Genomic DNA, 72089 nt, shown 5'->3' on the forward strand with positions numbered 1-72089 from the left:
TATGCATCAGCTGCTTCTCTGTCAGCTTCTCTCAGACACGGCCTCCGTGTGTTTGCTAACTATGTTGGTCAATATAACCAGAGTCAATGCCTGCATATCAGAGAGGGCTGCAGCTCCAATGTAGAACCACTTAGGTCACATAGGGAGTCAAAATAAAGCTTTATTTATAGCACTTTTCATACACAGGGTGCTTCAACGTGCTTTAACATATATTTTAATATATGTAATGTATATAACGAATACAAGGAGGTGAAATAGGCTGTTCAAATTGAATACACAATTTCACAACAGATAAGCCACAAAGTTAGACAAAAAGATTAAAAACAATAAAATATGAAAACGATCATACACATAAAACAATGTAAGAAAAATGGGGGAAATAATAATAATAACCAATTATGACTTTTACAGATATATTGTTTAATTTAGCATGCTTAAGTTTGCAAAAATGTTTATAGTTCAATGAATAAATGAATATGTGATTTCAAAGAAGCTTTTCACGTAAAACCTAATATTCATAATGAATAAGTATGATCTCCGTATTTCTGAAATCAAAGATAACACCCCACTGTCAGTGTCTCTCCACAATTAGTATTCATCATTAGCACTAGTTAGGAAAGACTGTAATGTAAAAGGGTTCGCTCAAGTTGATGAACCAATTAAAAAGGACACCCAATTCTTATTTCCTTTCCAAAGGCTCAGATGAACCGAATACCTGTCCAGCTGCACGCCGCAGAGAGACATAGTTCCATGCTAGATGGTGGAGCATTAGCTAACTGAAGAAACAGGTGGAGACCAACATATAGTTAAATGTGGCAACAAAAAACATACATTAAAAAGCTTAAACATATAAAGGCAATGCAGCTTGTGTTGAAGTTATTGGACCTTATTGTCGTTTGATGACAATGGGAGGCGTGTGGCGCAGTGGGTTATGCGTTAGTGTTGGGGTCAGGGGAGCACAGGTTCAAACCCCACTGCAGTCAGCATGTCGTTGTGTCCCTGAGACACTTCACCCCAAAGTGCTCCTGTGGGGATTGTCCACAGTACTGAGTATGTTAGTCGCTTTGTAGAAAAGCGTCTAACACGTAACATGTCATGTAATGTCTGACTCATTCTTATACCTTGTCAATGTACTATTGATTGGGACAGGTTACTGTGCTTTATTAAAGTGCGGATGTGTCTCCTTCTTCCCTTGTCTGTCCTCTCCAGACCACACTGCCAGTATAATCTCTCAGCGGCGGGAGGGCTTCAGTCAGGACCGGGACCAGGAGGTCTTCAGCCTGGTGCTGGTGGTGGCTGATGGGGGGGAGCCCCCTCTCAGCAGCACTGCTACGCTCTCCCTGAGGGTGTGTGTGTGTCAGAGGAACACCAGGGGGCGCCACAACAGCGTCTGTCAGGCCGAGGCCTTCCTGTCCCCAGCTGGTCTCAGCATCGGGGCTTGTGTGGCTATTATGCTTTGTATCGTCATATTAATAAGTATGTATGTGGGGGGAAATGTGGTCTATCCTTGTCTTGTACATCTCACATGCTTGGAAGTGGAAGTTTTGCTGATTTTATGTGTAGAATTTTGTATAATATATATTTTGTAAATTATTCCTATTGCACAGAAAAAATACATTGGGAAAAATGGTTGCTGTTGTGTGGATTTTAAACCATTCATTGGCATATACACAACTTCATGATTCTTACCAGAAGGGTTTCGTACCAGTAGATTGCGAGTGACAGAATACTAGACTAGTGCCTTCTTTGATTGTCCGGCAATCAGATCACGGATTAATTGGATTTTTCCAAACTGTGTTAATAACAAGTGTTACTAGTACAATAAGAAGTACAAAGTCGACGGCAGGTACCAGTCTGGTTACGTTGGTGTTCTCACCCTATCAACTGGTTCCAAACGATAACAGGACAGTTCCTAAAGATAAACAACTTAAAGAGCCGAGATGTTGTTGATACCTTGGTTATAATCCCAGTTCACCGAAGTTGGATATGTCTTGTCCCGTTCTGTTGGATGTCTCCTTGATTCAATCACAGTCGGTGCATGATGCATTTATACGCCAGAAACTGTTTTCCTGAGGATTTTCTCAATCAGTCTTTGTCAATAAATATAACATGAAGTTTTAGTAACTAAGGATAAAAGCTGATATATATTTGGTGTAATGGTACGTAACTAAAAACCACTTGGTTTGGTATTTCTTAGACATAAATCCTCTTGATGCAATCAGTCAGTCAATGTTTATTATCCAATCATTCTGTTCACGTTATGGTAAAAAGGATTTTGTTGATTTGTATTTACGTCTCTTTCCCCTTTCTTCTGTTCCCTCCAGCCATAGTGATGCTGTTCACGCAGCTCCGAAATAAGAAAGCGAGTAAAGAGCCCTTAATTATTTCCGAAGAGGACATCAGAGAAAACGTGGTGACCTATGACGACGAGGGGGGCGGAGAGGAAGACACGGAGGCCTTTGACATTGCCGCACTTCGAAATCCCCAAAACTCAGAGACCCGGAGGAAGTTCCACAGTTACCATGGCTACAGACCAAGCCCGTACGAAGAGGACGAGCCGGAGGAGGACAAGATGGAGGAGATGGAGGAGGACGGGGTCCTGGTGCTGAGGAGGGGGACGGCTCAGGAGGTGGATTATGGGAACTACGAAGCAGGGCCAGAAACGTCCTGGTTTGTCCTTGACTGCGTTCCTCAAGAGAACAGCCAATCGGCACCCTCCCTTCTGCTGCAGGGTCAGGACATCATTCAGCAGATCCTGGAGCAGAAGGTTGTCCAGGCAGACTCAGACACACGCGGTCCACCTTATGACTCGCTACAGACGTACGCCTATGAGGGCCGGGGGTCCTTGACAGGGTCCGTCAGCTCTCTGGGCCTGACCGGTGCAATGCCCGAACTAAACTATGCCTTCCTGGAAGAATGGGAGTCAGATAGGCAAAGACTGGAACACATGGTCGGAGAGCAGCTGGGTACAGATCAAGCTAACACTGACTAAGACGTTTTGTCTTTTTCTTTTGTTGTTACTGTTAGCAAGACTTTCTGAACCAGGTGCTTTCTACTTGTGGTATTCAACCTGAGAGCCAAGAAGCAAAAGACTGCTGCAAAAAACTGGCAATTAGGAATTGAGATGTCATCTGAAACCTGAGAATAAGAACAGGCATTTTCTATGTGTGACAGGTTCAAAGAACAAAGGCTTCTGGTCTTCATCTTCACTGTTACCAAAGCGTTTAAAACCCTTGCACAGCGACCCTGGAGATACATACTGTGTACGCTAGGAGCCCAGTGATCCGATTGGCAGACACGTTTCATTGGCTTGAAATATGGAAACAGGAAGTTTCACTAATTTCACATTCATTAAAGGTTACCTAGTGTGCACGATCGACTTCTTCATGTCCTTCTACATCAACATGTGTCCCCTCTTCTTCATGTCTTTCTGCATCAACATGTGTCCCCTCTTCTTCATGTCTCTTCTACATCAACATGTGTCCCCTCTTCTTCATGTCTCTTCTACATCAACATGTGTCCCCTCTTCTTCATGTCTCTTCTACATCAACATGTGTCCCCTCTTCTTCATGTCTTTCTGCATCAACATGTGTCCCCTCTTCTTCATGTCTTTCTGCATCAACATGTGTCCCCTCTTCTTCATGTCTCTTCTACATCAACATGTGTCCCCTCTTCTTCATGTCTCTTCTACATCAACATGTGTCCCCTCTTCTTCATGTCTCTTCTACATCAACATGTGTCCCCTCTTCTTCATGTTTCTTCTACATCAACATGTGTCCCCTCTTCTTCATGTCTCTTCTACATCAACATGTGTCCCCTCTTCTTCATGTCTCTCTACATCAACATATGTCCCCTCTTCTTCATGTCTCTTCTACATCTTCATGTGTCCCCTCTTCTTCATGTCTCTTCTACATCAACATGTGTCCCCTCTTCTTCATGTCTCTTCTACATCAACATATGTCCCCTCTTCTTCATCTCTCTCTACATCAACATGTGTCCCCTCTTCTTCATGTCTCTTCTACATTAACATGTGTCCCCTCTTCTTCATGTCTCTTCTACATCAACATGTGTCCCCTCTTCTTCATGTCTCTTCTACATCAACATGTGTCCCCTCTTCTCCATGTCTCTTCTACATCAACATGTGTCCCCTCTTCATCATGTCTCTTCTACATCAACATGTGTCTCCTCTTCTTCATGTGTCTTCTACATCAACATGTGTCCCCTCTTCTTCATGTCTCTTCTTCATCAACATGTGTCCCCTCTTCTTCATGTCTCTTCTACATCAACATGTGTCCCCTCTTCTTCATGTCTTTCTACATCAACATGTGTCCCCTCTTCTTCATGTCTCTACATCAACATGTGTCCCCTCTTCTTCATGTCTCTTCTACATCAACATGTGTCCCCTCTTCTTCATGTCTCTTCTACATCAACATGTGTCCCCTCTTCTTCATGTCTCCTCTACATCAACATGTGTCCCCTCTTCTTCATGTCTCTTCATCAACATGTGTCCCTTCTTCTTCATGTCTCTACATCAACATATGTCCCCTCTTCTTCATGTCTCTACATCAACATGTGTCCCTTCTTCTTCATGTCTCTACATCAACATGTGTCCCCTCTTCTTCATGTCTCTTCTACATCTTCATGTCTCGTCTACATCAACATGTGTCCCCTCTTCTTCATGTCTCCTCTACATCAACATGTGTCCCCTCTTCTTCATGTCTCTACATCAACATGTGTCCCTTCTTCTTCATGTCTCTACATCAACATGTGTCCCCTCTTCTTCATGTCTCTACTACATCAACATGTGTCCCTTCTTCTTCATGTCTCTACATCAACATGTGTCCCTTCTTCTTCATGTCTCTACATCAACATGTGTCCCCTCTTCTTCATGTCTCCTCTACATCAACATGTGTCCCTTCTTCTTCATGTCTCTACATCAACATGTGTCCCTTCTTCTTCATGTCTCTACATCAACATGTGTCCCCTCTGTGGAAAGAGACTCTGAAAGTTTCCGGAACAAAGATTCTCTCTCTTTTTGATCCATTTCTATAAAAACCTGTCCGAAAATGAGCTGATCAGATTTTGGCCACTTTATGATGTCATAACGATTTGGGTTGTGTAACCATTAGCCAATCAGCAACCAAGGTATCAGAGGGGCGTGAGGCTCCTTATTTTCATCTAAAGTAACAGACAGAGAATCAGCACTTTGGAAACAGGGCTGAAACAGAGGGGATTATGGGTAATGCTGCATTGATCTGTTGGTGTTTGGAGCCAAACACTTCAAACACATGTTGTGTATCTGAGACCTGTGATATATTGATGAGAAACAGTATAAAGGGGGCTCTTTAAGAGAATGAGAATGATACATTTGGCATAAATATAGAAAGAAGAAAGGAAGGTCCTCCTGACGTTCTAATGTCCAAAATGAGTTATGGCGTATTAGCTTCTATTATTCACTTCTTTGATACGGTTGTAAAACCTTAGATATGTGTTTATTCCCATAGCATCAAGACCTTGAAGCATTATCTTCCCAAATGTGGATCAGTGTGGATTAGCTCTGGAACAACAATGAAAGGTGATCTCTAACCATTTCTTAGACTGCAGGTATGGAGACAGATTTGGGTCAATATTCTAGCGCACAAAACAAGCTACTCACGAGTAGCTACACACGCGCATGAAACCCCCGCGAGCGGCTATGCGCTCGCTCGCGAGAGAGACAGCCCTCTTGCTCAATAGAGTCTGTCTACGCGCGCGTGAAAAGTTTCTGATACTTTGGGGCGGTGCCACTGGACTTTGATTGACAGCTGCAAGGAAGCCCGGAGTTGCCAGTTTTGATAAATGCCTGAACTACCAAGAGCCGAGGAGTGACAGCTGCAAGATCAGTTGGACGAGACTGAATGGTAAAGTTGTCGATAAAAAACTATTATATTCGTAAAGTGTACAGCTAATATATATATATATATATATATGTAATTTTTTTTATATCAAATTAATTTATATATATATATATATATATAAATTAATTTGATATAAAAAAAATTACACATTAATTCTAGGACTGCAATACTTTTACAAACACTATAGTAATAATATGCATTCATTATGACAACATCATACTATTTCTATAGGAGTGTTCTTGTGTTCAAAAAACAACTACAGAAACACTATATATTATACTATAGTTATACTATTTAAAATAATATAGGAATACTACAAAGATCTAGATGCATAAATATTATAGGGCTATAGCTAATAAAATGGCACTACAGAAAAAACTATAGTAATACAATAGCTGGTGAAAAATAAAAACTTACTAAAGGACACTATACAACTCTTATAGTAATACTATAATTCATTTATAGTTCATTTCGTAAGGGAGGTGCATAAAGCAGACAGCAGTTTTCGACAGATACAGCCCACTCAAAAATATATTGTTTTATATAAAATTCATTAAGATATATATATATTAATGCTGTCAAAATTATCGCGTTAACGGCGGTAATTAATTTTTTTAATTAATTGCGTTAAAATATTTAACGCATTTAACGCATGCGCAGAATGGCCCGCCCCATACATCCCACCAGTGGCAGTGCCAGGGTATGGCTGGGGTAGGCTACACCCATACCAAGAAATGGCTTAGCCCCACCATGAACAATGATGTTAAAGTAAGCAAAATAAAGTCCGCCAACTCGTGGAGTAAATTGCACAGACAGCAGTTAGTAAGATTGATTTCAGCAGCCACTTGTCTGGAAATACCGAAGACCAGAAACGGTTCTGAAAACTTTTGTCACGTAGTGATCGTCTTCTCAATAGAACATCTTTGATAATGTCTTCTGGCCAATCAGAATCATGATAACGGCGTGGTGTCTCTCTCGCGAGCGGGCGTCATTTCATGCGCGTGTAAAAGCACATTTTCCACTCGTGAGTAGCTTGTTTTGCGCGCTAGAATATTGACCCAAATCTGACTCCAAAGCAGGAACCTAACAACCCACAACCTTAGCTATGATCAAAAGAAACTAATATCCATGTTATTACAATTCAAGCAAAGCTTTTCACAGCATACAACAGAATTCTGTCCCTATTTCCTGAAAACTGTGGTCTTTCTGCAGCTTCGCTTGCTTTATCAACAACACGACAAATGTCATTAGCTCAGAGATCAAGCCTTTGTGGGGCAGTACTGAGTAGTGGTCTTGGTCCACCCTTCTTCTCTCTACTGTGAATTATGACAGCTAATAACAGTCTATTGTACATTTATTCATAATGAATAATTATGATCTCAGCATTTCTAAAATCAAAGATAAGACCCTACTGACGTGATTACAACCCGCAAATCCACTATTGATAAGATGAAAAGAAAAGCTAAAGATAATATTACAATTCTATGACTTGGCCTTAAGACCAAGTTTGACTATCTATAAACTGTGATCAAATCTAAACACAGGAATTAAGGGGGCTTTTTTGGACATATCTGAACCACGTTATCATTTCAATCAGATCTGACTATTCCACTGCTATTCCCAAAGCTTCCAAAACACTGTTTACTGGCTCCAGCTCATTCAAAGACTGTCACAAGATGACAAGGTTTATTATTGACACACAAGCAGCGTGATTGGCTAGAGCTTGTACTGGCATATGATTCGATTGGCGTCAAAAGTTGAACATTGCTCAACTTTTGCAGCGAGCCACGCCAGCTACGCTCCGCGTCGCTTCCCACGATGCATTTCGGCTAAAAGTGACGTCACCCCATTCAAAGTGAATGGTGAAGCGTCAACGCACGCCGCTGTGTGGACGGGCCGTTAGGCTCTGATACTGACTTATTTCTTGACTGTAGGAGATTTGACAATGTTATTTTACTTTTTTGTTAACATGAGATACAATTAAACCTGCTGACCCTGCTGGTCCTGAACACAACAGGTAATTCTGCCATAATGATCCAGTTTGTTCTATTAAGCACATTGTGCATGTTTTATCTTCATGTTGACAGATTCTGGTTCCCCTACTTCCATGTCCCTTTCATTTCCTCTTACCAAACACTATTGGCTTTTATTCTTACTTTATTTTAAGGAGTAAGATGTGTTTTCCCTGGACGATCTGGATGCAGTAATAAAACTATAAAACGAATGGTTACAGTTTTTTGGTTAGTTGTACTCGCACAATGTCAGACATTTGCCTCGAAGGGCTTGTAGCAACCAGTCATTGATTTTCAAAACTGATGATGTTATGATTTAAAGTATGATGTGTTTCTCAAGTGAGCTCCGTACACTCCTAAAATAAGCACAAACTGTTGGCAATGTATGCACAACATCTTTTATTAGTTCCTACGGTGGAAAAGTCTGTTGGGAACAAGGACAATTCACAAGGTCATTGTTTCTGCCAAGACCAGAGTCCTTGAGGAATAATGGGAAGATGGACCAACTGAGCCCATTCTCCCTTGTGTATATTTGTATCGGTAAATAAAGCAAAAGTGATTTGATGCATTTCTATCCATATGTCAAATCCTTGAAATATGCAAATGTTTCACTAAATGACTATTCTTAGGTGATATGCAGCAGATGGCTTAGTTCGGATACTCATTATATGTAGTGATAAATATGTATTTTCTCTCATCCTCCGCTTTCTGTCAAAAAAAGAAGACATTTATTTTCCATTGTTCTATAAACTATGATCACTTGATTTGCATTTATCAGCTCATCATGGGTGTTCTCTTTTAACCAATTACATTTCAGCTCAATCTCCAGCAGCCAATCATCGTGCTGCAGTCAAACTTTAAAATGGTTCTCCTCTCTCCTGAAGTCAGCTGTGATGTCAGGTGTTCATGCTGCGGCCCGCCTCCCCCTCATCCAGCCCTGTCATCATGTCCAGTGCCAGGAGAGCTAATCCAAAGACCTCATCACTCCTCCTCTTCATCCCACCTCCTCATCAATCCAGATCTTCATCCCACCTCCTCATCAATCCAGATCTTCAGCATCACCACCAGTGTCTACATCCCCTGGGGTTTTCCTATTATACTCACGGCTGCATTTGACATGACATGGCCATTTCTACTGATCATAGTTCCATTGTTGAGGTCTACTAGAATAGATTTATATTGTTCAATGTTCCAAACTCACATTGGTTTCTCACAGCATCTCTGTATAGTCTGTGTATTCACTCTCTGTCCTACACGGCTTGTTGGAGCTCCTCCCCCCCTCCCCCTCCCTGTGAGCCCACTGTGCTCTGATTGGTCAGCTCGCCCACTCTGTTCTAATGAGTCCACCACCGTTACAGCTGAACATCAGTCATTATGTGTTATAATGGCGTTAGCAACAGCAGTAGCACTGCTGGTGTCATTTCCTGGTTGCTGCGTGGGATCTGCGTGGACGTGGGAAGGGGGGGTGCTGAGGGGGCTGCACCCCCCATCTGCGAGGCTCCACTAGCACCTGCACCCCCCCCCCCCCGCACCTCCAGCGAGGCGTTCTGGGGCAGCATAGACAGGCCTTCTCTGTGTTAGAGCTTTACTCCCTACAGGGTGTACTTTGTGGGTTTGTGACTCTGCAGACCGTTTACATGCATACAAAGCTTCATAACACACAAGGGGACGGGTAATAGCCCAATAGACCTTTAAGATATACGATATCAGGATCGGGGTTTAATCGCCAAAGATTATCAACATTTACATCATGTGGAATAAGTGTCAATAAATGTTCTTTAAGCAGAAACTGAAGTCTCTCCTGATTGAAATGGTGTGTATTGCTCTGAGCTGTGCCACATTGATAAACCATTTTTATCAATACAGTAATTTCCCAGGTTATTAATACGCATCTGAAGACATAGGTTTAATATAGTCCTTGACTACAGTTCAAATCTTGGGGCCCCCTGTATGTGTAATTACTTTGAAACATGTATGTTAGAGCTTTAACTTATCATCACGTCATTGACAAGGCTGCTAAAAGCAAATGTCTAGTGCTAGTGGTGCAATGATACCACGTCTGAGAATGGGTCAGACCATTCTACGTTCAATTACTAACTAACTAACAACTCTCTAGCCAGTAAATCACTTGTTCCTCATTTCCAACAGATATTCAAACCAAACCGCTCGACTGTCTTTTGAAAAGCTGCAGGAGTCGTTGCATTTCCCCCTGAGACCACCATGGGTCTGTGAATGCAGCACAGTGTCTACTGCAGTTCCATGGTGTCATGGTGAGCACTCCAGACTCTGAGCAGCTAAGACGGTTATCAAATGTCTTAGTTCACACATGCGTTCTTCCCATCTAGCCCCATGAACGTCGTACAGAGGAAAAGCTATTATAGTTTACATTTGAAATGTATACCACCTTGGGATTTAGTTGCGGGCAAATGGTCGGTGGAACACTTGAGGACATAGTGTTTAATATATTAGAGATTATGAAACAAAATAACCACAACTGAATACTGTATGTTGATGTTGGATTTATTACCTCCATAATCATTTGGAGAAGGGCTTATTAAATATATTGTTTTAAATAAATCATAACATAGAAATTATGAATTGGAAGCTTTAGGTAATCAGGTCATGTTTTGGAAAATCAATAAGTTTGAATTGTTATACGATGTATAGTGGCATGAACAAAAGGAGCTTTTGCTTTTATAATGGATGTCATAATGTTGTGTACATGTGAATTATTATTATATCTTTTCATTTGAATATTAAGAATAGCTGATTCACAAAAGGTATACAGGCAACAAAGTGTTCTTCGGGAACACCTGAAAACAAAAGAAGAACATGTTTATAAAATGTCTTATCCTTTTAGCATACCACAACGTAACACTTAATGGTTTTAACTTATTAAATATATTGGTGAATGGGTAACAAATGTGAAAGATATATATCATCATGAAACTTCCCCAGTGGAGTACTTTCGTTAAGACTATTATTTCTTGTCTTACAAGTTTTCAGATGTTCAGTCCATTCCTCTTAGTCCCCTACTAACTTGTTTGCACAAATGAAAAGCATGTGTTGTAGGTTCATCTGGAATAATAGGGCTAGGCCTGCCATATTTGGGTTGTGCCTCCCCTATGAGAGAGGTCTGGCACGACCAAATCTTCAATGGTATTACTGGGAAGCCAACTCTCTGTGGCCTCCTGCTGGTTCTCACTGCAAACACCAGTATCCTGGTAAGCATTGGACAATATAACAGATCTCCTCTGCCACTGAACTTATATTTGTACTCAGGTAAACTCAAAGAACTTAACAAATGTAAGTGTGCAGAATCCCTTTGTCAAAAATATGATACAGGTATGAGGTTCATAAATACAGAGATAAACACTATACAATGTCCCCCTACCTGGGGAAACAGTAACTTTACAAGTTTTCGGAAAATACATGTGTAAATATGCAAATGAGGCATTATCTAATGCTAACATTTTGTCTAAACCAAGTTAGACAAAATAAACACATAAATATGTATTTTTGATGTGTACTTTTCTACTTCTGAAAGAAGACATGAAATAGCCCCAAATCTCTAGATAGAAAAGATCTGGTGCCCGTGGTGTCTTGTAAAAAGACCTCAGAATTCTACAACAGTATAGTTTACTTAAACAATATAGCAACTTTGAAATACAAAAAGTATAACAAACTAAATACAAGAGTGTGCATGTTTCCTTCCCCTGTACAGAACAAGAAAGCAGTCATAGTATAAAACATTTAAATAATAAACAAACTAAGAGTTGAAATATCTCATACAAATAATAATAATAAAAACAGTAACAAAAAAGACAAATAGATCAAAATAATAATAATAATAATAATAATAATAATAATAATAATGAAAATAGAGTAAATATAAATAAATAATAACAGTGCTGATATTATCATTATTAACAAACTCTAAACAGTATAAGATAGTTTAAACTTCCATCAGTCAATTGTAAACGTAATGCACAGGTTACAGTTGACTTAAGCACACTGTACTCTAATTCAGTTAGAAAAGAAAAGGAGTGGGTGAGGAAGAGTACACACTCCCAACCTTTTCATGTATGTTAAAAAGGTTACCATGTACCGGTGGAGCCAAAGTACACTTTATTTTGTCCATGTGTAGAACCTGGTAGAACCCTCCCGAGTTCTAATGTGCAGCCTTTTGTCCGTGAGTGCTGCCTGCCTGCAGCCACCAGGGGGCAGCAGGACATCCCATAACATCCAGCACGGCTCCATTTCACTTCTGAGTCATCCTGCATGAATTGCCTTTCTTCATACCATTAACTCAAGAGTGTAAACGATTAAGCAATTCGCTTTTTTGAAAGTATCACGGTTCCCACCTGTCTAATTCTAAGGATGTTTATGAGTTGAATAATCCTATTTTAAATATTATATTATATACATATTCGTGCTCATATGACCCATTGACCTACAGCTCTGGACATATGAATAACCGTGTAATTTTAACTTCTCTAAAGTTATCAAATGTAAACAAAGATTGCTATAACTTTAGTAAGAATTAATGATAATATATGGTATCAAGTGCTTTTACAAAGATTACAATTAACCACAGCTATAACTAGCTGATACTTCATTACTTTCGCATGTCTATTTTATAATGCAATTTATCTTTTCAACTTGGATGTGTACTTAATTGATTTGTTTAACGTGTGCTTCTTTGTTAATTCATATACCATTTATTCTGTGGGACGATAGGACTTATGATTTCTGGAACCCCCACAGATATAATTGGTTTAGTGGGAAAGGTGGTAGCCAGGAATGATACTGCCCTAGTTTTAAATAGTCCCAAGCAGAGTATGTCCGGTGAGTCACAGTAGTTTGGTCGTGGTTCGCTCCAAGGTCCTGTCTTTCTCGCGCCAGTCCTTTGGATCTCGCGCGCAGTTTCAGTGGGTTTTCGCACCCTCTACAGAGGACCAATCAGAGAGCAGAATTCCTCAGGAGCGTCCCGTTGCCATGCAGTGGTCCCGAAACCTGTCTTGTCCTGTCCTGCAGCGAGGGTGAGTTCTTATTCATTCAGTTAAAGTAGATATGTATTCACTTTGGGGTATACAATGTGGAGTCCTGTTTATGTTCAGGTTGTTCTTAGATTGGAAGAAATATGTTTGTAGTCAAGATACTTGTGTGTTTTTGTGCAAAGTTTTGGGGAAGTTAGGAGTTCACTAGGGAAATCAACAGCTGTGAATGGCTCCACGAGTAGATGAGTTTTGCAGCCCGGCTACTGAAAAGTGTATTTTAATGTTAGTCCAAAAATGTGAGAGGCCAGCAGTCAGCAGACAGCTGCAGTTACGGTGGTTACCCGGTTGGAGACACACGCGCCTGTTGCTGTGTGACCAACCAATCACACTCGAGGGCACGCCCAATGATTAGCATACGACCAATCATCGCAGTTTTGCAAATGTTCTCTCCTGACTTGCATTGTCCCGGACAGTTTTAATGTGGAGTTGCCAGTTTTATCCCTCAGTTGCAGCATAGTGAACTACAGATAAAGTGTGTGTTTAGTCGAGAAGATACCAGGATAACTCGCCAGTACTAGAGACTACACTCTCTCTGCTCTTGCGTGGATTTGGATTATATGTACAACATGACATTTGAGGAACTAAGTGGGGATTACTCTCAAGAAAGGTAAATGATATGTCATTTATTCTTTAAAACATCGGTGCATGCTTACTGCTACCGACCTGCTACGCTGATTTTGCCATCATATTGGTTGTCTGCAGCAGCATTACATGCATTTAATATATTAATGCACGATAAAAGTGACTTCAAAGATATTTATTTGTTAACAACTACTTGACATTGTCGTTGTGGCAGATAGGTTAGCTAACTGGTCTTCTGATGAGAACATGTCGCGAGACACTTTGCACTCACTCACTAGCTAACACAATGCTGTTAAAAATAATATAAGTATCAGAAAAGTTGACATGACACGACATTGAATATGCCGGTTTAGTTTCCCACACCTGTCAAAACTATATTAACTGTTAAAGTGACAACAATTCACTTTTTACGTGGCGAAACCAACCCGTGCACATCTGTCAGTTTGAGACGACGCCGGGTGGTTAGCTAGCAGTGAAGCTAACTGAACGTTAGCTAGGGCATAATGACGTAGGAAAGTGTTAGTGGTATGGTTTAACGATGTCCTACAGTGGTGTTATTTGTATATTGTGTATAAAGTAATTCAAATAAATCCCACTTTTGCTAAGTGCACCATTGCAGTGTGAAATACATTAATGCATCAACAATTTGAATAAATGTAATAGAATCATTTAAAAATATGTGGTGCTTAAAATGACCATTTTGCATAACGCATACTTTTACTTTTGGTACTTAAAGTATTGTATTATGCCAATACTTTTTTACTTTTACCTAATTACAATTTTGAATGCAAGACTTTTACTTAGCTGACGCTTTTATCCAAAGTGACGTACAATAAGTGCAATAAAGCATAACGATTCAAACTAAGGACAACAAGAACAGTGCTGACATAATTATTCACTTCAGATAAGCAAGATCATTGAAAGTTCTGCTGCATACTCTTTACACTGCAGTATACTTTTACTTGAGTAAATAATCTGAGTGGTCCTGACCTTGTTTGTGTGTTGCAGAATGGATTCAGTGGCGAAAGCTTTGGAAGAGGTCCTCGCCTCTGCCTTACCGCAGGGCTGCATCACTGTCGGAGTGTATGAGGCTGCCAAGTCCCTCAATGTGTAAGTACAAGGTTACAATGTTAATCACCCATTGACAGGCACCACAGATCCCTCACTAAAAACTACTGTGCTTATGTACAATAGTACTTATCCTGTGCTTTGTTTAAATCCAAATAGACTAATTGTCTCCTCCTTTGCTCTCCAGGGACCCTGATAATGTGGTTCTGTGCATCCTGGCCACTGATGATGACGAGGTGAAAGATGTGGCCCTGCAGATCCACTTCACCCTCATACAAGCGTTCTGCTGCGAGAACGACATCAACATTCTGAGAGTCAACAACACCCGGCGCCTGGCAGAAATGTTGGGTGGAGGAGGAAAACAGAGCGGGGGGGAACCTATGGACCTGCACTGCGTCCTCGTCACTGTAAGTTTCAGTCCACATGTCTGAATACATGCTGTAATGATTTAATACAAGGGGTTAAGTAAGTCAAGTGTACGACACTCAAAGAAGAATGTGCCTGTACTTGTTGGTGTGATAAACAAGTACATGACTCCTCTCTCATATGCCTTCTTAGGAATTTCAGCAGAGTGGAATACCTTTAATATCCACCCACACACACACACACACACGCACGCACGCACGCGCGCGCGCGCGCACTCTGTTTGTTACCGTTGCCATGAACATTTCATAAATGCAAATTGAAAGTAGATGTGCATCACTCAACAGCCAATGGTTATGTATTGAGAGGCTGGTCAAATAAAACATTCCCAAGCCATGGACCAAAAAGTCAACTCTGCACACTGAATGCAGATTATTTATCTTTCTCTTCTTTCATATTTTCAGAGCCCTCATTCGACATCATGGAAGGACCCTGCTCTGACCAAAGTGAACCGGTTCTGCAGGGAGAGCCGCTGCATGGACCAGTGGGTTCCCATCATCAACCTGCCCGAGCGATGAACTTTGAGCGTGGACACCCTGAGGAAGGACTTGTATCTGCACAGTAAGCGTGGTGTGAGCCCTGATGGACACATTGCCACCCAGAGATCAAATTCCAAAGCACTGCTGATGGGGCAAGAAGAAGAAAGAGACTCTGGCGTCGATATGGGATGTATTTAAAAGAAGAAGAAAAAGCCGGGGATGGACTGTTTGGAGCTGCTTCTGTCAGCCTTGAAGACGAGACGGGGAAGCACTTGTGGCGTCATGAGGTGGACGTTTCAAACAGCACGGACACTTCCTGTCCTCGAGGAGCCTATCATGTCTGTGTGGTGAAGCCTCTGATCCGAGTCAGAGAGAGGAGGGTCTGTGGAGTGGACGAGGCCTCTCTGCAGAAACAAAGCACTTGTTGAAACACTGGACCTTTTTATGCAATTTCACTTATTTCATTCAAATAGTAAATGTTGACGTTGCTATTGTCCTATTTAAAAAAAGAAAAGGGAAGGGCTCCACATCCAGTGAAGACATTGTGTGTACTTCCTATGCCAGCTGTTTTATTGGCACAAGTACAAATAATTATTTTCTTACAATATAAGTTATTTCTAATGATATTTAAATGTATTTATGTTCCTTTTTTTTACTTTGCAAAATCTGAATACATATGTATTGCTGTCAATAAAAAAGTATTTCTTTTTTGGAATCCAGAACTGTTCTCCTTTTTGTTCCATTTCTGGAAATGTTAGTAAACGCCCAGCTGTTGTGGCCTTTGACGGCTGTGAAGAGGAGTCACGTGCGGATCAGAGGGGTCACGCTGGCCTCTGTGGCCCCGGGGCCGTCTCTGAGCTGGTGAGAACAATAATCCTCTGCACGTGCTTCTGCTCGCTCAGCAGAAACTCGCTCACTCATCCACACAGGTTCCCTTTTCACCGACTCGCACTGATTTGTTGGACAGGTCAGTGCGTTTCACCAGCTGACTTCCTAAAACAAGAGCGTGTGACATCAGCTGCACACAAAGACAGACACAATACCTGTATTCCACATAGAGTACTCAGATCTTGTACACAAGTAGAAGTAGCAGAGTGTAGGAATAGACAAGTAAAAGACCTGCAATCAAAATGTTCCTCAAGTCAAAGTATAAAAGTATTCTCATCAAAATATAGTGAAAGTAGCGACAGTAAAAGTAGTCGTTGTGCAGATTGGTGCATTTCAGAATAATATATATGATATGTTTTATAATGATTGATCATTAAAGTGTTCTCAGAGCTGGTGAAGGTGCAGCTGGTCTGAAGTACTTTGTAGACTGCAGGGTAGCTGGTGGATTTACTCCAGGTGGAACTGAAGTCTGATTCAACACTTGGTTATATTTCACATCATTCATCCACATCTGTGAAGTAACTAAAGGTGTTAAATACATGGAGTGGAGTGAAAGTACAAAGTAGCATGAAATGCAAAAAGTATCTCACGAAGTACCCTCCTTGGGTAAATGCAGTCTTGAGTCTTGTGTAGCAGTGCTCTAAATATGAATAATATCATTCTTTAATTGAGGCGGCGTGGTACCATCAGTGTTTCTGTGGACCACTGGCTGACTGCCCCCAGGATGTGTGTGGCTGGCTGCAGAGCACATGACTTGGAAAATGGTTCGTTAAAGAGGCACTGGCATGCGATGTGTTGTGCAAGCCGGTCTGAACTGCTTCACCCCGCCCCCACGCTCCCTTTTCTTATCCAACTGTGTCTCACACACGCGCGCAGGTGATCTCCCAGGAGCAGGGTGTGATGATGTCACAGGCTCATCGTGTAAGGCAGGCAATCCCCTCAGGAAGTGCTGAGTCATGGTCACGAGAAGAGGCTGGCCTTCAGTTACACAACCAGAACTGAGACTTCATGGAAGAGAGGTCATGTGACAATATGTGATCATGATAAATCAGAGACATGCAGGCAAGTATTTACATATCATACTTAAGTTAAAAGTAGTAACACATAAGTGTAGAAATACTCAAGTAAAAGTCGTGCATTCAAAATGTTATGTAAAAGTAATAAGTACAAAAGCATTAGCAACCACATGCACAAAAAGAGTAAAAGTACTCATTCTGCACAACAGCCTACTTTAGAATATTATGTTATATGTAATGGTGCAATGTAGCTAAATAACTTAATGGTATGACATAACTTAAGTACAAGTTTGAGGTATTTGTACTTCACTTGAGTATTTCCCTTTCCTGCTATTCTATACTTCTACTCCTCTACACATCAGAGGCACTGCATTGATTTCAGATTGATAACAAGATATTATGAAGTCATGTATTATTATAGGTACTCTGTTACAGTAAAGGTCCTGCATTCAAAATGTTACTCAAGTAAAAGTGTGAAGGTATTAGCATCAAAATATACTTAAAGTAGTCATTGTGCAGATTGGTCCATTTCAGAGTAATATATATGATGTGTTTTATAATGATTGATCATGAAAGTGTTCTCAAAGCTGGTGAAGGTGCAGCTGGTCTGAAGTACTTTGTAGACTGCAGGGTAGCTGGTGGATTTACTCCAGGTGGAACTGAAGTCTGATTCAACACTTGGTTATATTTCACATCATTCATCCACATCTGTGAAATGTATTTAAAAATGTAGTGGAGTAAAAGTACACCATTTACCTCTGAATTGTAGTGAAGTAGAAGTACAAAGAAGCATAAAATGCAAATACTCAAGTAAAGTGCAAGTCTCTCAAAATGTTACAAAATGTTACAAGTATAGTACTTGTGTGTATGTGTCTGTTCTATTTCGTCCCTACTGACCATCAGAGGTGGTGCTTTAGCACCGGATATGTCCATCGCGCGCATGCGCAGCTCGAGTATCAATAACAACAAAGTCACCTGTGACCCACGTGACACCGGCTATATCTGCCGGTGTCGTCAGAGGATCTGTTCCTTTCATCCGGGACTCATAGAACCGTAGTTGCAGACGTAACTATCGTTTCCTAACATAATTACTGACACATTAAAGGAATGGTATGCTCATGACACTCATTTTTAAATAATTATCATCCGATAAAACAGACCAGTCTCTGCCAGTCTTTTTTTTTTTTTTTTAATCCGACGACATTATCAGTGATTTTAAACTGATTATATACCGAAATAACATCAACACTGTGGGCGCCGCCATTTTCCGGACGTGACGTAAACCATGCGTTTGGTTTTCGAAGACACGTTGATCTCCATGTTATTTACTGTAGTTTCTCTCTTCAAATATGCCTCACTGTATCGCGAAACATTGCCACAATTCTGATAGGAACAATCCACGGAATGCTCGGTTCCATCTGTTGCCAAAAGGTAAGCGTAAGAAGTACATTCGGAGGCAGTGGCTAGCGAAATGTGGCCGGCCCGAACCGAGAGATTTACAGGCTCATGTAGGCAGCGAACATTTCAAATTTCCGGACGACTACTCTGAGAGTATGATAAAAACATAACATGGGATTTAAAGAACAACCATTACTCAATGGAGATGCAGTACCATCGGTCTTGATATGATGAATTGGAAATGGGGGACCCTGATGTAAACAAGACGAAAGTCTTTCTCTGGTCTGCATCCCCTTAACAATTGGATTTTTTGAGCTGTACTGTACTGTACCCAATATACAAGCTGTTAATAAACTTTTCAATCAATCAATCAATCAATCTGGTGTCATCACCGACCAGGACACCAGTTCGGCCAGTAGAGAAATCGCCCTCTGCAAGTGTGAAGCGACGGAGGAGCAGAAGTAGTGCTCGGAGTAAGAATAAGGTATGTTATAGCGCATTTCCATTGCAGCGGCTAGCCCCGTTTTAACGTCCAGGCCAGGACAGTTTTTGGTGGCCTTTCCATATAGCGTAGTACCGGCTAGTGTGTATTTCCCCCCAGTTTTTCCGGCTCCATAAAATCGTGATTCTATGGCCAGGGACAACGAAGCTGAGTATGCTAAACTAGAGAGGGAATCGCTAGCAAGGGTGGTACTACATGCATACATATAGTATCTTATATCATCTTCCTATTATACACACATGCATTTCCAAACATTTGGACTACCTATGTTGCAAATGGATTATCTTTTCAATTTACACACGGCATCTATTGAACGTCTGTCCGTCCTGGGAGAGGGATCCCTCCTCTGTTGCTCTCCCTGAGGTTTCTCCCATGTTCCCTTTAAACTGGGGGTTTTCTTCGGAAGTGTTTCCTTGTACGATGTGAGGGTCTTAGGACAGAGGGTGTCGTATTGTCATACTGATTCCCCCATCCAATCTCTTCACATTGGTCAAAACTTCTTCCTCTGCTGACGAGTCCGAACTCAAATACTCCGCCATGTTTCCGTGTGTTGACAAAGTGAACGCATGGATGACGTCACGACCATCACGTGACTACTGAAAATGGCAAAAATGGCGGCGGCCAGACGGAATATACAGGTTTTGATAAAAAAGAGCTATAAAATCATTATTTACCGGGGAATATCGCTGATTTCTTCAGGGTATGGTTTAAACATAATGTTTCACTAAATACTGAAGTTTTGATTAATTATCTAATGAGTGGACCATTCCTTTAAACATGTCAGGTTCATGATCTAAACCAGTGGTTCTCAACTGGTCAGGCCTCGGGACCCACTTTTTCCTTGGTCAATAAATCGCGACCCAACATTTTGAACCACTCAAATCTGTTCCACAGAAAATCATGCTGTAATATATACGCTTTACAGCATACAATATTAATTAAAGTGAAGTACATCCCTTATATCCCTTATATCCCTTCACAGAACTAAAGTAGTTTTCCAGATAGCATGAAAATAGCTAAAGTTATCCCACTTTTTAAAACAGGGGACAAAAGCCAATTTATTAACTACAGACCAGTGTCCTTGCTTTCACAATTTTCAAAGGTCCTTGAGAAATTGTTTGTCCAGAAAATTGATAATTTTATTGAGTGAGAGTCAGTATGGATTTAGGAAAAATCGATCTACAGCTTTAGCTTTAATGAAAATAACAGAATAAATTACATCAGCTATAGAAAGAAAGAAATACACAATAGGTGTATTTATTGACTTAAAAAAGGCATCTGACACCATAGACCATTACCTATTAATTTCTAAATTATTCATAGATACGGTGTGAGAGGAGTAGTTCTAGATTGGTTAAAAAGTTATTTAGATAACAGACAACAATATGTAGAATTTGCTGGTAGTAAATCGGAGTGTATGAACATAGAATGTGGTGTCCCGCAGGGCTCGGTTTTAGGGCCTAAACTTTTTATTTTGTACATCAATGACATATGTTAAACGTCAACATTATTGCAATTTGTGTTGTTTGCAGACGACACAAATGTATTTTGTTCAGGAGATGACTTAAAGCAAAGTGTATTGGACATGAAATGATCAAACTTAAAAGATGGTTTGATGAAAATAAGTTAACCCTAAATTTGAATAAAACGAAGTTTATGGTTTTTGCTAATAGAAAAAAAGATGAAAACATTTCACTGTCCATTGATGGAGTTTTTATTGAAAGGGTTTCTGAATTTCGATTCTTAGGTGTGACGCTGGATGAAAACATGACATGGAAATCACACATACATGTTAAACCAAAGTGTCTAGGAATATTTCTGTTCTAAACAAGGCAAAGTATTTGCTAGATTACAAGGCAATTGAGGATGTTGTACTGTTCACTTATTTTGCCATTTTTCATTTATTGTATAGAAGTGTGGGGCAACACGTATACTGTATGAGCAACATAAAGCCATTGTCAATATTACAGAAAAGGGCAGTACGAATAATTCATAAAGCTGACTCAAGAGAACACACCAACAGACTGTTTTTAAGTCAGGACTCTTGAAACTCAAAGACATAGCTGAGCTGCAGACATCATCAGTAATGCACAGGGCAACAAGCAGAATGTTACCAGCATATTTACAACAGTTGTTTGTTTTTGGATCAGACAAGGAAGACCACAGAAGGAAATTAAACTTTAAGCATCCTTAAGCAAATGTGTATTTCGGTGGTTGGTATACAATTGTAGAATTCTCAACAAAAGGATCTAAAGAATTGTATTTGTATTTTTCAATTAAAGAAATTGTATAAATGAAGAAAGATGGGACTATATGAAGCAGAATGTGAATAAGTCTATATGTACTCTGGTCCTGCATTGCTAAATGTTTTTGATGTCTTTGATGTGATGTCTGTTCTATTTCGTATGAGGCTTCGCCCTCTAAGGCTATCGCTATTGGGTAATCCCACTGCACGTGTGCAGCACTGACAGACTTAATCCCACGCCCCCCACCTATGACGTGGGCCCCACCTCCGGCCTCACTTCCGTATAAATAGGAAGATGGCCCGTCCAACTGCTCCCACTTTTCTTCAGCACTCCGTTGCAGAAGCACTGTACAGGCACAAGCTCTTTTCAGAGCTGTTTTACTAGAAAGCAAACCTTTCCCCCTGGCCCCATTCTCCCTCTCCTCCGACGGGGGAGACAGGGCGGGGCTCGGGGTTAGCCGACATATGAATTACGACCGGCTGTGGCTGGCTCGCTCCAGGAGGAGGAAGTGGCTTTACACAGACGATACAGGTGAGTCCTGCCGGGGATGGAGCACGCAAACGCGGCTCTCAATCCCCAGGTGTCGTGCACTCATTGTGTCCGTTCTCCCTCTGGCCCACAGACAGCAGAGAGCGAAACGCTCTCGCGGCTGCGGCCGGGGGTGGTTGGCCAAGCCCTTGATTATTGGATCCGAGTGGCGGGCAGCAGTCAGGCGACTCCTTCCCCTCCATTCACGGATCACCATGTGGTTCCCCCCGGCCCCATCCTCCCTCTCCTCCGGACGGGGGAGACAGGGCGGGGCCCGGTGTCAGCCCGGCAAGCCGAGCCTATAGGTTCGGCTGCCGGCACTATCCGCCATCTCGGCTCTGCCGTATAGGCGGTATTCTCCAGGAACTCCCGGAGATCATCGGAAAGGCAGCCGCCTAATGAGATCTCCCTGTTCCCCCGGTTCAGGAGAGCTCTCCTCCGGATGACATAAGCGGTTGCCTCATAGCCTGTCGGTTATTAGGCAACAGGGCTCGCGGCACAAACCGGCTGTCTTTAAAACCTGGCGGTTGATTAGACCAGTGGTTCCCAAACGGCTGTGCCGTGAGGCAAGTCCAGGTGTGCCGTGGGATTTTGTGACAACCATTATGTTATTATTGCAATATACACTACACAAAATAATAATTTTTTTATTTACTATATCAGTACTTTGTATGCACTCATTTCATAATACAGAGGCAAACTCTATGCCTAAAAACAATTCTTTAAAAAAAAATCCTCACAGAACCCCATATTTCGCTGTTAACGCAGTTGCACAGGTGGGACCGTGACACATCAACGGCTGAAGGACAACATTAAAACAGAGAAACACGCAAGAGGGAAAATGGAGCGCTTTCTGTGCCGAGGAAAACCACCAACCACCAGGGCAGAGACTGCCGACAACCCACCAAACTGTCAGCAGACAGTATCATGAAAGTACCTGTCTTATGGCTTCAGTTGGACCGGGGATGTCAACGATCCTCAGCCCGAGTGCGTCGTCTGTCGGGAGAAGTTAGCTAATGCGAACATGGTTCCAAGCAAGCTGAAGAGGCACTTGGAAACCAAACATCCCTTCCATGTCCAGAGAAACTTGGCCCTACTTCAAAAGAGCGCGGGATCTGAACCAGAGGCAGCAAGACCGTTTGTTGGATTGTGTGAAAGTGTCTGAAAGGCAATGGAGGCTAGTTACATGCTAGCGGAGCTCATTGCAAAGCAGAAGAAACCTCACACAATAGCGGAGACACTCATCCTCCCAGCTTGCAAAAAAAATGTAGGTATCATGCTGGGTCCAGATGCCGCAAATGAGCTATCCAAAGTGCCGTCGTCTGATAATACAATTAAAAGAAGCATCGACGACATGTCAGAAGACATTGAGCAACATTGACAGAGAAAAACTGCAGGCGAGCGGCAGATTTTCCCTACAAATAGACGAATCCACTGACATAAGTGGGGCTGCCCAACTTCTGGCAAATGTCAGATATGTTGATGCTGACTCTATCAAAGAGACGTTTTTCTTCTGCAAAGAAATGGAAAGCCATACTACGGAAGAAGAAATATTCAGGGTAACTAATAACTATTTAAAAGAGAACAGTCTGACCTGGAATATGTGCGTCGGTCTTTGCAACAGATGGTGCGGCAAGCATGACGGGGAGAGTGAAAGGATGTATTGCCAAGGTGAGAGCACAACACCCACATATCGTGACAAACCACTGCATTTCGCATCGAGAGGCATTAGTTGCCAACACCATGCCCCCGGAGTCGACTGAGCTGCTGAATCAGGCTGTGCAGATGGTGAATTTCATCAAATCAAGGCCCCTGCAATCTCGCCTCTTCTCCCAGCTGGGCGGCCGAGATGGGAGCCGACCACCCCAAAGCCTGATCCTCCACACAGAGGTACGTTGGCTGTCACGGGGGAGGAAGTCCTATCCCGTCTTTATGAGCTTCGGGAAGAGCTTTTGGAGTTTGCACGTGAACACGCTGTCCCACATAAAGACAAGCTCGCGGATGAGAGGTGGTGCGCCAGGCTGGCTTACCTCGCAGACATATTTGGGCATCTCAATGAGTTTAAACGCCAAGCTTCAGGGCAGGAATGAAAACATTTATCATCCACAGACAAGATTCTGGGGTTTATGGGAAAACTTCTCCTGTGGCGCGAGGCTTTGGAACAGGGCTCCATGGACATGTTCCCGCTGGCATCAGCAGCTAGGGAGCGCGCTGTATATGCCGAACACATTCAGACCTTAAAAGAGAGGTTTTGAGCGCTATTTTCCACGTGTGGCTGACATCGAGGACTATGACTGGATCCGAGACCCATTCCACCAGGAATCCTCAACAGAAAAGCTCACTATGAAAGAGAGAGAGGAGGTGCGCAGAGCTCCGTGAGGACCGCACACTGAAACTCAAATTTAGTGAGCTCCCACTGGATCAGTTTTGGTTGGCTTCTGCATCGGAGTACCCAAGCATCTCCCACCACGCGATTGAGCAACTTCTTCTTTTTCCCACTTCCTGCCTGGGTGAGTTGGCGTTCTCTATCTGGTTTACATGAACAACAGGAGGGCACGGCTCTCTGTTGAACAGGACTTGCGAGTGGCCCTCTCCTCAGTGCCACCAAGGATTAAAAAGATCTGCGCAACCCGACAGGCACATGTATCTCACTAATTTTTAAGTCGGCAAAAATATTTATAATAGCACATTTATTATTTATTTTATTATTATTATTTATTTTCAATGCTGAAATGTTACATTTATCATTTGTAGTTCAGGACCACGGACAGTGCAGCTTCCTTGCATTGACAGCAGTGGCGGCCGGCCCATAGGGGCGCCGCCCCACCTCTTGCCAGATACAAAATTAAAAAAAGATATATATTAAATTAAAAAAAAGTATAATCTACAATACAATCTCGTTTAAAATTGTGTTACGATGTCTAAAGTTACTGATAAGTCACATGTTTCCTGCCTGGCCTTGCCCATGGCATTAGTTTATCCTTACCGGGCAGAGCCCCCGAGCGAAACAGCGTGGGCGCTCACGTTGGCGCCCATGTTGCTTACGTGCGTTGACGTGAGTTGTTTTTTTAGACTCGTGAGTGACCAAGGTGACGCAGTATTTGGATGAGAATGGTGTGCAGGTGGAGTCGCCGGAACCTCGGTCCGCCCAAGAGCTACTCTCCAATCCTTTTGAAAGGAGAAGTTTGGGAGATAAATTGATACTTAAAGACCTTGGACCGGACCAACCCGATTTTTATATATCACAGCAAGCTCGTGAAAAAGGACCAAAACGTATCAACAAGGCTTCTCACATGGCTAGCTGGATGCAAACAGGTAAATGCTGTCTTTTGTTTCACATGCTTGCTCTTCAAACAGCCGGGGACAGATACGATCTGTTCAGAAACTAGACAAAAGTTAAACAAGTACAAACCACAGACTGTCTGTGTCATGGAGAATACAGTCGCTGGTTTATTTATGTCTGTAGGCCGTTGTTGTGAGTGTGGACGGTCGGAGCATATATAGCGTTAGCTTAGCCAAGCTCCATTCAGGGAACAAGCATTCTAAAAGGTGTTTCTCTGCCGTCTGTCTGCAGACTTGTCAAAGCATTAATTCATGGTTTTTACTAACCGGTATCAGTATGTTGTTACGTCGGCATAATTTAGAAACGTGTATTACAATTTAATCACGGTAAAATATGTTCATGTTGTTGTAGTTGGTATCTCCCATAGGATTTACATGGAGATACGCCCCGCCCCCTCTCCAGCGCGTCTTGTTTGAATGTCAGGAGCAAACACAGCTGACAGCCGCGGTGAAACTCGAGCGATTAGAGCGATGCGAATATTGGGTGGTCTACCAAAGTATTTACATGGAGATACGCCCCTTAAAAAAACATGAATTAATAAAGCCTTAACTCTGTGTTTACTCCTGTCATTCAAACAAGACGCTGGAGAGGGGGCGGGGCCGTATCTCCAGTAAATCCTATCGGAATCGGATCCATCAGGCTAAACTAACCTGTAGCTGCTCCGTCCACACTCACAACAACATAATACAGACATTAAATAAAGCCGCGACTGTATTAGCCATGACATAGACAGTCTGAGTTTTGTATATGTTGAACAGTTTCTGAACAGATATGAGGAAGCTGTGAGCTCTGAGTGTGTGCTAACAGCTAACGGCTGATGTGTTGGGCCAATCGCGAAGCGTCATTTCTTGACTGGCAGCAAAAACAACCAATCACAGCAGTGCTTCTATGGCTATCTCTGTCCAATCACAAACAAGAAGTGTTCCTCCCTAAGGAATAACCTTTCCGTCCAATCTGAAATGCTGCGGTGTTTTGTGAAATGCTGTTGTGTTTTGTGAAATGCTGTGGTGTCTTGCACTTCAGGGCCACCGTAGTTTATAGAGGACATGATTTGTTGGCAATTATTGTACATTTGGGTATGCGTACCATGAGCGGGACAAATAAAATGAAATGTAATGAAATAAAAGTATGCTTTTAAAATAAAAAGGCAGACCTGGAGCCAATCCTGCAAATCCACCACATGTGAAAAACGTGACATGCTGAAAACCCAACCCCAGCAGGGGGGTCTGGGGGGATTCTCCCTATTTTAGAAATACTAACATATAACTACGCATTCTTGGTACACTCTGAGAAGAAAATATATAAATCTATTACTACCCGACATATTAATAATATGTTGCCATTGTTTGTTTGTCACTTAGTTTCTGACAGCTGAACTTGATGCTCCACACAGAGAGAAAAGCAAAGAGGAGATAGTCTGTGTGAATTACTTTAAATTCTGGGTAAGGGTAGATAGCCCCCCATTGTTCTGTGACCTGTCAATCATCAAACCGGGGGTCATATTCATTACGTGGTCATTTTTATCTGAAGTTGTACCCATGGATGTATAAAGAAGAGTTCTACCGCTAAGTATTCTCCGTGGGGACTCCGGCTACAATCTTGATTCTGATTGGCCAGAAGACTCGAAAAAACATCAGCAAAGATGTTTTATTGAGAAGATGATTACTACGTGACAGAAGTTTTCAAAACCGTTTATGGTCTCGGGTACTTCCACTCCAACGCCTACTGCATGCACAGCGTTAGAACATCGGGCCTTCAAAATAAAAGTTGACTTTTTCCACAAAAAAAAAAAAAATTGAAAGAATTATTATTATTTATTAATTTTTCTTCACCTCACACATCTGCCACCCACTCGATACGGGTCGCGACCCAATAGTGTGTCGCGACCCACCAGTTGAGAACCACTGATCTAAACGTTATGAGGTCACATGCACGCCTACATCCAACACACAGGCAGCACTGATGAAGTCTGATGGACAATATAAAGGACGCTTGAATAAACACTACTTTATGACAGGATGATAAAACTGCTCCTACAGATAATGGCGGAAAGGGCCCAGCAGAGTCTTGTTTCAGCCTCTGTGTGTGAAAGGTTGTGTGTGTGACTGCAGGGTGTGACGCTGACTGATGTAACGTTGCATTGCTGTGATGGAAGGGAAAAGGTTATTTTAAGGAGCAGCTATGGACTGACGTAAGTTTCAGTGTGACTCTGAGGCCTCCCAGTGAACTACACACTGTTGCTCACTACAGCAGATGTTCCTCTGATAAGTCACGGTGCACTTTGAATTGTTGTATAGTGCAACCCGAGGAACATATTCTGCTGTGCTGTAATGCATATAGAATTGTATTATACTCGGACATTGTGCCAAAGATTATAACATAGGGGAGAGTGGGGTAAGATGAGCCAATCTGTAGTTATGTGTTCCTCCAGGCAAGGAAACATTTGATAGAAGTCAAATGACAACAACAACCTTTACTTCAGCATGTCTTCTGTCAATCAAAATCAAAACAATGCATCTATCAAGGGCCATGAAAATATGACCTCTCAAAAACGATTGGATTAACTTGCCCCATCTAAGGGGTAAGTTGATCCGCATCAAGGGGTACATTGATTGCCACGTTTACACGGAGACGAAACGGGTTGTATCCGCTACAGTTCTCTATCGTATGGACGGTTCGTCTACACGAGGCCATCACGGAACCACGGAAACGGAACCCTCAAACGATAACGGCTCCCAAGGTGGGTAGATCTGCGGACGAAACGCTCTGGGGGGCCAAACTGCTCCGGGTGTACATCCTATACAGGGGTCGGCAACCCGCGGCCCAACGGGCCGCATGCGGCCCTTTAAGCCCTCTGCTCTGGCTCCCTTGAGCTTGGACAAAATAAGAAGGAAATAAAATAAAAGTATTTGTTAGGACTATTTATATTTTGTTGGATGGTTGAAATAATGTTTCGTATGTTGTATTTTGAGGGTGATACTGTGACACATAAATAAAAAACAAAACGGTTTTAATTAGGTCAACTAAAAATATGCGTCACATCCTGCTCCGGTCCCGCGCGAGCGCCTTTTCTTGGAGGCGAATAACCTGACCCCCGGCTTGATGAGCGAACTATGGATAAATCAAAGAAAAAGTACCGGAGGAACACAGGATTTAATTCTGCGTGGACAGAGTTGTCTGCTTTCACAGCAAACGATGCTGGTTTACCGGTATATCTGATATGTAGAGAGAAGTTGTCAACGGTGGTGCAGCCTTTACGTATCGAGGAACAACAAGGGAGAGGAAGACAGCTGATTATCGTCAGTCATAATTCAATGGGGTATGTAATTTATTTCAGAAAACACTTTTTGTTATATTCCATGGAATGCTCTTAGCAATGAATATATTAAATGCTTTGACAATAAATACATACAAAAATTTATCTCTGGAAGCCGTAGCGCTGTAAAAAGCATCTGAGCCGGCCCGGCTAAAGTAATTGGATGGCCTACCTGCCTGTCAGCCTTCCATCTGGGCACAAACTTATGTCGTGTCCTCATTGGTCATATGCGCGTTCGTGTGTGTTGGAGGAGGGGCTCTGTGAGAAAGTCTGAAGGAAGAGGCATATTTTTTCCGGTTGTGTATTTTCAAATTCTAGCGCACTCGAGATGGTTTCTCCATTCTTACCTACCCTACCTTTAACTCTTTTTAGGGTGCAGCTATATGTTTTATTTATTTCAAAGTGGGCCCATTTTAATAATATTTTTTTTCCCTTCAAATGTGCAGAGGACTCCCCAAGTGCTGTGTTTAATTTATTTTAAAGTAGGCCTGTGTATTATTTTTAATTCTCTTTATAAAAGTTATTTGTTTCTTATTAGAGGTTAACAGTTTTATATCATGTAATACATAGCCTAATAAATGCAAAAAAACTGTAGTTTTTGTCTGATATAACAATAAAAAACTATGAAATATGTTTTGCGGCTCCAGACAAACAATTTTTTGGGAAAAAGGAGCGAAATGGCTCTTTTGGTCAAAAAGGTTGCAGACCACTGTCCTATACGATCATTTCCTGATAACGATGACACCAAAGCCCCGCCTCTCCCCCACCTCTCCTGCTCACCACCCGCGTCATTGCTGATGTGTTTTGCCAACAACAACAACAACAACAATGGCGGATCACAGGGTTGCCTTCGTGCTCCAGACGGTACTGACCATGCTACAGATGTTAGTGAAAAATCTACAGCTCCTCTACCACAACCATCAGCAACAAGTGGACATGGAGAACTACATGAACTACATGTTGCTAAATCCACCGCGGAGAATAAACAGAAGGGCAACCAGGCAACCATGGCAAACCGTGCTCGGGGGGGGGGGGTCTTATTCGCTGATTTTGGTGTATTCTGTGGCGGAAGTACAGCGCCACTTACAGGCCCGGCATATGTACTACAGCGTCTCCAGCGGGCCGAGTGGTCTTGTGTGGACGGACACGTTTCTTGAGCCAATTCCGTGTGGACGAAAGACTTTTTTTGATATGGACATCGATTCGTTTTTGGTTCCGTGTAAACGTGGCTTGAGCCATCTGGGGGTAAATATTTATTTTAGTCATTCCTGCTAATCTTTAGCTAAATGCTTCACATGGTTTTGCACCTTGCTAAATAACCAACATGTTTGATACATATTTTCTGACCTGGATACATTTGCTTTGACAACACAGTAATTATACCTGACATGTTGAAAATGTACTTTGACAAGCAAAACATGGTTTATTGTGAAAAAACATATTTACCACTTTACCATGTTCTTCTTCTTCCATCACAGCCAAATATAAATGATGGGTGCTTCCTGAATTAATGGCCACATGACAACAAATGTCCACAGTTCCTTAGATAAAGGGGTGACTCATCTTACCCCCCTCTCCCCTACAGGAATCAAAGCACTGGAGAACAGGTCAACGTCAGGGTCAAGATAACAGTATTGCAGAATGAAGGCGACATTTACCCTTCAATAAATGTGTCCATGTGTTATACATACAAGTTATATTCTACATCTGCAAATAAAATAATCTGCAAGTTTTTTTTTTACAAATGTATTGCTTGAAATGTAGTTGAATGAGCCTTCAAATGTCCTAACATCCTTGTGAAATCTAAATATTTAATAAATGAATTCTCTAATGAAAATGTAGCTGGACAATATACTGTAGTCTAAAATATAATCCACATTCCAATTAAGGGCGGGGTTTACATTTTGCAATTGTTGCTACAAATACTCATTAATGGTCATGATAGCAGTTCAAGATCTTTAATTTAAGTTACAATAAAAATATTTAAATAGTAAAATACTGGGTAAATTGTCCAAGTAAAAGTATGTACATGTCAATAAGGGTTAATTCACTGTAATTATACTGTATTGGTTATGAAATGAACACTGACAGGATGAGCAGTGTGGAATCATACGGAGGGAATTCTACAGTTTGAGTATGACTCACATTATCCTGCTTATCACACTACTAATTACTAAAGTTAACAGTAGTTCGACCCAAATATTGAATAAAGCTATTTGTTTTATACAATACAATTATTTTATTTCTTCTTCTTAAAAAACATGCCTTGCTGTGGACCGAAATGGTTTCTGTCCACAGCAATGGTGTGTTACACGTAGCAAAAGGCTGCAATAACAGAATCGAGTACTCAATACATTAGTAAAGTGGCCCATTTACCAGTCATACCACAGAGCTCCCAAAGGCCAACATGTTGAATGTATGTATACATCTTTTATGCAGGGTCTTCAATATGAAGTAATGCAGCATGTTTTATAAATGTATTTTTAAAGTCAAAGCAAAGTAACTAGAGGCTGTAGTGAAGTAAATTCCTCAAAATGGTACTTAATTCCAACCTTAACTAAGTACTCTTTGTACTTATGCTTTTTTATCTACACCCGCTGAGCCCACCAGAGGAACAGAGGTGCCACTGCACTCCCGCCCACCCCCTTCCTCTCCCCCTCATCAGCACATTCCAACACACTGACACTGTAATGCCTCTGAAGGCCAGAAGCATGCCCCCCCCCAGCCTGTGCAGTAATCCCAGCATGTCATTGTGCAGCAATGTGAGAACCCCTGACCATGAGCCTCTGTGGAAACCTGCCTGCAGAACCAGAGACACAGAGAAACCCAGCAGACTGTTCCACGCTGGGGCATCGGAGAAATACCTCTTTTGGTTTCAAAAGTTACCTTAAAGCATGCACTCTGACTTATTTTTCAGTGTGTGAGCAGTGGCGCCAGCAAGGGGGGCCAGGGGGGGCCATGGCCACCCTGATATATTTGTTGGCCCCCCCACTGGCCCCCCCCACCACACACACCGCCTCGCCAGTCACGTATGCGTAGTAGTTTATCTGATATATAACAACAAATACACAGCCAGCGAGTCGCTTGATTTGAGCTTCCAACGCTCATACTGCAGCCCCTCCCTCTCCCTCTGTTACCATGGTAACACTCTGATACTCGCGCGCACCACTCTGATACTTGTAAGCACCACTCTGATACTTGTAAGCACCACTCTGAGATTCGCACAGACAGCAGGTTGCAGCAAAATGTTTCTTTCTACTGACTTTTCTACTGATTTGACAAAAATCCACCAGACTTCTAGAAGGTAAGTCGTATACGTTCGTTGCCTGTTAAGCCCCACAACACTTTAGGCTCTAGTGTGTTAGCTTTAGGGTAGCAAAAACGGAGATATGCTTACCTTTAGCTGTTATTCTCATCAAAATGTGTGTTCAATGGCATTAAACGAGAAAAACGCTGGAAGACCTGGAAAACAGGCTCGGGGCTCAGTAAAGGCTGGCTTGGCTTCAGGTATAATTCGTCTGTAAACACACTTTGGCAGCTGTCTTAGTTAGCGTTAGTTTAGCTTGCTAAGCTAATGTTAGCTGATGTCGGTATGCTGGGCTGGTGTAATGCGTAGGCTACTATTAATCACTGCTGTGTGTAATGTCAATCTGCAGAAAATGAAGAGAAAGTCAACAAACATCTCTTCTTATTTTAAGAAGAAGATGAGTAAAGGAGAGACAGAGCTGGCAGGGGAGCAGCAGCATAGGGCTAGTGAGGAGATGGCCATACATGCTAGAAAGTACACGTGGAACTCTGTTTTGTAAAAGTGAAACTAAAACCTAAATACAGTTGAATTAATGTGATTGTGACCTTTTTAATCATTTAAGTCTTCTACACACTTTAGGTCTGCAGCTCCTTCAAAATGAAACGAGAATCTATGCAGTTTTTCCTCTTCTGTGTTCTGAGGTTATGAGCCGACCATTAGCAGGGTTGCCAAATCTCACGCATCTGGCGTGTGACACACGCTTTCACTCTCAATCTCACGCTCTCACGCTGCCCAAACTATTCTCACGCCAAAAACAAGAATACCGAAAGACTAGAAACGGTTTTGAAAACTTTTGTCACGTAGTGATCGTCTTCTCAATAGAACATCTTTGATAATGTCTTCTGGCCAATCAGAATCACGATAACGGCGTGCATGGTGTTGTTGCAGGAAGTCCCGACGGAGAATACTTTTGCTGTAGTACATCTCTATATACATCGATCCAACATTACGTGTTGATAGAAATCAACACGTAATGAAATAAGACCCCACGGTTTGATGATTGATAGGTGTGTGGGCTGTCTTTCATGTTGACACACAGAACAATGGGGGCTATCCTCCCTTATCCACAATGTAAAGTAATTCACAGCCTCTTCCCTCTTCTCTCTGTGAGGAGCAGCAGGTTCAGCTTTCAGAACACAGTAACAACAAACTAAAATGGCATTCATTTTTTAAATATGTCGTGTAGTAATAGATGTATTTATTTTTCTTCTCAAGAGAGTACCAGAATGTGTATTTTATGTTAGTATTTAAAAAAACCTCAGAACCCCCTACAGGGGTTGGGTTTTCAGCATGTCAAGTCTTTCACCTGTGGGGAAGTTGCAGGATTGGCTCCAGGTCGCCCTTTTTATTTACTACAAGACAAATGTGCCTTTTTATTTCATACAGTTCCATTTGGATTGAGACAGGGAAATAATCTAAACCTCACGTGTGGCGTTTCACTGTCAAGGGGAGTGTGTATGTAATTACATTGCAAATACTGATTTGAGCTCCCCCACTGTATGGGTTAGCCCAGAGCCATATAGATAGAAGAGTTACGACAACGGAAGTCCAAAAACGGTTATCGTCACGTGGTTCATGTAGACGAGGATCGTTCCCCGGAAGTTCACGGCGGGCAATGTGAATGCATTGATAACAGGAGATAGAACTACGATTTTTGGTAATTATTAGTGAATAAAGGTTTTGATTTGCAATATTTATACAACAAATCGATATGTGTATGTATTTACATCAATATGTTTGAAAAAATAAAATAGAATTTGCTAATATTAAGTGATAATATTAGGATTAGTGTGAACAACTAGTTTACATGTTACTAACAGTGCCTTGGTTAAAGAGCCTGTTGTTGTTTTATTTTATAGCTTTGAATTCTTTAAAAACCAATATTATCTTCTTAAACTTGTATGGTAGCTTAATGTTTTGTTTAATACAAAAAAAAAACAGGGAAAGGCCTTAAAAACACAGAGTTGAGACTCAGGGTGCAGGGGTGAGGGTCCTCAGTGCAGGTATTCAGGCTCCATTGAATCCCCCTCTGGTTCTTGTGCTGAGAGAGGGAGTAGCAGACAGGAGAAAGGGTTATACACACACAGCACACCTATTGGACCATAGATTACCCAACACAAATACTCTCTCGCAACTGCCGACCCGTATTGCGCATGCGCAGATCTAAGAACCAGTATAAATGATAAAAAGTAAAAGTCTGCTGCTTATTGTTCAACTAGGCCAAAATAGAGTCAAAGAGTATATGAGAGTGAGAGTGTGTTAATTAATATGTTTGGCAGTTTGGAGTGAGTCTGTAGATGTGTGTGTGTGTGTGTTTCATGTATGGGCCTCTCACGATAATTAATTTTGTTGGATACATTTTCCCGGAAATTATTACGATAATATTGTCAGCACCGTTGTATGAGCATATTAGACCACTGACATAATGATAATATATAATACTAATTGAAGTACATCCTTTCAAACTGCTAGTCACATCCTCATGGAAATGGCAATTTATCGAGTTCATTTTTATTTATCGTACGATAAGTCAATTAATTGCTTATCGCGACAGGCACACAATAAAACAGTGGAAACAAACATGTGTTTGACTTTCATTAGTGAATGAAACTGTGTGCCCTTTATAGTCTGTGTCCAATATTGTGTATTTGTATATATTGTATATATATCCTAAGGTCCCGCTGCTGACACGACAGCAGTCATTTAGTAGAACCATTTAGTGCGCATATGTGTAATTAAACCCATGATATAAAAATCTCACTCCAGCCAGGTACCCCAAGTTGGCAACCCTGCCATTAGTCAAGTTTGTTTTCATAATGTTCTGTATGCTAATTTAAAAAAGGGCAACCAGTTTGTTTATAAAGTATAAATATACATTTTCAAAACAAATGGAATACAAGCTATATGTATTACTCTCACCACAGTGGCCTAATCTAAAAAAACAGAATGTCTCGTCACCTATTTTCTGTCTCATACTAAAAGGTGGTGTTTTGTATCATTTATAATGTTTTGAATTTGCTATAAAGGTCAATAATAGATGGTGTTTTTGTGTTCAATCACAGTATGTATTTACCATTGTGTACCCCTTGTGTTTTTGGGTCCTGTTGAAATAAAATAGTCATGTTTTAAAACTTGATTCAATAAAGTCATGTCAATCATCTTTGATCCCAGTGTGACACAAACAGCTTTGTTCTAAAACTATGTATAACCTAGAGACAGAATGTAACTGAAGAACATGTTGTGTTGCTTTGTGTATTGTATGTGTTGAGAATGCTGAACATGTTGTGCCTTACAATAAAGGAACTTATTTAAATTAAGCTGTATTTGTCTTTTTAAAAAGGAAAGAACAACTAGCATATATAATAAACAAAACAAAAAATCACCAACACATGTATACATAACACAAAACAAGGTTCTTTTAAATGTTGTTTGAAGTAAAATGTTAACTATCCGTATTATATTCACTTCAGATGAATAGTATCAGAACATGTAAAATAAGAAACCAAAGTATATCAGTAGGTGATTCTCTTTGCCATTGTTTTCATCTAGTCTATACTTTTACAACACTTAAATGCTTGGTTTTGGTTGGCCACCCCAAGATTTTCAGTGGCCCCATTTGGCCACCCCTATGATACATGTCTGGAGGCGCCACTGTGTGTGAGATGGTCATCTGCACAACTCCCCAATATCCACTGTTTTTATTTTTTAATACACTATATTTCTTTCATATTATTACGGTACTTAGTTTTTTTTATATATATATATATTTAAATTCCTTGTTAAAGGTGGGGTAGGTAAGTTTCAGAAACCGGCTCGAGATACACTTTTTGTTATATTCCATGGAATGCTCTTAACATCCTGATAGCAATGAATATCTGAAGTGCTTTGACAAAAAATCCATAAAAAAATGTCATCTGTGGAAGCCGTAATACTGTAAAAAGTACAACCAATCAAGGATTGGATTGCCGCCCTCTCTGTCAGCCTTCCATCCCGTGCCCTCATTGGGCGTGCCCTCATTGGGCGTGCCCTCATTGGGCGTGCCGTCATTGGGCGTGCAGTGCATTGCAGCAGTACTTCAATGACTCGCCAGCAACAGGCGGCCACTTCCACCAGTCTGCTGACGTCACGTGCGCGTTCATGTGTGTTGGAGGAGGTGCTCTAAGGAAGTCTGAAGGAAGGGGCGGATTCTTTTCGGCTGTGTACTTTCACATTTTAGTGCACTCGAGCCGGTTTCTGAAACTTACCTACCCCACCTTTAATATATACATTTATTTTCTTTCTTTAATGTAAAATTTCTTAAATAATTTTTTTTCTTTTTATAATAGTAATATTTCCGTAGTTTTTCCTCATACTGTGTTGATGTAGATACAGAATGTTGCAATGTGTGCAATAACACTGCAATGTGCAATATACACTTTGTTTGCAGTTTACTTTGCAATAATGGGGTGCATTATGTGTGGCCGTCTCTACATTTAATATGTTAGCCTACTCTTTTAATGTTTGCCTTTAATCTGTTTAGGAGCACTTGTTGACGTTCGGGGTTATAAAGTTGGCATCTGTCACTGTCAGCTAGCTTCCCAGAAATTCTGCTAAAATATCGGAAAGAATCATGCAATGACGATTAAACGTACATATTAGTTACGTTTCCAATGACAGTTGCCATCGTCATGATGTCTGATCAGCAAGCGCTCCAGTCCCAGCTGTGTGCGTCACTCTTTAGTGTCCGCGTTTACCTTGGGTGTTGAGCTTAGCAGCGTTTTGTTTATGCAACGCTTTCAGTAAACACTGCGCATGTGTTGTCAAGTTGCTCAAGACAATTACCGTGCATGTGTTTTGGAACATTTGTGTTTTTGCTCCCGGATGCTACAGGTTTCCCTTTTTGAGTCAGTGCTGCTCCCAGCCCCGTTTCTGAAGCATCACACTGCAATGTCAGTTCCTCTTGTGGGTCATAGTACTTCAGTACTGGTGTTTCGGCTATATTGTCCTTGAGCCTGCTGAATGCTTCTTCGTGCATTTCTGTCCATTCCCACATATGTTCCTTGTGTGTGAGCTGTCTCACAATCTCACAGTCATCTGACAGGGGTTTGTAGAGTTTAGAGAGATAATGGACCATGCCCATCAGTCTCTGTACACCCTTCACGTCAGTTGGTCTTGGCATGTCTCTCACTGCCCTGATCTTCTCGGGGTACATTTTCAGTCCATCTGCTGTCAGCAGGTGTCCAATATATGGCACCTCCTGCTGCCTCAACCTGCATTTCTCTGCATTCAGTTTGATATTCTTTTCTCTGCATCTGCTTAGAAACTGTCTCAATTTATCATCATGGTCTTTGAAGGCCATTTCTTGTGTGTCACCTTCTCCTGTGATCAATACGTCATCAGCTATGATGTAGAGGCCTAGCAGACCCTCCAGTGCTTGATTCAGCATCCGCTGGAAAATCTCAGGTGCCGGGCTGATTCCCATCGGCATCTTGAGCCACCTAAATCTGCCAACGGTGTAGCAAATGTTGTTAGATAGCTTGACTCCTCCTCCAATTCCACATGCCAAAAGCCATGTTTGACATCACAGACTGTGAACACCTTCGCTCTCGACAGGTCTGGAAGGATGTCATCAATGGTAGGAAGTGGGAAATGGCTCCGCTTTAGAGCCTTGTTGAGTGGTCTTGGATTAATACATATTCTTGGCTTGCCATTAGGTTTCTGCACTGTGACAAGACTAGTGGTAGTCTACAGTCCTCATTCACCTCCTCAAACTCCAGGCGGTACTATTTTTTGGTTCCTTGGGTTTCTCCCCTTCACCTTGCATTTGCCTAGTGGATGCAGCCTGGTCTTGTTGTACATTACCAGCACTGTCTTAGTGCTCTCCAGCCGAGTTTCAGGGCTCAATAGATTCACAGGGATGACATTAAAGCTAGCTCCACAGTCTATCTGAAACTTCACCAGCTCCTTGCCGATTAGCATCCCTGCGAAAAGCTGGCTGTTCGTGGCTTTGTCCTCCCCGGCCTCTTTACCAGTCACTGTCAGTATCTCTGTAGTGGTGACACTCAAGATGTCCTCATATTCCTCACTGTCCTGTTCAGTCACTTGGTGTACTTGTCTTCTTCTCTTATCTTTATCCTGTGTGGTTTTACATTTGACAGCAAAATGATTTTCTTTACATTTTGTGCAGCGCTTTCCAAAGGCTGGACACTTGTTCTTGTCCCTTTCATGTGTAATACCACAGAATTTGCATGAAACTGTGTTTGTGTTCTTATCCTGCCATGCTGTCTGTTTCATCATGTGCACCTCCTCCACTGTATGTCTTGCAAGGGTTCTACTATTTTCACGTGATAATTCTGTAGCCCTGCACAACTGTAGGCAGTTGTCCAATGTCAGGTTGTCCTCCCCGAGCAATCTCTCTCTCAGTCCTGAATCCATAATGCCACATACTATTCTATCACGAATGAGTGAGTCCCTTATTTGTCCAAAGTTGCATGTGCTGGCTAACATTCTTAGATCAGTGACATGTATCAATGTTTTCATCCTGTCCTTGATTTCTCACGAAAAACCGATATCTATCCACTGTTTCATTTACCTTGGGGTTGCAATGTCCATCGAATTGTTCAATGATGTTCTTCACTGTCCTCCTGGCTGTAGTCACATCACTCATCAGAGTTTTACAAAGTTCTCTACCAGTCTCTCCAATCAGGTAGTAGAACAATTTCACCTTCATTGTTTCTTCTGCCTCTGGCAAAGAAAGCTCCAAGTAAAGTGTAAACTCCTCTTTCCATGATTTCCATGACTTTGCAAGATTGCCAGGGTTCAAACACAATGTTGATGGGGGTTTCAAACCTTCCATGGCCGACCGACGAGCGTCTTCCCCAGCCCACTGCTTGTTATTAGCTACAGGCTAGCTGGTTAGCTGCACAGCAAAAGTTTGTTTTCTTTTTCTTCTTTTGTACTGCTCTCTTACTTCCAAGTTTCCAATTTCCGCTGCCACCATGTTTCAATCTTGCCTCTCATATTACAAGAATGGACAGTTGAAGCTGCTTACACTTTTTTAAACTTTTACATAGAACGTAGCATAACATTTACACCCTGGCTTCATCCACATGCCTGCTCCGGTGTGTGTTCCCCTCAACAGGGTCCGTGTGGAAACATATAACAACTATTGTAACAATGACGCTCATAATGCTAAACGGGAGCAAATGTTAATAGGGGACCCAATTATCTCAGTGGGGGCCACCGGAGCTAACGGAGCCGCAGGGGGCTAGCTCCAGCCGGCGTCCCGGAGCTAGCCCACTGCGGCTCCGTTAGGTCCGGGCGGTGGAGTCCGTCTTTTCTCAACGTGTGAATGACAAGCATTAAGAATAACAAAATATAGCTAATTCTCTTGCAGATTGTCTCATTTGATTATGAATGTAACGTTTATATAGGGGAACTACACTGTTAGCAGTAACTTGGTATGCATGTATTTCATGTTAGCTTAGCTTCTTAGCTTGAGCTAGCTCTGTTTACTTCCAGCTCGGAGGCAGCAGGTCCCGCCTCGGCTCCGCCTCTTTGCCCTTATTTGGAGCAGGCGGGATTAGACTCTGACGTGACAGTCGAGCCGTTAGGGGCCGACTCCGCCTACTAAGGGCTTCACGGCAACTCTGCAGAATCCTATGGGTGACGTCACGGACACTACGTCCATTTATATATACAGTCTATGGTGTTGGCACATGTCGGCCCCCATAGTTTTTCACTCTTGCAGTAACGCTGTATATTTCCACAGCTGCGGGACAAATAAAGCATTTCTGATTCTGATGTACAAATAAACACCAACACAATTTACTTGTATGCTTCATGGAAATAAACCTGATTCTGATCTTTGACATTCAATACAAAATATGCTGCCGTCTACACAACGCTAATTCACCTGGCTGTTCCTGCAGGGATCTTCCAGTAAAACAGCACAATCTGTGAGAAAATAGCAAAAGGATGGTAAGTCCTAAACAATGAAGAATAGGTGACAATGCTTTGGTCAGATTGAAGTGTGAGAACCATCATGTCCTATTCAGTGTTTCTGCAGATGTGACAATGAGTATTATTCCTGTGTGATCTTCCAACTGTGTGCAGGAGAGATTTAACAAGCAGCTGGCCAGGAGCAAGGTCAGAGCGGCCACCAGCGAGAAGGAACCACGCTCCCAAGCTGAAAGACGTTCGCCCAAAATAGTTCTCTACTCTCCAAGAGCGGAAATCAGGGTTTGGTACTTTCTATTTTGAGCCTTCTTGTGTTCTCTGCTTTCCTTCTGACAGCCGCTGAGAGGCCCGGTGTCTCTGCCTTCCTGTGGCAGATCTAAATAAAGGCTAATGAGAGGAAGTGGCCCGAGAAACTCTGAGGGCACAATAAGAAAACAAACAGGCAGCAGTGGTCCTCTTCTGACATCTTTTATTAGATATTAGCACATCATAGAACTTTAGGAATGCTTCTCTTTATACATCTCAGGTAAGTCGTCATACAAAGATCGGTATATTAATAAAGACATTTATCAAAGGTCAGATTTTGACGGTTAAATTCATCTTATCAGTGGTGCAGTAAGGCCGTTACGGAGTCGCTGAATGGACAGAAAAATCACGACATTGCTGTGGTGATCTGAGCTTTTCTTCAAGAGGCATGTAGGATTTATTTATTGCAAGAAAGAAAAGACAATCATAAAAAAACCCACTGGTTAAAAAGAGAATAAGGATACTGAAGAGTGGAGCACCAGGTGAGTGACACGTAGACGAAATGGCACAGTGGTGTTACAAATCCTCCCACAGGTAGACACATTTGATAAGAACTTTTTTTTAAAGAAAGTACTCCGGGAGGAGAGCTCTTCATAATACAAGGCAAACATACACTGAACAAAAATATAAACGCAACACTTTTGTTTTTGCTCCCATTTTTTATGAGATGTTAGGGTTAGGGTTAGGGTAATGTTGTGAATCGAGTGGCCTGTGTTCGTCGTCCATTACCTACGCCTGCCCATACCATAACCCCACCACCACCATGGGCCACTCGATTCACAACATTACCCTAACCCTAACCCTAACCCTACCCCTCACACCAGATACTGCCTGATTTTCGGACCCCCCCAATAAAGCAAAAATGCCCGTTTCAGAGTGGCCTTTTATTGTGGCCAGCCTAAGGCACACCTGTGCAATAATCATGCTGTCTAATCAGCATCTTGATATGCCACACCTGTGAGGTGGGATGGATTATCTCGGCAAAGGAGAAGTGCTCACTGTCACAGATTTTTTCAGATTTGTGAACAATATTTGAGAGAAATGGTTATTTTGTGTATATAGAAAATGTTTTAGATCTTTGAGTTCATCTCATGAAAAATGGGAGCACAAACGTTTATATTTTTGTTCAGTGTAAGTAAGGCTTACAAGTGTAAGAAATTATAAATGTTTCTGTCACATGTCACCCAGAGAATCACAACATGTTAGTTTGAACGCCTGCACCGACACACGTTTAAATTCAAGAGCAGAATTGGGAGAGTGGTTGTTGTCATTAATGCACACTACGAATGCACCTGTACCTGTACACCACTTGTGCCAAAAGCACTTTAGGATAGCACATTCTCTCCACACTGAAGTTTAGCGTAGCTCACAGTGCTGCGTGTCCCAAAAATATCGTACCACAGAAAGTTATCTAGCAGGAACAGCTACAAATAGCCTCATTCAGACGCCTGCTGTACAGTGGTGCAGTGATGACCTGTTTTTGAAGGCTGACCCGGACGTTAGCATCGCAAAGCGCTGCCTTAACAAAAAGCAATGGGATTTTTCCTCTCTGAAGCTCTGTGGCTCCTTTATGATACCAACACACTTTGTTCAGCAGGATCATTTCCACTGCTTTGTGATTATTGAAGTGTCAATTCTATCAGCTAAAGCTAAGCTATAATTAAACTACATCACAATGGTCAATCCAGTCTCACGGCATTTTGTGTAATAGTCGCGAAATAAATGTAATCTATTGATTCATATTTTGTTCGTGTCACACAGAACGATTTTAAAAGAAATGTATTTCTATTGGTAGTATGTTTCGTGCCTGCAGCACGTCTTTTTGTCCGTTCGGGTCTTGGAAGACCGGAAGCTGTGTGGTTCATAAAAACATGTTCTAACGGCCCGTCCACACAGCGGCGTGCGTTGAAGCTTCCAACGCTTCTGCCCATTCACTTTGAATGGGGTGGCGTCACTTTTAGCCGAACTGCATCGTGGGAAGCGATGCGGAGCGTTGCTGGCGTGGCTCGCTGCAAAAGTTGAGCAATGTTCAACTTTTGACGCCTCGGCAAAAGCGGCAGCCAATCGAATCATATGACAGTACAAGCTCTCGCCAATCAAACCGCTGCTTGTGTGTCAGGGGCGGGAGATTCATGTGATTGATTGTTGGTCGAGTGTCAGACACGCCCGCCGGCAAGCGTCAACGCACGCCGCTGTGTGGACGGGCCGTTACTCAATATCAAGCCACGATTATTGTTTTTATTTTAAATCGTATAATGTCGGACTTTGTTTGCCGTCCGCGAGGAAAATAAATGGAGCTCAGAGCCTCAGAATACTGAAATCTGTATTTGTTATCTTTATTTCCTTCTAATTTGTTATTATTTGGTGTAGGCACGAAAACATAATATCAATAGAAAGACATTGCTTCCAAAATCGTTCTGTGACACCATTCTTTTTTGGAAATTGTGTTGAACACGAATCAATAGATGAATTTCGTGACTATAACACGAAATGCCATGAGACTGGGTTGCTATGGTATGACTGCGTATCACCATGCTAGCTCATTTCCTGGTTTTAGTACTCATTACTGCACCACTCGTTTTTTAGATGCAGTACCATTGGTTTGGCTTGGTTCTCGGGGGTCTTCATTACAAAATTATAAAATAATGTGCGCAAGCTTTTTCATTGTTGCTTCATTCACTCCATATTGTGCAGCTGACAACAGAGTCATATCATCCCAATGGTTTGAATCTGAGCCGATGTTCTTGGATTGAAGATGTTGATATGGAATGAATCTCCCAGAATGGTGATTAACTCAGTTTAAGACAACACTGTATCATGGTGCATACTGCAACTGTTAGGAACATGGGGGGTTAAACAGCATGTTGCCATGAACCACGATGCAGAATACTGAGTGTTACTAGCACTGTCATTAAACACCGTCATTAAACAGATACTTCATGGTAACATTTGAATAACGGCTAAACTGCACATCATCTCTAAAACACTGATGGGAAGTCTGAACCATTAGTATTCATTTAAGGCGAGACACTACAGGTGGATTGTTTCAAAATGCTATGTGAAATATGCAAATAGCCTTTGATAAAGCCAGCCATTCGAAATTCAAGATTTTTTTACTGGGAATTTTGGATTTCTCTTTGTATTCAATTTTTTTTTTTAACAACGCTTTTAGGAATAACATTTCATATAAATCAGGCTATAAATGATAGGCTAATTGGTCAACCGCTTAGAGGTGGCCTATCACTTACAATGTGTTGGAAGGGAGGCTGTGGCTCAGTGGATAGTGATAGATACACAGTGGTTTTGGCCTTTGCAAGTGACAGTAATATCTAGAAAACTAATATATATCAGTATGAGACATCCTCAATTATTCACATACAATAAGACAATTGTATTTTGTATTAAACAAAAAGTGTATGTAGAAATATGCCAAAAATAATGCCGTTATCAAATGCTAACTTTGGGTGAATTTAGGAGACATCCACATACTCAGAAAGGGTAAAATAATGATCTTAAGGTGTATTTTGAATGTTTTAAAAATCAGAAATGGACAAGAGCATGAGAAATGTTTGTGTCTCGCCTTACATTTGAAAGTATTTAAGATTCTGAAGGGAAGCTTTGGCTGTATGAATGCATTAAGGCAACTCAGAGAGACAGAAAGAGTCACTGTCGAATGAATAGGAGACATGTTTACACACATTAAGAAGAATCAAACGCATCACTGAGGAGGACGCTGACTTATGCAGCAAAGTCTCCCAGTTAGTGGAGCTCACACCCTGCTCAGAGGAGATGTGAACGTAATGATACCATCCCCCCCGCACTTATCCCAACAAAAGAGTACAGCGACATTAATAAGCACAATAAAACACATAAATGCTAAGTGGCGTCCACTACAATATAGTGCAGGTTTTTTTATCCTTGAAGGGATTGTCTGAGGTGGGGATGCCCATGAGGAGGGGGTCGTTTCTGGCATGTTCACTGCAGTAGTTCATGAGGTCTGCAGAGGCCTTGGAGACCTGCACAAACACAGGGAGAAAGAGTTAAGAAGGGGGGGTGGGGGGGGTTGAGCCGTCCTTTATAGATACTGTGTTTTTACGTGAGTGAGCCGGATCGTTTGGCTCGGCTCTCTTAAAGCGCGGGCTGTTCGGCTCCCAAACGGCTCTTCATGTTACCACAGTTTACCACGGAGCCTCAGTTTCGCCGCCGTGAGGCTCCGGCGCTCGCAGCTCACGCGCGTGCTGCACTAAAACCCCCCCCGCTCATCGCGTCCAAATCGCGCACGTTCCGTGTTGTCCTGTAGCAGGCACCTTCGATGTCGGGGAAACGATCTTCAATGCTCCGAAAAGAATCCCACCGGACTCCTTTGCCCTTCCAACAGAGGGATGTCCTTGTCCTTTTTCCTTTTCGTCATTTCAAGCGATAAAAACTCTCGATCTTCTCTCGAATTATTTATATTTTCGGACGCCCTCGGCTCGCGTTCAGGGCGTCCCGAGCTGAATAAGGGCGTCAGATGACGGCAAGACGCCCCCCTGGCGGAAACGCTGGTGGTGCGAAATGAGTCCTAACACCTGGAACGGAGTTAGCATTTTAGCGCTTCTGGTTCCCTCTTCTCAAAGTCAAGGGTTCTTTGGACGGGTCTGTGGTTAACTCAAGCTTACCAGATCTTAACGTTTGTTATATAAGATAAAACTTGTCAGTCAATATTGTACTGGTCGATTTCAATAGATTCTATGTCTTGAAAAGGGAGTAAATAAACGACTAAATGTCATCAGGCCAAACATTAGCAGCGATTAGCTTAGCGGTGGTGACGTTAAGTGAAGTCATGTGACCGTGATGCACTTCCTGTATAGCCTAAAGTTTGCCTTTTACTTCTGGAGATCGCATTTATACTTGAAACAGTGGTGTTAATATGTGGAGATTATCCTGCTGAACAAAACGTGCGAAGATGTGTTTTCTACAGATCTTATTTTATGCGATATATACCAAAATGCTCAGAGCAGGGACAGCCAATTAGAACCAAGACCTTCCCTACATCTGCCACATGGTTCATTATCTTTAAGAAATGTCCATCGTTCCTTTGGTAATTATTTGTATATTATTTGTTTGTAAGCGAGTGATATTTGAACGAACTCTATAGCATCACAAGTAGCATTGAGCATAGTAGTGAGACATGCAAGAAGGGAGGACATGACAGAAGTGAGCTGAAAGTGACTCTCGAATAGGGAGATTGTTGCACCTTTATCCTCTCGATGCTCGCCTCTATCCTCAGCTGCTGCACCGTCCGCCGGGCGTGGGCGATGCTGTTGGAGCTGTGCGCCTTCGAAGACATCCTGGGAGCTCAACACAATACGGCCGTCTGGGAAAGAACACACTTGTTTGAGATTACCAACATAATAACAATGCAAATAGCATCCTGTGTACCAGATCAAACCAACCAGATGAATAAGCAGAGAAGAAAGGACAACGGGCCAGAAAACCATTGAGTTATTTGGTATATATTACAGATTCCAAACCTCCATGGATCAAAGGTTCTGAATGAAGAGAGTCTTGTGGAGCCTGTTTGCATTCTGAGGTATCGGACGTTTTTATGCATATTTGGACAAACCATACTATGTGGTATTTTTCTTAAATTCAAGACATTCTTTCTGATATGTTCAACATACTACATGACCAACTATAAACGTGTCCCTTTTCTTTACATTTCGACATTCTATATTATGTTTTCGCCCTGACATATGTATGTAGTACGGCGTGTTTCCACTGCCTATGTTGTTTATTCCTGAAATTGAAAACGTATGTGTTTGAAAATGTGGTTTTTTGCATTGAGGGGCATTATTGAGATATAATAACGGTTGATAGAGAAAGTATTGTTTTGCCCACTGGGGTTTAATCACCGTCATGTCGAGACTGTTCTGAAGCCATGGTGGTAAAGCATGCAGCTGTTGGTTTAGTGAGTTTCAACGACTCCTGTTCTACACTTCCTCTTCCTCTGCTGGGTACTTCCCAACAGTGACATCACCTAAAGGGTCATTTATTAAGAAGCTGAGGCACACCCATGCAAACTGATTCTTGCTGTTTGGTTTGGGGTCTGCAGACATGGCACAATAACGCTACTGGCTAATACTCTAGGCGCTAAAACACAACAGAGACTGAACGTCTGACATCGCAGGGTATCTGTATTCAAACAGAAGCCTCAGCTATGATAATGTGTCTGATTGTCGGTGTGTGTGAGATGCTGATGTGTGTGAGATGCTGATGTGTGTGAGATGCTGATGTGTGGGAGATGCTGATGTGTGTGAGATGCTGATGTGTGGGAGATGCTGATGTGTGTGAGATGCTGATGTGTGGGAGATGCTGATGTGTGTGAGATGCTGATGTGTGGGAGATGCTGATGTGTGTGAGATGCTGATGTGTGTGAGATGCTGATGTGTGTGAGATGCTGATGTGTGTGAGATGCTGATGTGTGTGAGATGCTGATGTGTGTGAGATGCTGATGTGTGTGAGATGCTGATGTGTGTGAGATGCTGATGTGTGTGAGATGCTGATGTGTGTGAGATGCTGATGTGTGGGAGCGCTGAAGCCCTGCAGTCTGGGATGGAACTCCTCTTCCTGCTAATCATTTACAGACCGGCTGAGAACAAGCCCGGACACATCCCAGCTCCACGAGGGAGCTCTGGCTCCTCCTCCTCTGACTCCTCCTACTTCCTTTTACTGCCATGTGTGTGTTTTTCTCATAAAAACACACACATACTTCCTTTAAAACGTTTGCAACACACTTCTTGCTTTGTCCCAAACTGCTCTCAGTAGGGAACAGGAAGCTTCGGGTACAGTTTCTCAGAAATGTATTTTGTGAAAGCTTCTGCAGGCTCAGGTTTTATTTCTTAAAATACAGATGTATACAATTTAAAAAAAAGAAGTGGTCTGTTAAAAGAGGCCCTGTCATGCTAATGTCCATCTTCACATCAGCATGTAGTGTCTCTACTTCCTGTCTCCATGCGCTAGCCAGTAGCACCGAGAGTGTTACATAGTGATGTCACTATGTTACTAAAGTAAACAAAGGAGTCCAATGGAGGCATTCCAGGCAGGGGGGGGGGGGGGGGGGGGATTATACCAAACCTCAGAAAGCAGAGGAGGGCCTCTTTGACATGCCATAGCCATTCTAAAGGCATTGTGTTCCATCTGCGAACTGCCATAATGTGCAGTGTTGTGTAATCAGGCCCCGGTCACGGTAACCGTAATAAAAAGGAGAAGGCACGGGTGAGTGCAGAACGCAACCGCTTAGAGTGACATGCAGTCACTTTGTGTGGCCATCTTTTTATAGCACACCACATTTGTTTTGTTTTGTTCGGCCCCGTCTGCAGGAAGCAGTCCCTCCACAACGCCTGTGATGTGTGGATCTTCTCAAAGAGGAAAGGAGGATGGAAAAAGCAGAAACAGGAAGCAAAGGGAAATGTGGATCTTCTGACTTCTGCTGGGGAGAGCCTGATTAGAGAGCCGTAGTCCCATCAGAAGATAAGCAATCAGTGCAGAGGAAAGGCAGCCGGAGAGAGGACTCGGAGAGAAGAAATGTTATGGAGGCCAGGAAGGTGAGACATGAAAGGCTTGTGCCGCACAATGCAGACTGAGTGGACTATCCTGCTAGGGAAGCATGCTCAGCTTGGTCATCAAGGAGAGGCTCCACAGGTGAACATGGACAATTCCTTTTATCCTACATGATGTATGAAGGTGTTTGATCTTTCTGAAGTGCAGATTGAACTGCGTGCCATGTTTGCTTTACTGACAAATATGAAATGACAAACTAATATTTTGAACTGACTCAACTGCAGAACAGGTTACTCACTTTGGAGAATGCTTTTCTAAGGAAACAATGCACTGTTGCTAGGTAAGAACTCCAGTTCCCTGGCACTACCAAACAAACCAGATTGCATAGCTTATATTGTGCAATATGCAAACACAATACAGAACCTGCTAATCGAGACACCGTGAATACAAAGATAACATGAGTAGTAATGCAAACAGCCTTCACACGCCAAGGTTGCTCAGAGGACACAAGCACTCTCTTAGCTAAAAGCCCTTGAGCAAGGCATGTTATATAACCGGGGGTATTTCTCAATGTCGAGTACGCTTGCTTGGTAGCACATGTCTTCCGAGTCACTTGCTTCAGAAGCGAGGCAAGAATACTTCCTGGCATGGAACAGGAACAGGCGAGCAAGTGTGCTTCATATGAGAAGACCTGCCTTACATTTTCCGCTACAGATTTGGGGAAATTGGTCCGTGCGCAAAGCATTGTGGGGATTTTAAGACCGCGGAGTCTACACATGTGCAGCCTCGAAATTTCTCGCTACGAAGTACGTCAGGCTCGGTAGAATTCCAAGTATGCTGGACATTGGAACAGCCCTTTGGCGGCACTCAATTACGTAGTATGCTTGAAATAGTGGCTCTGGAGCAGCCTTACTCGACATTGAGAAACACCCCGGGACTCTGGAGGAACCACTACAACCTGCAAGGCAAGATTTGGGGGACGGATGTAGCCAAGCTAGGGCACTACTAGTCATTAGTAACCACTAATACCAACTAGTGGTTCTGAGAACTATAAGCAGCACTCGTTTGAAGTGAATCAGCACTTCTCTTGTTGCTCTCAGTTTGTATCTCCATGGTTTGGAGCACTCATTGGAAGTCTCTTTCTAGAAGAAAAAACGTCACCGAAATGAAATGACTTGAATGCAATGTTATTTAACGTTTCAGGCTATACTAGGCGTGTTTTCTCTATTCAAACTGTATTTGGGACGGCAGTTGCTCAGTCTGTATGGATTTGGAGTGTCCCACCTCCAAACCCCCGAACTAGCCAACCCTTCACTCACCCTCTCCTACCCGGCATGTGTTTCTGTCCGTGCATGTTCATGAGTAGTATGAGGGATAAAGGTAAGTAAAAGTTGGGGATTAATAAAGTAAGTTGTCTTCTTATTTTCTTTGTCACAAATAACGTTTGTTGTCTTTTATTCGAAGAGCATTTTGCTTTTCTCTTCTTCATATGTTGATGCTGTTTTAGGAGCTGGTGATTTAGCTCAGATTCACACACTGAAGAATGTAAAGGAAGTGTGTAGGTCCAACATGGAAAAGGGGTTTATCAAAGTGAAGACGGAATGGGCTTTCAAATGGCACTGACCACAAGTTGTATTTGTAGGAATATGCATAATAAACCTTTAATGTTGTATTTTTGAAAGAGGTTGAAGATGTGCTGCTTTGTTATGACTAAATATAGACGGGTTGATAAACCTTAATGTTTTAGAAGAATTCTAGAGGTTTTTCAAGGAATGTTGTGCTCGGGATGCAGGTTACTGGATTTATACAGGTGTGTCAATATTTCCCCCTTTTTCTTTGCTCAACTGCTGATGCTGTTAAACTAATATGCCCACAGAGAGGCGAAGCCCCTCCCCTTCCGGGGGACCTCCATGGGACCTTATTTCTGAAAAAGTATGTCTTGAAGTCAATGGAGAGAGAAAGATTATCTGAATTGTGCCACGAATTACACACATGATGTTTGTCAATTTAAAAGATCATTTGCAAGTAAAAAAAATTAAAATGGGTCATAAAACTGTGAAGTAAGACTTTTGTTTGTGTGAAGCTCTCAATGAACTACATCTCCCGTCTCGCACCACACACCAAGACGGCCGTCCCGTTGGCACATTTCACCTCTTTCTTTCAGAATGAGGCGAAAAGTATTAAAAGAGGAGAAAATCTCTACAAGTCTGGGCACGTTGAGAGCTGTACACACACACAAGGGGAGTTAGTCGGTTCCGTGAGAGCCAGCATGCAGGACCGGGATTCTGGGATTTGTAGTCTTTGTAGTTGCGTATTTTGCGTAGTTGCGTCTTATATTTCAACAGTTTTACGACAAACTGTGACTTTTTTGACATGGAAATAATGTTTTATGACAAACATCATATGTAATTCGTGGCACAATTCCAACGGGATCGAAAGATGATCTTTCTCTCTCCATTGACTTCAATACATGCTTTTTCCTAAATAAGGTCCCATGGGTCGGAAGCAGATGGCCGGGACTTCGCCTCTCTATTTGTTTAACTTAGAGATTAACCTAGAGTAGATCAGTGCTCCTCAAAGTGTGGTCCGTGAGTATATTGGTAACATTTCACATTTGAAATAAATAAATGTACATTTTTCGCACTCTCGCGGGATTATCGCCGCAATGGAGTGAGCTTAAATTTCTTTCTATTGCATGATATCGCCCAGGGCAACACCTTCGTCACACATGTTGCCACCTGTTTGTACCATTTTCAGGCGATTTGTCATTTGTTCTAAAACGATGTGTTGTGGGTTATCTGTGGAGTCAGGTGGTCCGTGAGTGTTTTTTATTGGTTGAGTGGTCCTTGGTATGAGAAGTTTGAGAAACACTGATGGAGATGACCAAATCTCTTTCTACAGTGAAAGGAATAGAATTGACTACAATTATTTGATGGCCCACTTGCATATGCAGAAATAAAATACAATGCTTTATAATATGCACGCATTAACGAGGCAAAGGAAAATGACTTCAAGAGACACCGTCAACTTTCGCATATTCACCGTGGCAACACTTGCCATTTTGACGTGCCGATATCATCGTGCATCAACAAGCTAACAAGGCTGTGAAGTAGCTTCCAGATGAAAAATAACCATTCACAGCTTGAAATGACTGTGAAATATAATTTATAGTCTCCTGGCGCCAACATTTTATTTATAACCAGCATGTGGAGAAGCTAAATCAGGAAGAGGCATTTAAATCCCAGCGGCACAGAGGAGTGATTCCTGCAGGCAACCATCCCCACCGAGGCACCTCGAGAGCCGTGCAGCCTGTGAAGTGATGCCAGCAGCACCACTGACTCTATGGGAGGGCACCGTGTGTGTGTGTGTGTGTGTGTGTGTGTGTGTGTGTGTGTGTGTGTGTGTGTGTGTGTGTGTGTGTGTGTGTGGCATAAAGCACCACGATGTTCGTAAAGGAGCCTTGCTAAAACGTTACCTCCATAGAACAGAAAAAGACCACCACCTTTTACAGCCTACACTATCTCTCACACACACACACACACACACACACACACACACACACACACACACACACACACACACACACACACACACACACACACACACACACACACACACACACACACACACACACACACACACACACACACACACACACACACACACACACAGACCACCTACTGCACAGAGCAGCACATCCCCCATGGTCTACCTTACACACAAACGTACCCGCACACATGTGATTCATTAGCACGGCGTTCAAAGTGCTAAGAACAGGGAGCCTGTATGACTCAGTGCCATTAACACCAACACCCAGAGATGAAGAACGGTGTGTGTGTGTGTGTGTGTGTGTGTGTGTGTGTGTGTGTGTGTGTGTGTGTGTGTGTGTGTGTGTGTGTGTGTGTGTGTGTGTGTGTGTGTGTGTGTGTGTGTGTGTGTGTGTGTGTGTGTGTGATTTCTTAAATGTGCCGCTGCAGAACACAAAGGACAGCTAGCGAGGCTAGGAGGGTCTGTCCTGTGAGCTAACAGTGTGTGTGGTCCGCTCAGAGCATCTGAGGCTCTCACACTGGAGCAGCTTTTGTAATAAATGATCACCGCAGGAAATAAACTACTTTAGGGCTTCAGTTTTGCCGGCTGCACTCAGACATGGCAGGAGGCGATGAGAGGTAAAGAACACATCCAAAGCCTTCCATTTAGTCACCTCGGAATAACAAGCCGGCCCTCTTCCCCCTCTCTTTAGCGGCTGGTGAGCACACAGAGAGCAACCTCAGTCCTAAAGGAGCAATACTAACAGATATCTGAGTATCAATGCAATATGTTGAGCTTTAAGCTTCGTTAGGTTCACTGCATTGGAGAGGGCTTGGGTTATATAGACTGGGGATGATATTGAACCTCTGTGAGGATTGACTTAAAGGTCCCTTCAGATCTGAGAAAGGTGTTATGGGTAACTACAGGGTGCAGAGGAGCGTCGGTCGGCCTGTACACAGCTCTGCCGGGGGACGCTCGTGAACTGTCAACAGGCGCCGTGTTATGCATGTCCACTGCACCTCGCGGGAGCGCGCACAGCGTAAAGCAAATACTCACAGACATTTAAATTATCTGTTCGGCAAAGTTAGGTTTGGAAACGGTATCATTTCCTTTTGGGCGGGCATGCATAACACGGCATAACTCCGGAGCCTCGCTGCGGGGAAACTGTGGCGCTGTTCTGAGTTTGTTCTAACGGGCGGCTTTCAGATTTTTCCGTCATTGTTAAAAAGAAATCCGTCATAGCCGCAAAACATTTGGTTAACGCGACCTCTGGTGTGCAGTACACACCCCTCCGACATGTCAACGTGCTGTGGGTAAGGATGGGAGGTCAGATATAGGATTCTAATGCAGTGGTTCCCAAACTGTTTGTGCCCAAGGCACACCAAAGGACAAGTAAAAATCTCAAGGCACACCTATTGTGCAAAATAGCCCTTATAACACGTGTTATCACTCATATCATGTAAAATATCTGTAAATGTGCATAATTATTTACTAATGCCAAATAAAATGTGACAAAGACAACTATATTACTCATGAAATATTTATTAACGAAATATTTCAGAAATTAATTTGAAACGTTATCAAATTAGGCTTCATCAAAGCAGCAACACACTCATTTAAACCAGACAGGTCACAACATTAAACATGAGACAAAGGACATTCAGCACAGAGAACTGTCAATGCAAGGAAGCTGCATTGTCCATGGTCCTGAACTACAAATTATAAATGTAACATTTCAGCAGAGATGGGGTCGTTACTAAAAAAAAGTAATATATTACATATTACTTTAAAAAAGTAAAAAAAGTAATATATTACACTACTTCGTTACTCTCTACATAAAGTAACTCGTTACTTTACTCGTTACTTTACTCGCAGGGCCGGCCCGCCCCTCCCTGCAAGCAGATCACGCAGACTGCTAAAGTTTCAAATGTTCTCTTTAGTTCAGTTTCCATTTCGCATAAGACTGATCCAGATCCTGAATATTTTCCTATCTGACCGTGGCTGTTCTCTGTCTCCTGCTATCTGTATATTTTGTGCAGTCTATCTCTGCTCACTCTGTTGCGTCGGCGTGTTCTCCTGCGTGTTGGCCATGTGTTGCACTGGAACCAGACACCGCAAAGACAGCCGAGCACGTACGAACTGCGCATGCGTGAGTGGCAATAACTCTCCTTACCAGCAGGTGGCGGTAGTGTGTATTCGTCATTCAAAACAGGCAACAACCGGAAGACAGAGAAGAAGAACAGACTGTGATATAAACAAACAACAAATAGCGTGTGCGGTAGCTCCACCTTAGCATGTGTTCGTTGCAGGTGCTTGTTGAGGTTTGACGTGGTGTTTACAGCAGTGGATAACAGCTTCTGGCCTGGACACAGTTTGCACCTCACCGTCACATTCCTGTCTATTCTTCGGACGAACTCAAAATAATGGGCATACCTCCACCCCTCGAGAGTTATCGCTGACTCAGCCAAGTGTATGCAGCACTGCACGTGGAGATGTGGACGCGCAAGTCGCGCAGATTACGTACATATAAACCTACAAAGTACTGATATAGTAAATTAATTAATTTTTTATTTTTGTGTAGTTGTATATTGCAATAATAAGGTATGGTTGTCACAAAATTCCACGGCACACCCGGACTTGCCTCACGGCACACCAGTGTGCCGCGGCACACCGTTTGGGAACCACTGTTCTAATGCATACGCAAAAACAGAACAATCAGTGTTAGAAGTACTCCGATTCTTTAACTAATAAAAAGTACAAATACTAAGACTTAAAATACAAAAATTACTACTAATCAAGTACTCCTTATGCAAAATGGATAATATAATATTTCAGAATAATAAAGATAAAGTAAAGAAATATTATCAGCCTAATTTTCTTCAAGTATCAACAATATAATATAATAATATTATTATTTTTAAAAGATTCAAAGAAAAGGACTGTTCACTTAGAATATAAATACATATTTTTTGTGATGCAATATGAATATCTTTGATTCCTGAATGATTTAGAGCAATTTTATGATTTTTAAGCAAGTTGTACGGATAATTGATATTGGAATATGATGCTATTATTATGGTCAGGATCATCTTGAGTATCGTCCTATTTGGAACGTGCATGTGGAGTCATTGGGAGCATATTAGGCGCTTTCACACCGGAGTACTTTTCCCAGGAATAGTTCCTGGGATTTTGCGTTCACACCAAAAAGATCTGGAACTAGAACTTTTTTTCGGGAACCTTTTCACCCCTTTTCAGTCCCTGCTAGAGAGGTGGTACTTTCCTGGGGAGGAAAAGGTTCCAATTTCTGATTGGCTGGGCGAATTGCAAACCACACCCCGTAAAACTCCGAAAAGTTTTGTGAAGCCGCCATTTTATTTGCTCGCATTAGCATTATTAGCATTAGCCCACCAACGGAGAGAGACTAACTTATGGCAACACAAAATAAAACGTGGGAGCGGTGGAGTGATGAGGAGGTGTCGGTGCTTCTGACGATTTACCCGGGACTTCGGGCGGAAGAATACGGCGTGAAGTTGTTTGCGGCCTGCCAGTAAACCCAAAGAAGAAGAAGTGACGTCAGCGGCTTCATTTGCGTAATCCTCCCTCAGGGACTTATTCCGGTGTGAAAGCGATCTACTAGATCAGAGGTGCCCAGTACGTCGACCGCGGGCGACCGGTCGCCCGCGGGGGCAATGCTGGTAGACCGCGAGTCATTCAATAAAAAATAAAAAAATCAAGCTCCGTTAAAATAGACAAAACAGGTTTTGATCCCTCCTCCCTTGTCCTCCCTGCCACTTAATTCACGACCTATCGCTTTCCAATCTGTTAACCCAGAATGCAAAGCGATATAACATCAGTCAAGTGCCGGGTAGTGATGGGAATTCCGGCTCTTCTTGGTGAGCCGGATCATTTGGCTCGGCTCACCAAGAAGAGCCGGCTCTTTCGGCTCCCAAAGGGCTCTTCAGTTTACCACATATTATACCTTTTATAATTAAATCAAATGCCATGCCTCATTTCGCTCTATTTGCTCTTTCCAGCGCTGTTTTTGCAGGGGGCTGATTCTGTGAGCTGCAGCTGACCACGCCCCCCTGCAGGAGAGGGGAGCGTGCTTTGAGATCAGCTGCTAGGCTGCAGCAATTGTGCTACTTTGTGCACATTGTGCAAGCAACGATGTTTTCAAATCTGTAATAAAAAAGCTCCTCAAAAACACTATCGAAGCAGTTCCTGCCTTTGTTACGTTAGTTCAAACAGTAACAACGGACTACTTTTCTTAGCGGATGCATGTCAATTTAAATCAATACATAAAACTATTTTTTAAATCAATAAAATCATTTTCTAAATCCATAAAAGCATTTCAATTAATATTGGGAGTCATGTCGTTACTTTGTTGAGAATGTGGCCATGTGTAATAAGCGGGATAATGTGCACATTGCAGATTGCATAATGTGCCTTCATGCCGATCTAGATCCCTCCGCAAACAAAACAAAAAAACGGAGAGAGAAAGAGAGAATATGCCTATTTCATTATAACTTTGAGAGACTGTTCATAGGACCCATTTGAGTCTGGTGTCTAAATTGACTGTTCTACTCGTTTATTGTATTCCTTGTACTTATATTTGTGTTTAAGATTTCAGGACATGGAGAGTGGTTTCTTAGCCTGCTTGTTATGTGTTTCTTAACAGAGAGAGAGAGAAATAGAGAGAGGTTAACATGCCACTTTAGTTTTATGTATTCATGTATTTGTTTCTGTTCAAGAACCCAAATAACGTTGTTGTAGTTATCCCATGTATACATAACACGTGTTATTCAGCTCCTTGCAATTTGGGATTTTATTTTTGGTTGGTAGACCTCGGTGAGCTGGTCATTTCAAAAGTAGCCCACCGGCCCAAAAAGTGTGGGCACCCCTGTACTAGATAGTTCCGGAACTAAAGAGTTCCGGAACTATTCCTGGGAAAAGTACTTGGTGTGAAAGCGCCTATTGTTCCCATTACACTATAGGGCCGTTAGGATCCGTTTCATTATTGACTACATCTGGAGATTGTTTTCTAAATTAATTGATTATTTAAGGTGAGATTATCAATGATTCATGATATTATATAGTGCTTTTCACAGTGCTCATAAACTATTAAAGAACAACAATATACAAATATAAGTCCTGAGATGATGAAGACGTCCAATTGTTGGCCGTTAGGATGTGCACTTAGCATTCTATTTTGCAAGCATCTTGAGCCTTTATCAAATGATTTGACCTTACTTCATTGTTGAAGTGTAATATTCTGCTAATGGTTGTAGCGCTCACCCCTGCAGTTTCAATGTGCAGCCTTAAAGCGCTGCTCTCATTTCAGACTGAAAGCAGTCTGCTTCTGCACAGACTGCAGATTGAAATGATTGTGCATGAGAACTTTATTTCCTTTTCTGCTTGAATACCAATCAAAGTTGCCATTTTATTGGCAGTAACACTTGTGGTGATGATGTAAACACTCCCTCAACCCTCTCCCGCCTGGCGTCGGAGGAACAGGGGATCTTGGAAAGACGATATTTGGAGTCTAGACAGATGTCTGCTGCTTTCAACAAAGAGTGTTCAAAGCTTTGGGCCGCAGCCATAAGCCGGTATATTGGCTTGTTTCCCTTGTGTACCCACACCAACACACACACACACACACACACACACACACACACACACACACACACACACACACACACACACACACACACACACACACACACACACACACACACACACACACACACACACACACACACACACACACACACACACACACACACACACACACACACACACGTCATTTCTCTCATGTACACCCCTCCCTTTTTTCCCAGTCTGCAAGCTAAAAGTAGAGCCTTCTCATTCTCTCCTCCGTCAGTCAGCACTTTTCCAGCTGAATAAAAACGTCTCTTTTGCCACACCTAAAACATGACCCTGTGCTGGAGTTTCTGCCGAGCAAATGAGGTCAGAGCTAATGCCCCCCCCACCGCTTTACTATAAACACTGGCCTGTTCTCACTTGGTGACGCTGCGCCTTATCAAACTGAATAATACTGCAGTCATCAGTCCTGCTGCTGAGTACAGTGGGATTGTAGAACGGGTGAGGTGAGGCAAGGAGGAGATGGGGTGAGAACCAGACATCAGAAACAAGGACACGTCTAGTCTAAGCACAGGGTGGGTTATTCTCGTGCTGAGGCAGAAACTATCATGGAGTTGACATTGAAAATATGCCAATGATTTGTTTAGTAGGACAAACACAACCCATAGAGACAGGAGACCCCGAAGAGGGCGTCATGAGTCATGTGCCGTTTAAAGTGGAGAGAAAACAGCTGATCAAAAAGGCAAAATCCAAAAGGACGTAGCTAACAGCTACTCTTAGGATAATTGATTTACCTTTGCAGTTGTTCAAACAAGAAAAGAACAAAATCAAATATTTGCTTGCTGTAGCTTTTTTGATCCATATAAAATAAAGGTGCTATTCTGCTCATGTTCAGGTTCCTATCAGCATGTAGTGCCTCTACTGGGACACGTCTGCATGCTTTAATGTTCAGAAAGCTCTTTATTCTTCTCATACTGCCTGTGCCGCAGCACTAGGGATGCACGATTTTGGGAAATAATGTAATTGCGATTTTTCTGACAAATATTGCGATTCGATTTGCGATATTTGTTTTTAAGCGACCCAACGGAGGTTTATTGTAAAATGCGGCCATATCTCCGGCTAGGAAGGTCGTATCAACGTGCTCCCGTCTCTAGCACCCCCGCAGCCCGATCTACGAGTGAAAGAACTAAACTTACATGAAACTTCCGTTGGGTTGCTTTAAAGTCGAGCTTCAGTTTAAGATTCACCCTGTGATAGAAACATGTGATGGAGCATTGCTAACCTGACCCAGATGCTTTGTTTCACCAGAGCATCTAGGAAAGCTCCATTGGAAGCCATTTGGAAAGGGCAGGCACTTTCAAAAGCACTTGGCAGGTGATTGGATCAATCTGTCTATCACCTTCTATATCTATATATTTATAAATCGCTGGCTTTGCAATTTGATAATCGCATCATTTAAAATCGCGATTTCGATTTAAAATCGATGAATCGTTCAGCCCTATGCAGCACCTCTTTTCACCCTCCGTCTGAAACCAGAGCCCAGTCTGCTGTGATTGGTTAGCTGGCCGGCTCTGTTGTGATTGGAGCACTAGCACATAGAAGTGTGAGTGTTACATAGTGATGTCACTATGTTACGGTTAATAAAGAAGTCCAACAGAGGCGTTTCAGGTGGGGGGGGGATTATAGCCTTTGCAGACCATCTTCATGCACTAAACCCTATAGGACACTGACTACAGGAAAGGGAAACCCGCAAAAGAAGAATAGGGCCTGTTAAATGTGTGTTTCCATCTCCTGGTGGATTATGAGGAGTTGGTTGATGGAGATAGCTGAGGCTAAGTGTCCAGATGCAAAACTGTAATAGCATTGCACAATAAGAGGGAGGAACCAGACAAACTAAAAGCCCACCGGGGAACCTCAAACTAAAGGTGTATTTGTGTGTTCGTGTATTAATGTGAGGTCACCAAATATGTTTCCATTGATGTTCAAGTCAGAGATTTTGTCATAAATCTTCTGCTTAATATTTTTGCCATTGCCTTTTGCTTTTGTCAACTCTTCCACTTCAGCCAAGAACAACACCTGCTTTGGGTGTTCAAGATCATTCCACATTGTGAAAAAGGCCCCGAGACAGCACATCTGAGCGAAGCAGAAATGTAGATGGTGAGATTTCAGGGGGACGATGACGTGCCATGGAGCTGCAGCAGGAATGGCTGCTGAGATACGTTGCGGCGGACATGTCCCCACCCTGGCCAGCGGGTGCACACTCAGCACAAAGAAGACTCAGGGAAATACAGTGCCCTCTATGCAGGGCTGCCGGGTTATGATTGGCTGAAGGGTGTCCATTATTCTTGTGTAAACAGAGCTTTCCAGGAAAAGCTGCAGGATTCTGCAAAGGTTAATGGAAAACTGTCTATGATTAAACATGTGGCGTTGCACATAGCACCACACTGTTTCCCTGCATCGCCATGAAAACCCTTCAGTTGGACTCAAAGCCTCATACAGTAGCTTCTCAGAATCTGATCAAGTGCACAATCCTGTAAGTTGTGCGGCTCGACAGGATAAAGACACCAACAGTCACTCAGTGTCTAGACAGAAGACGAGACTGGACTCATTCCTGCAGGGCTCCTAAATCCTAAATTCATGCGCAATTACTCGAGGCTCATTCCTGTCCAAATACACTCTGAATGATCCCTTGTTCCAAGCACAGACTAGACGGGAGTCGGTGCTGCGGAATTACAACACTGTTTGTTATTAACTCAATTCAAAAGATATTACAAAAAGGTGCATGTCAAGTTAGATAAGGTAGTGCTAGCAAGCTAAGGAAGCTAATCAGTGTTCTTAAACATGATGATACTACCAGCGGGGTAGTGTGAACATGGCTGTTGGTGAAGGGGAGCAGAGTGTGTGTCAGGGACTATGCTGCCTGACATAATGACAGATAGCCGTGATAACAGGGGGAAGTAACACGCTGCTGCAGTATGGAAAGATTACGCAGAGGAGAGTTCACATGGAGGAAAACAACCTCTAGCCGGGTACCTCTGTTTAGGCTCCACTACGATAGCACAACTCACACTTTGTCTACTGGACTAATCATGCCTTATTTAGACTTCAATTCATTTTGATTACCAAACCGTTAGAGGACATGTTCAGGTGCATGTGTGTGGGAGGGAAAGGGATTTGAGCCTTTGCAGACCATTGACATGTACAACAAAGCATAATATGGCCCCTTAATATACATAATGGAGACGTGTGAAATAAGACACCGGGATAAGCTATCCAAGCTATCCCAAACACTCAAAAGAATGCCTTCACAATACATATTACGAACACATCTCCAATTTGAGAGAGCTCATGCATTATACAGACACACGTATTTACTAAAGAAAACCCTAAACATATGAAATGACTAGATTATGATGTGCATCGTTGTGTCTATCTCAGTTGGTGAAGGTGGAGCTTATTCATTTAAATGACTTTATAAAGTTCTGCTGGCTATAATTATATTTCAATGGTTTATTTGTAGCTGTATATATTTTGTATCTGATTATATAGCTACTTAAGCTGTCACATAAATGTAGTGCAGTAGAAGTATAAATTAGCATAACATAGAAATAGTCAGTTCAAGTAGCTCATAATTGTACTCGGGTAAATGCTAGGGTTGCCAGAAACTGACCATGATCAAAATCGATTATTCGGCAGCCCTGGCGAATAATAATCGATTATTCGACCCCCCCCCGTGAAAAAAAAAAAAAAAAAAATGAGACAAAAGGAATTCCGTTGTTTTCTTTACTAGAACATGTTTAACAGTACAAACAACAAACAAGCATGTCATCACAACGACGTGGCCTTGAAGTGAAGTTGGTAATGGCCAGCTGTGCTGCGTCTTTCTCTGTAACCTCTTTGGCGTGCTTCGCACTCAAATGCGAACGCATTGTTGAGGTTGAGTTGTGATAGACCAACGTCTTTTCGCAGAGCTTGCATTTAACTTCCTTTGGACTTGTATGTTCGAAGTAGTTCCACAAGGAGGAACTCTTTTTACCTGCCGGCTGCCGCTTTGTTCATCTTTAGTCGCACATGTGAGGGAGAGGGGGGGTGGGGGCGGGGTCGGTGTGTAGCGTGCTGCAGCAGCAGTCTGCTCTGCACGCAGGCTTCCTCCAAGTTTACAGTAAAACAAACTGGTGGTGTGACCAATGGCCATTTACAATTATTAATACTATTACTATTATTAGCATATATATATTTATATATATTTTGGTTGAAACTAAGCCAGAAAAAAAAAAAAATACATAAATAATAAAAAAAAATATATAAATAATAAAAAAAAAATATATAAAAAAAATCGATTTTTAAAAATAATATTCGATTATGGAGACTGTAACGAATATTCGAATAATCGAATAATCGCTGGCATCCCTAGTAAATGCACTACATTACATTCAACTGTCTAACTACCTAATTGTACCCAAACATTGACATTTAGACTGATGAAATATTTAGACTCTAAATATTTGTTTCAAAATATGTAACATACTAAACACCGATATATGACCCAAGTAAAAATAATGGTGAAAATTAAATGCATTTTTAGAGTAGGTAGCTTTGTAGTCAAGCTTTCATATCTTTAGTTAACAACTGCTACCGTAAGCTCTTTTTAGTAGCTTGTACATTTTAGTTGACATCTTTTATATATATTTTTATATTCATAAGATTATTTTCCTAGTCTTAAATGTATGTATGTGTAGGGAATAAAAATGGGTTAAGGTCACAGTCTGTTGTGGATAGGGCTGCTCAATTAATCATATTTTAATCGCAATTACGATTTTGGCTTGCAACGATTATGAAAACAACATAATCGAAATAAAACGATTAATCTTTTTTTCTAAAAAAAAATGTTGGTGGTTATTCAGTTGAATTAATACTTAAAGTTCAGGGTAATCAACTGTTAACAACATACTGTTCACATTTTTTTTTTTCAATAAATGGATGTTTTCAAAGTAAATGGATAACCGTTTTTAATAATCGTGATATCAATTATTGACCCAAATAATCGAGATTATGATTTTTGCCATAATGGAGCAGCCCTAGTGGTGGAGGATATTTACTACATGATGCATGAAACAGTGGGGCCTGCAGAGATTCCCTACATGCCAGTCCACTATCCCTGTCCTGATCTAATGACTTTATTATGGATGGATATACATTGACCCTCACTTGCTTATGCAGAGAAATTATCGGCTTATTTTCGCACCAGTTACACAACAGCCTAAAACATATCCTTGACTTTTTTTTTTTATCTCTCTCCACACTCCAGAGCCAGGGCTGATACATTTCTCCAGAACTGCTGAGTAACGGCCCGTCCACACAGCGGCGTGCGTTGACGCTTGCCGGCGGGCGTGTCTGACACTCGACCAACAACCAATCACATGAATCTCCCGCCCCTGACACACAAGCAGCGGTTTGATTGGCTAGAGCTTGTACTGGCATATGATTCGATTGGCTGACGCTTCTGCCGAGGCGTCAAAAGTTGAACATTGCTCAACTTTTGCAGCGAGCTACGCCAGCTACGCTCCGCGTCGCTTCCCACGATGCAGTTCGGCTAAAAGTGACGTCACCTCATTCAAAGTGAATGGGCAGAAGCGTTGGAAGCTTCAACGCACGCCGCTGTGTGGACGGGCCGTAAGGCATTTTAAGCTAGCACTGTCAGCTAAACTGTTAGCCGTTAGCTGAGAAGGCAAATGATCAGTTGTGTCCTTAATCCTTAATGTGGCAGCAGTGTGATTTCATGTTATGGGGGTAGTGTTAGTGTAGTGAAGGTGTAATGGGTACCTGCAGCAGGTGTAGAGTGGGAGGGGGGGAGGGGGGTCAGTCTGGGTGCACCGAGACTGAATCTTGAAAAGTGTACAGTATGTGAGGCTGAAACTCAATATTAAAATCATATTTACCCAACTCCCTTTCCTACAAAACCAATTGTAGAATATTAGTGTAGGTCCCCTAACCAAGAGTTCGGGTTAGATATGCTTTATTCATCCCTAATGGGGAAAAAGGGAGAGACAAGAATGCTTGCAGAGAAAATATTTAGGCATCGCTCTCTTGGTAGGCATCGCTCTCTTGGTAGAAACACAACGACGATGCACTAGGGATGCACGATTTGGGGAAATAATGTAATTGCGATTTTTCTGACAGATATTGCGATTCGATTTGCGATATTTGTTTCTAAGCGACCCAACGGATGTTTATTGTAAAATGCGACCATATCTCCGGCTAGGAAGGTCGTATCAACGTGCTCCCGTCTCTAGCGCCCCCGCAGCCCGAGCTACGAGTGAAAGAACTAAACTTACATGAAACTTCCGTTGGGTTGCTTTAAAGTCAAGTTTCAGTTTAAGATTCACCCTGTGATAGAAACACGTGATGGAGCATTGCTAACCTGACTCAGATGCTTTGTTTCACCAGACCATCTAAAGCTCCATTGGAAGCCATTTGGAAAGGGCAGGCACTTTCAAAAATACTTGGCAGGTGATTGGATCAATCTGTCTTAGGGCTGCACGATATATATCGTGTCGTGACGATAATCGCGATATGCGCATGCGCGATATTCACATCGCATGGACGTGCGATTTTTTTAGGACTTATTAAGTAGGCAAATTAACTCAAACATGTCATGTTACAATTATTTTTGCTGCTTGCTACAAAAGGAAAACTCTCATGTCAGGGGTACTTGAGTGAGGGACATGCAGGCTCTGCATGCACAGCAAACCACCAATCACAATCAGATCTCCAAAGCAAACGGACGGAGATTAAAGGTAAAAACACTGAATAAAGTAGTTTCCTGTGTTTCTCCAGGGCAGTTCGGCGCGGCTAACCGAGCTAGCTCAGCTTGTTGCTCTGATAACTTAAGAACCAGACGTCCGTGACTAAAATACTTCATCCGGTTAAATATAGTTAAAAAATTGTATAGCATTAAAGTTCAAGAAAGGATGGTTTGCGGAAAAAGAAACTGTCTTTTCTTCAATTCCTGTATGTTTTCATATCGCAATATATATCGTAGGGGGTAAAAAAATCGCAATGTCAGTTTTTTCCAATATCGTGCAGCCCTAATCACCTTCTATCATGGGCAACTTCTGATTGGTTAACAATGGCTGGTACATGTGGAGCACAGCACTTCTGATTAGTGTGGATGACTGACACACAAGAAGAAAACATTTTTCAAAAGAAAAAAAGAAAAGAAAAAAAGTTTACAAATAAATCGCTGGCTTTGCGATTTAATAATCGCATCATTTAAAATCGCGATTTCGATTTAAAATCGATTAATCGTTCAGCCCTACCTTGAATGCAGCTTTAGATGTCACAAGCTGAAATGCATTTATGTAGTAACTACCGAACAAAAACATTTGTATTTACTAAAGAGGAGGCCTGCAGAAAAAGGTCTGGAACCGCTACAGTAAGGATTCGTGCAGGCACTACGACGGCCTACCACTCCTGTTCTGCCAGTGACCTTGTGCATAAAACTTCTATCTCAACAGAGTGACGCCAGAATAAAATATTATCAGCATATTTATTTCTGCCTGCCCTTCACATCTCAATCATCTTTAGTGCAGCCACATGGGTTTGTTAAGCAACTGACCAACAGTATCGCAAAATAACATGCGTCATAATGTCAATAATGTTGCATGAACCAGACTATTTGAATTAAAGTGGACATTTTTCATTATATATACTGATAACTGATGTTGCAATACCATGCCGTTTTTTGTCCCCCCCTAGAATAGTAACAAATGATTAGTGTAATGAAGATGGTGAGGTTTAAATGTGCACTTCACACTTATATAATGCCAGAGATTGTTTCAATAAAAGACGAGGAGAAACTGCAACAGGCACGCAGACAGAACGAAACTGACAACAATGACAAATATGTTTCAATGCAACCGTAAACAGAACTCCTAGCATTCCTCCCAGGGGAGGGTCCGGAGGTAATGAGCCTGTGATGTAGAAGTGTGAACACTTGGACCTAACTTTACACACGCCTGGGAGCAGCAGAACAGCACGACACAACGGGCAGCCAGTGATATCATTAGCACTACAAATAGCCAACAGGTCTGTGTTGTCTCTGGCTACAGTGGAGCAGATTCAGCTGAAACGGACTCCTGCAGTCGCAACGTGCTACTAAACTGACAGCTGGCCGTCATCCAGATGATCAGTTTCCACTACGATGCCCATGGGACTGTGGTCCCCCAGTAATGAGCCATTATCAAGCCCGGAGCAGCCCAAAACAAACAGTGGCCTTTGGCAGATAATGCCCTTCAGACGTCACTGCAGACGCACAGAGGCTGACATGCAGGAGACACGGCTTCTCTCTGCTCTGCCCTCGGAAAACAAACAGCATTGTTGTCAAAAAAAACTGCACAAAAGAAAGCTCAGTGCGAGTCGAGTGAGCTTGCTGGAAATGGATGCAGGGCAGGAATGAATGGAGGGGCAGAGGGCTGGAGAAAAGACTTGTGACTGAGATAAGAGTGTGTGAGATGGAGAAACTATGCAGCTGTGTGTATGTTGCAGTTGGACCCATGCCAAAAGGCTGCCGGAGTAAAACGTACAGCTATGGTGAGCTCTTTCGCTCGCCTCAGCGTCTGAAAGCTGCTATTCATGACGAAGGCAGGGAGATGCCACACAATGGATCTCCGACACCGCCCTGCCTATATGGAACAATAAACAAACGCATGCAGTCTTTCCAGCCTCCACCCCTGGGCTGCATGTCACTGCTGCAGGGAAGGTGGAGCAGGGCAGGCCAGAGTCTGTGGTGAAGCCGGCTGTCCGTCAGATAGCAGCACGAAGGGTTCAACAACAGTGTGGAATTAGTGATAATGGGCAAACAGCTGATTACAAAGCAGAGCACAGGCTGTAAAGGAGAGTTTGCTGTTCAAGTGAAGAGGACATGAGATTAGTCACAGGGGGATATGGGGGTATTCAAGTGGGACAACATATTATGCATGTGTGTGACAGAGTGTAAAGTCCATGTGTACAGATTTGCATGAAGCTTTTATGATATTGAGGGAAACACACGTTATTGTTAAAAGCTAGTAGCGGTAAATTGAAGATAATGATGGTGTTTGTCTTGTGATTACGCTCCTTCTGGAATCAATAGATTAGATCCTATTAGTGGGCTCCTACTGCAAGGCTAAAGTGAAGAGACGGTATTAAGAGGACACCTGCTGATGTTCATCTTCATATCAGCATGTAGTGTCTCTACTGTGACATGTCTAAAGCTTTAATGCTCAGAAACCTATATAAAATACTACAGGAAAAGACAAATCCAAAAGGCAGAATATATATAAGGCTTTCCTGTAGTGTGTTATACAGGTTTCTGTGCATGTTTATTGTCTTCAACTGCTACAATCCCTGTGTTCCCTACAGAGGGAGTTTATCACCCACACACTCCCCCCCCCCCCCCTGCCTGAAACGTCTCCATTGTTGTCCCATGTTTACTTCTGTAACATAGTGTCACACTCACGCTTCTATTGGCTAGCGCTCCAACACGTTGGACTTGATGTAAGTAAAGTTAGTAAATCAATCAAATGGATGGCATTGACAGTTTGAAGCTACTGTGCACGTTCCAGCTTCTCAGAAGTGAGTATTTGCTGCTTCTCTTTGTCAGGGTGAAAGAAATACAGTGGGTGTTTCTCAATGTCGAGGACGCTTCCTTGGTAGCACATGTCCCTCCGAGTCAGTTGCTTCAGAAGCGAGGCAAAAATCCTTCCTAGCCTCGGAAAACGAATAATGGTGGAACAGGCTAACAGGTGTGCAGGTGTGCGTCATAGGAGAGGCCCCGCCTGAAATGGAGCGCGATTTCTGCCAAAGATTTGGGAAATTGGTCCGTGCGCAAAGCATTGTGGGGATTTTAAGACCGCGGAGGATACATATGTGCAGCCTCGAAATTTCCCTCAACGAAGTACGCCGGCCTCGGTAGAATTCCAGGTATCCTGGACATTGGAACAGTCCTTCAGCGGGACTCGATGACGTAGTATCCTTGAAATAGTGGCTCTGGAGCAGCTTTCCTCGACATTGAGAAACACCCACAATGTTTCAGTTGGTTGCAGAGGATTGCAGAAACAAGATATTTGAAGATGCAATCAAATTGGATTTAAGGGTGCGTTCACACCTGCCTTGTATAGTCCGGTTGAATCGAACCCTGGTGCGTTTAGCCGCTTGGTGCGGTTCATTTGGGTCGGTGTGAACGCAGTCCGAGACCTCTGAAGTGAACTAAACAACCGGACTCTGGTCCGCTAAAATAGGTGGTCTCGGAGCGCTTGCTTGCGAACTCTGGAGCGGTTCATTGCTGGTGTGAACGCAGTCCGCACCAAAACATAGGAAGCGTAGTATTTATGTGTCACAAGAACACGGATGTCTTCAAAAATCTTTAGCGAAAGAGTCTTTCAAGACATCCGCGGTTGTTTAGTTAAAGAGTGAAGTGTTGAACAGTGTCGTGTAAAGTAAACATCCTCCGTCAACTACATAAAAGTAAGAACACCTGTCGTCGGTGAAACCTCCTCCTTACTGCAGAACGTCTCTCCCTATGTTATAATGTTTTTTAACGGACGTTGTCTGATTATATAATCATATGCGCGGGCCGCTAGTGTCTGTTGATCTCCAGACTAACAGCAGCATGAGAATAACCTGCTGAAAGTGCCGATGCTCCATGGCGGAGGCTCCGATAGAAATTGCCGGGATTTGCGTTTTTACCCCCTTAATGTCTGACCAATGGTTGAACAGCATTTCCGTGCACATGACTTGTGTTATAGTGTATAGTCCGTTTGAGTTTTGCCCATGTGAACACAAACCGAACCTTCTGAGAAATGAAACAATGTAACAAACTGTGGTCTGGTGCGCACCAGAGAAGCCGACTATTAGGTGTGAACGCACCCTAACACCGCTATCTCATGAGAGCTTTAAAGGACCTTGTACGAAAAATAAATGTTGCTGAAAGCGATTAAATGTGTAAAAAACAAACACAATTTCTGACCCAAAATACCCATAATTTGAACATTGTCTGCCTTGAATCTTTGCATGTACTCAAAACAGCGTTTGGATATTTTCTTACAGCCATAGCATTCGTTAACATATTTTTCCTGTGCTTCCTTAGTGCATGTTTTTCAACATCATTATCCTACTACTATTGTATGATTTTATCACATGTTCTTCTTCTTGTTATTACAGGCTGTCAGCCTTTTGGCATTGCAACAATGGCCACCACCCATACATGCATAGTTGAACCGGACATTTGTGTCAGGAAAAGACATGGAGTCTGCACCTGCATTCCCATTTCAGAGCCTCCTGTTGCATGAGACATTAGTCAGTGTTTGCAATAAATCCTGGATATCTGGGAAGCCGTGCTTACGAGGGTGAAATGTATTTGTCTACAAACTGCCGACCTTTGTCCTGAAGGTCAGAGTTCAACGGGGCAAGCCGGGTCAGTGAAAGTATCGTTTTCTTTTCCTGAGTCAGAGCAGTTTCACTTACTTGTGTGTCCTCTCTGTACTGAACTTAGATAAGAGAAAGAACAGAGGGCGAGAGTTTCAGAGTCATAAAGAGTCTGCAAGAAACAAAGTGCACAGCATGTGTTGCTTTCCTCATATCTTAAACAAGCCACACACAGCTTCAAAGAATCTTAAAAACACCCAGGGAGTGGGTGAGAACTGACAACGAGTCACATGTTCTAATGGTCTGTAACTAAAGCAATGACTCAGTTTAGTTCAGGAACCAATGGTCGTCCTTATCTGCGAGAAAAGAAGGGACATTTCTGAACAAACCAAACAAGGACAGGAATGACAGGCATAAGATTACCGCATGTGATAACCCGAGACAAGTTGCATGAGGAGTAACCCGTGCAGACACACACACACTCGTAAAACAGGAACGCAGTGTTGGGAAGTGTGTCAGAACAAGTGCTGATGCCTAGTAAGAAAAAGGCCAAAGTCACTGTGACCATAGCATTCATGACATTATTTGAGCACAGCTGAAAACAGTAATATGCATGTTAATATCTATGAATGACAAATGAATGGGTATTATCCGTTCTCAATCCTCACAAGGCCAGGTGACTGACTTTATGACGGACGGGGAAATGGTCTGGACTAAAAACCAGGAGCAGAAAGAATGACACTTTTGTGACTTCATTGATCAATTGTTTAATTTTCTCAAATGTATAAGATCGAATAAAAGATTTCCCGTAGCAGTGTTAGATTTTCATATATTTTGGAAACCCACCAGAAATTGATCTGAGCTCTGTAAAGTGTCTTCAGAGCACATACATCTGTTTATAATCCTGTGTTATCTTTTCTATTTAACATATATATATATATGCAGGTCTCCCTTGAAAAAGAGATCTATGATCTCAATGGGACCAATCTGGTTAAATAAAGGTTTGAAATGAATATATATATATTGACTTGCACCAATGTGTCATTTGCACAGTTTTTCTTTTCTTTTGTTGTAAGTCTATTGTGTAGAGCAGTGATTCTCAAATGGGGGTACGCGGACCCCTAGGGGTACATTGGGGTACTGCATGGGGTACGTGAGATTAAAAAAAAATAACTATGAAAAGTTAATTAAAAAAATACCATGCATGATTACAAAAATAATCTTAGTACAATAAGTTAAATAGAAAACACATGTCAAATTTCAATGTGTGTATTGTATTGTATTTTATAGTTTTGCATAATATATAATTGTGTTCATTGGTTTGTTAAACAGATATTACTTCAGTTGAAAAACTCCTTGGAAAAATCAGTTTTTAAATTTTTTTGTTATGTTGGTTTTTTTCATGCATAAAATGAAAATATCCTTAATTTGTTGTAATGCATGCATGAAGGAGTTAATAAATCACACACTGAGGGAACATCACTATATTGGAATTATTTGTATAGGCTTTTTCGATCAAAAATGTTCGGGGTCGGTCAGGGGGTACTTGGCTGAGAAAATGTTTCAAAGGGTACACAACTGAAAAAAGTTAGAGAAGCACTGGTGTAGAGTATATTATGCATACTGCACTGAGCCTGGGACTTCATATGTTTATAACCAACAACTGCAATCAACAATAAAGCCTTTAACATTTGAAAATCTTTAATAAAAAAAGGTGAAAATTGAAGCATCTAAATGATATCCAGACTTGTAGTTCCTAGTTGAGGAAAATGACTTCCAGCCTTCTGCCCACTCTCTCACACCTCCAGGGAAAGGGGCTACATTATAAATTCAGAGTATATCTATGATTGATATGATCCTCTACACAGCTCAGATGGCTAGCGTTGCTAACAGAGCTATCAGTGTTAACCAGGGGGTAACTGTTGGAGAAATACATGAACGCTTTCAATTTGGAATTTAGAACTGTTACCTTGACTCTTTGTACCACACTTTGAGTATAAGTAGATGTGGACATATTACTCGGGATAAGTACACATTTTTAAACATGCTGGTGGCAGTAAATTAAAAGTCAGTTTTGTAGGACATGAAGTGTCAAGTCCAAGCTTAAATAACCTGATGACATCATTAGGGTTGTTTTTTTATCTTTAAAAGAAGCTGGAAAGAAACTTGAAATTCAAGGAAGACGATATACAACAGGGAGTTAACTGAACTCAATAGAGTGCCGAAGCCCCTCCCCTTCCGGTGGACCTCCATGGGACCTTATTTTGGAAAAATTATGTATTGAAGTCAATGGGGAGAGAAAGATTATCTTTCGACCCCGTTTGAATTGTGCCACGAATTACACATATGATGTTTGTCAATTTAAAAGATAATTTTGCGAGTCAAAAAAATACAAATGTGTCGTAAAACTGTGAAGTAACACTTTTTTTTGTGTGAAACCGCTCAATGAACTACATCTCCCGTCTCGCACCACACACCAAGACGGCCGTCCCGTTGGCACATTTCACTTCTTTCTTTCAGAATGAGGTGAAAAGTATTAAAAGAGGAGAAAATCTCTTCAAGTCTGGGCACGTTGAGAGCTGTACATACACACAAGGGGAGTTAGTCGGTTCCGTGAGAGCCAGCATGCGGGACCGGGATTCTGGGATTTGTAGTCTTTCTAGTTGCATATCTTTCATAGTCTTATATTTCAACAGTTTTACAACAAACTGTGACTTTTTTGACATGGAAATTATTTGTTAAGATTGACAAACATCATATGTGTAATTCGTGGCACAATTCCAACGGGATCGAAAGACGATCTTTCTCTCCCCATTGACTTCAATACATGCTTTTTCCTAAATAAAGTCCCATGGGTCGGAAGTAGATGGGCGGGACTTCGCCTCTATGTATAAATTGGTGTACTGCCCCTTTAAGAAGGTGAGGGCATGACAGCATAAATACTAAAACACAATCACAGCATAACAATCCAAACAAAATCCCCCTTAAGAACCCTGAAGTCATTCAAGATATTCCATCATGTTGCAAAGGAATAACCAATCATTCCATTGTAGTCAAAAGTACTTCTGCTTTTGAAACCTATGTTACTGAGGCAGAGAAAGAAAGGGAAAGTATGAATCCTGTCAGCCATCTTGCATCATTTAAAGACACGAATCGAAGCAAGTCAGATCAATTAAGTAGATTGAGTGTTGTCACATGACATTAAAGACAGCAAAGCATGAAAGCTGAAATGATTAGTCTACGTAAAATACATCAAGAGCAGAGACAGACCGACTCTCAGGCAGCCAGATTGAATTACAAACCCCCCACCACTAAACACACAAACACGTGCACACACAAAGGGGTCTGAGATACTATTAATCAGAAGCCACATGAATGGCTGCTCCTCCCTCCGACCACGGCCACTCCGTTCATCTCCCAGTTTCAAAGAGATGTGGGGTGGAGGAAGAGGCTCGCTGTGTGGGTCACACTGAGGCCACTTCCTCTGCAGCCCCCCACAACTGATGGTAGCCTCCTACTCATCCTCCCTCCCTTTGCCTTTACTTCCTCTCCCTTCATGCTCTATCACAACTTAGTCAACTCTGAGGTCACTGGGTCCACCCGTCTACTTCATACCAGTAGTTTGGGAGCTGCACATTATGTTTGGAAATGACCATTAAAGTTAGTCTAGTTGCCAGCTCATAGAGTCCGATTGTGAACCCGG

At 42.2% G+C, this 72089-nt stretch overlaps 3 protein-coding genes across 3 annotated transcripts in view; 2 read left to right on the forward strand and 1 right to left on the reverse strand.

Moving 5' to 3' along the window:
• The window catches only part of LOC117462150 (cadherin-18-like), a 173189-nt gene extending 170197 nt beyond the window's left edge, over positions 1-2992 (forward strand). Inside the window, exons 10-11 of the mRNA XM_071206380.1 lie at positions 1210-1476; positions 2325-2992. Of these exons, the coding sequence (XP_071062481.1) occupies positions 1210-1476; positions 2325-2992 (935 nt within the window). The remainder of the gene's footprint in view (positions 1-1209; positions 1477-2324) is intronic.
• Positions 2993-13366: 10374 nt separating this feature from the next.
• gadd45aa (growth arrest and DNA-damage-inducible, alpha, a) lies at positions 13367-16243 on the forward strand. The gene is made up of 4 exons (XM_034105445.2): positions 13367-13576; positions 14560-14661; positions 14807-15026; positions 15447-16243. The coding sequence occupies exons 1-4, from the start codon at positions 13527-13529 to the stop codon at positions 15558-15560; spliced, it is 486 nt and encodes a 161-aa protein (XP_033961336.1). The 5' UTR covers positions 13367-13526; the 3' UTR covers positions 15561-16243.
• Positions 16244-40455: 24212 nt separating this feature from the next.
• LOC117462268 (guanine nucleotide-binding protein G(I)/G(S)/G(O) subunit gamma-12) lies at positions 40456-45663 on the reverse strand. Its single transcript, XM_034104418.2, has 2 exons — positions 45546-45663; positions 40456-44325 (listed from the first exon to the last, which is right to left on the reverse strand). Exons 1-2 carry the CDS (start codon positions 45636-45638, stop codon positions 44200-44202), a joined length of 219 nt encoding a protein of 72 aa, XP_033960309.1. The 5' UTR covers positions 45639-45663; the 3' UTR covers positions 40456-44199.
• Between the last annotated feature and the right edge of the window lie 26426 nt (positions 45664-72089).

This window comes from Pseudochaenichthys georgianus, chromosome 17 (assembly GCF_902827115.2).
Source record: "Pseudochaenichthys georgianus chromosome 17, fPseGeo1.2, whole genome shotgun sequence".
NCBI classification, from domain to species: Eukaryota; Metazoa; Chordata; class Actinopteri; order Perciformes; family Channichthyidae; genus Pseudochaenichthys; species Pseudochaenichthys georgianus.

Bases quoted from the DNA above. Each gene is read 5' to 3' on its own strand.
- gadd45aa (XM_034105445.2), top strand. From the start codon at position 13,527: ATGTACAACATGACATTTGAGGAACTAAGTGGGGATTACTCTCAAGAA. The intron at 13,577-14,559 runs GTAAATGATATG...TGTGTGTTGCAG, and splicing joins GGGGATTACTCTCAAGAAAG to AATGGATTCAGTGGCGAAAG. The intron at 14,662-14,806 runs GTAAGTACAAGG...TTTGCTCTCCAG, and splicing joins GCTGCCAAGTCCCTCAATGT to GGACCCTGATAATGTGGTTC.
- LOC117462268 (XM_034104418.2), bottom strand. From the start codon at position 45,638: ATGTCTTCGAAGGCGCACAGCTCCAACAGCATCGCCCACGCCCGGCGG. The intron at 44,326-45,545 runs GTGCAACAATCT...GTGTTTGTGCAG, and splicing joins CGAGCATCGAGAGGATAAAG to GTCTCCAAGGCCTCTGCAGA.